General features: G+C 42.1%; 1 pseudogene; it reads right to left on the reverse strand.

Annotated features, from left to right (window-relative positions):
* LOC150012739 (stearoyl-CoA desaturase 5 pseudogene) overlaps window positions 1–1613 on the reverse strand; it is a 4679-nt pseudogene extending 3066 nt beyond the window's left edge.
* Between the last annotated feature and the right edge of the window lie 70476 nt (window positions 1614–72089).

Below are 72089 nucleotides of genomic sequence, written 5' to 3' on the forward strand. Positions count from 1 at the left end.
CCCTCCAGAAGAGCTATGTTCTACTAGGCCCTTAGTTGGTACTCAGTAAAATGTTTGTTTGAGAAACATGGAATGGCACCAAGCATTAAAGTCATCATTGCCCTCCTTCACATTTGTAGTGTCAGGGAGCTGGATGATGAGAGATGTAACTTAGTTATGCAACACCAGGCCTGAATTGTACCAAGGAGTTATACTCTGTGAAAATACAATTTGGTGTATCCAACTGGTATATACCTACAGGTATACCCATATTCTTATAATAACTATTTTATACCAGAATTCTATAAATACTGGGAAAAGTCATTGAAAAACTGTGGCTTATTGTTGAATGCAACTTAAAAAATACTTACTCTTATGGCTTTAAATACAACAGGTATGCTGACCATTGCCAAATTTACATACCTAGCCCTTCTTCCTTAACTCTAGATTCCTGTAACTGATGGCCTTCTCAGCATTGGCCCTTGGACTTTTAAAATCTTTCACACAGCCCTCCTCCACCCAGGCCTGCTATAGCCATTTTCTCCCATGTCACAAAGGGAAACTGTATCCTTCTAATTAATAGGCCAGCAACCTTTCAACTTGTCCTTGACTCCATTTCCACAATCCAGATCTAATCCATGAGCAAATACCATCACTCTCCCTCCAAAATACATTGAGAATGCTACTTCTCCTGGTGCTCTGCTCCTGCTGGGTCTTGAACATCATGTTCTCAGGCCTGGACTACTAATCACTGTAAAACTTGCTTCTTGCTTCCACACCTGTGCCTATGGTCTGTCCTCCACACAGCAGCCACTGTCATCCTTTTACAATGGAAATTTGTTGTAAACAAACACCTTCTCTTTTCACCCATGTTACCAGACTAAAGGGGTTCATTTGTCTCTATGCATCAAAGCCCAATAAGACATGAACAGGAGCTTGCAGCAAAGAAAGTAAGGGTTTATTTTCAGGATGTGGCCCACAGCCAGAAACAGGTGAGCTACTGCTCAAAGATCTATCTCCCCAATGTCTTCCAAAAGATGGGTTGTGTAGGGGAAAAATCATAATCATGGTTACTAAGGGAGTTAGGGTAGTGGTCAGGGTCACGATCTCTACTGATTGGCTGGTAGTCTGGTAGAGGGTAGCTGATTAGTGCATCTGGTCCTGACATCAGCCACAGCATTGCTTGGTTTGGTTTCCCACTTTTCTGAGCCTGGAGTTTAAACACAACTGAGGCCTAGATGTTATTTCTAGCTTGACCTGAAAATCTGTCTCTGGGGTCAATAGATCCAAGACTTTGTTCCTAAGATTACTTGTTGCCATCCATAGTCTCATTGTCCTGAGGCCTTAATGATTAAGAGAGTGGGAAGTGGGTGAGTCAGGGTGGTGGATGAGGCCAATTTGAATAAAAAGTAAAGACAGAAATGTCATACTACAGAAATAAGATTTCTATGTGGTTATACCCAGAGTGAACCCAGCACACACTGTGGCCTCCAAGGCCCTGCTCACCTGGCCCCTATGACCCTTACCATATTCCCCTTCTTCTTTCTGTCTAGCACTTCCTTAATCCTGGAAAATGCTCTACTCAGGGACTTCACATCTTCTTGGCCTAGGATGCCGTGTACCCAGACTTCCATGGCGATTTACTCCAACTTCTCTAGAGTGCAACTCCATGCTCTATGCCCAACAGGCCTCCCATGAACATATAAATATATACATATACATATTTAACTATGTTTTATTGATCATACTGTTACAGTTGTCCCAATTTCTCTTCCCTCTGCTCCCCTCCACCCAGTTGCCCCCTTCCTCCAGTTGTCCCCTCTTTTAATCCATGACCATTGGTTGCGCATATAGTTCTTCTCAACCTCTTCCTGTCTACTCCATTCCCTCCTACTATGCTTCTTAATTTCTGTATCATCTCCCTCCCTTTTCCCCTTCCCCCTCCCTGGTTGACCTCCCCCTAGTATGTTCCCCATACCTATAGTTCTTTTCCCACTCTCATTGCCTATTTAGTTTACCTTTGTTTCGGTTCCCTAGCTTCTGTTGTTGGTTGTTGTGATACAGTTTTCATTTTAATGTTCATAGTTTTGATCCTCCTTTTTCTAAATCAGTCCCTTTAACATCTCATATAGTAATGGTTTGGATCTAATGAACTCTTTCAGTTTTATTTTGTCCTGGAAACACTTTCTCTGTCCTTCTATTCTGAATGACAGCTTCACTGGATAGAGTAATTGTGGTTGTGGGTTTTGGATTTTCATTACTTTGAATATTTTTTGCCTTCTTGCCTTCAGGGTCTCCCTTGAGAAGTCAGCTGGTAGTCTAATTGGGACCCCTTTGTACATGATTCTTTTCTTCTCTCACTGCTTTTAAGATTCTCTCTTTATCTTTAATTTTTGACATTTTGATTATAATGTGTCTTGGTGTGATCCTCCCTGGGTCCAGTTCTTCTGGAACTCTCTGTGCTTCCTGGACCTGTAAGTCTATTTTCTTCCTCAAGCTCGGGAAGTTCTGCTTCATTACTTTTTCACATAATTTTTCAATTTCTAGTTCTTCTTCTTCTCCCTCTGGTAATCCTATAATCCAAATGTTTGGTCTCTTATAGCTGTCCCAGAAGTTTCTGATCCTCTCCTCACTTTCCTTGCTTTCTGTTTCCTCTTTCCACACTGGTTGACTGTTTGTTCCTTCTCTATGTTTCGGTTTGTGGATTTGATCTCTGGATTTTATTTCCTCACCACTTGTCTCATATGTGGTTTTGTTCTTTTCAGTATGAATGGCTTTCAATCCTTTCTCGTCTTGTTCCAAATCTTTTGTTAATTCTTTAAGCCACTTAATTGTAGGGGCACCAAATATTCCCTGTAAAAAGTTTCAATATGTAAGTATGTAAGGGCTTTAAATGTTCTTTGTAAGAAGTAGCAAGGACTTGCTAAAAGGCCTTGGAAAAAGGAATGTAAGAAGGAGTGTTATAGCAATTAGTGATTTACAAGCTAAAAGGACTTCAGCCTCTATCACCTCCCATTTGCTTGCTTGTGTCTGGTTTATAACATTTGTGAAGGTTGTGCTTTGCAGAATGTCTAGCCCTTTGAAAATAAATTGCCTCACAGGGAGTTCGTCCCTGGCTGAAGAGCTATGCTGCCGTGGAAGATAACCTTTAGCCTTGCGAATTTCTGTTCCTGTTACTGCCAAGACATTCCTGCAGTCCTGCCCAGCCCCCTCTTCCTAAGGCTGTTTCCCGCCAAAGAAGAAACAAAGAGACTGCACCAGTATAAAAACCCAGCGTTTAGACTCCATTGGAGGTTGGAGCATGTTAGAGACCTGCTCAGGGTCTGCCCAACTGCTGGCCAATATTAAAAATCCTTTGCTTAACTTTATACACCGCTTCAGAGTGTTCAATCTCGCCTATGTAGCCGTAACATTTTGGAGGCCCCAGCGAGATGCCTCTGTAAAGCGGTGCCGCCTTCGGTGAGCCCCCGGGGCTTCGTGCGGTCCCGTGTGTCTAGCTGACGTGTGGCAGGACAGCGGCCGCAAGCTCTGATTGGGAGCAATTCCCTGCGCCTTCAGGAGACACTCGGGAGCTGCTAGAAGCCCTGACGGCCCAGTCTAGAGTAAGCAAAGGACAGAGGACAGCCTCGGCGACAGGTGAGTGGCAACCCATTTGGGCAGCGGACTTGGGCCACTGCCACTGAGACTTGGTCTCTTTTGTCCTCTGGACGCAGAGGTACATATTCCCGAACAGGGAATTTGTTGAAGCCGGCTTGGCTAGCTTCATTTGGATTGTATAGAGCTCTTTTGGTTTTGGGGTTCTGCTGCCTGTAGCCGATGCTGTTCATCTAATCTCAGAAGCCTAGGCGGGGTTTGGGTGGGATTGTTTAACCTCTGAGTGAATGTGTGAGTGAATGTTAAGGTTAAAGTAAAAAAAAAGTTATTTCCTCCTTTTTGTGTGCCTCCACAAACTTCGGTCTATGGAGTCTGAGTGGGCTCTAGCCTCGCAGGAGGAGAGGCCAAGCGGACATTTGTTTGGCTTCCTTTGGGAGCTCCCAGCCCGTGTTTGTCTGCGCCGTGAGGGGGGAATTGCTCCTGTGCCTTGTGTTCCAGCTCCTAATTGTAATCCAAATTAAGTGCATGTTTGTAGCAGTCACGTTAGCCAACATAAGGGGACGCCAGTCTAAGCCTGCACCCACAGTTCTTGACTGTGTGCTCCAGAATTTCCCCAAGTTCCGGGGACAAAATCCCTTCATAAACTCTGGCACCCTGGAAACATTCTGTAGGTCAGAGTGGCCTGCTTTTGGGGTCGGATAGCCCCCCCCCCTTGGGAGTACTTTAAATCTAAATATTATAAGTGTAAAATGGTGTCTCTCGCGAAGCAAAAATGCAACAAGCAGAAGGGAGAGTGTTATTGGGGGAAGTAGCAAGGCAGGAGGGAGCTGTGCCTTGAAAGAGTGGCTCCTGCTCTGCACTTCTAAGGGAAAAGTGTTTTTTTAAGAAGAAAAAAAAAAGGTATTATCTTGCAGATGGCTAGTGAAGGCCAAACAAACGTGGGTTAGTTTCACATATTCTGTAATCTGGGAAGGCCCCTGGTTCCCAGATCAAATTGCTATCTCTCAAACAGCTGCAGGCGCAGGAGAGGGGGATGGGGAACAGGAAAACCAAGGCTATCAATATGGGCAGTGTCCCCCCCAAAAAATAAGCCTAGGACCCTCTGTGCTGTCTCCTGCTGCCTTGTAGCCCTGGCCAGAGGGATGAGGCTCCTTAAAAATTTCCCCAGAGAACTTGCTTGCAGCATTTCTTTCCACCCCAGGTAACTTCTAGCAATACAGTTTGCATCTGAATACTCCCTGCTGGAGCTGCAAGGAGGGACAATGTTAAATTTGCTAGCGAAGCAGCCGTCTAATCCCCTTGCTACAGGTTACAGAAACAGCAGAATGTCTGTCTCTCCAACATGGAGGGAAAAAAAAATGACACTTTTAAAACTCAGGCCGCTCTTTAAACTGGTGCAAGCTGCTTGGGTGCCAATCAGCAACACCTCTAAAGCTGTAACTAAAGAGCCTTCAATCTCCTCACTGCTTCAGCAGGGGGAATGTGCCTGTATCTTAAGGAAAAGTGTTGTTACACATGAATAAAACTAATGTCCATTCTAGACATCCTCTTCAATAGGAAAGAAAGAGGAATAATCAGGTGGGCTGCTATAAGAATATAAAAAAATGCAAGCATCCTCCTGGTCAGGGAATTGTCCTGGCCAAACAAAAGGTTCCCAATAAAATCCTAAATAGAATATAATAGGCCAAATAAAACAATTGAAAAACTTCTCAGGAAAGCTCAAAAGTGTATGTTAGAGAAGAAGAAGAAGCAGGAAGCTTCAGAAAACTGCAGAATATCTATAAATCTAGGGAAATTTTAGCTGCTAAATACTGAGTTTGAGTAGAGTCCTTTACAGTGTGGAAAAGAACAAGAATTGGAAATGGATTATGGTTAAATCTGAATGGGTAAATATATGGAAAGTTTGTGAATGTTGCAGAAGGTCTGTGGAAAGTCATAAAAATGTATAGAAAGGTTGTGAAAGTTTTAAACCTGGGGAAAGGAAACCTCAACTACTTGTGGTCTAATTGTATGGTTACTGTACCTTTGTATTGGCATTTAGCCTTGGGACCTATGAAAGGTCATTTGGAATTCCCTGTGTTGGAATTGGCATTAGCCATTGGGGACCTAGAAAAGGTCTAGAATTCTCTGTATTGGTATTAGCCATATAATCTGAAAGGAAAATTGAGGTTCCCCAGAGAGAGTTAAAAAGAAAAAAAAAGAAAACTTCACATGTAGGAAAGTGAACAAAAGAAGGTATAAGGCATGGAAATGCAGTTTTAGTAAATATTAGAAGAACAAGGATTTTCCTTCACACTGTATATTTTTCTCCCTACCTGATCCCTCCAGAATTTGGCAATTTAAAGAAGTAAGTAATGACATTAGGTTTCTTTGCATAAAACTAAAAAGACCAGTTGTTAATAAAGGTATTGTTAACCAAGACATTGACTGGAATAATATGCCTGAAAGAGGCATGCTTAGGCTCTGGTTGTTACCAGGAAGCCCTAAGGAACTGGATTTAACTTTTGAAGCTAAGAAAAGCCCATGAGAAAAAAGGCCTGACACCTTGGTTGGTTGTGCGGTTCATGGCAGTCTTTCCAGGGAAGGAACGAAGGTTGCTTTCCTGAAAAATGGCTAGAAGGAACCTCAAGGCACAATGAAAAATCCAAAGGACTTGGGAAAAGCAGGTGTTTACAGGCAAGGCTGAATGGCAGGTGTGTGGCTCAGCTTCTGTGCCCTAGTGGGCAGACTAATAGTCAGCATGAAGGTTCCTTGTATAAGTTCCAGCAAAGTAGACTTAAAAATCATATGTGGTCAATCACTGCTCTTGTTGTGTTTATGCAAATGAACAGGCTAAATTAAAACTGTATTTAATGCAGTTCCTTTAATAACAAGGAGGGTAATCTTAAGGAGAAAAATCGTGACTCAAGGAAAATCGCAATGCTCAGTGCAGCTAACTGTCTATAAAGTTTATCTTCACTTAAATGTTAAACCAGGTCTGTGACATTATCAAGGATGCTTAATTTACAGGCAAGAAGAATGTCAAGTGCCTTGCAACTGGATGTCTTCCCAATAAGACAGTCTCTCCGATTTGGAGACTGGTTTGTGAATTGTGTTGTGTGAATTAACATGTGTGTTCTTTCTGTTTTCACAGGGCATAAGCTTATGATCTCATTACCTGAGTAATTGTACTTATAGGCCTCACTCAAGAAGCCCATCTGCAGTGCCTCCTCCTAAGACTCGACGGTTTGGCTGAACTAAGTGGTTGGGTTGGTAAAGTATGGGGTAGTCTGTGAGCTTCACTTTAAAACTTATTTCTCTTTTCTATCCTAATGACTTGGACAAAAAGGGCCTAAAGGTCTGAGAGGGGGGAAAAACCTAAAATATTTCCCTCAGCCCTAGCTAAGTATAGTGAGCAAAAGAATTTTGGACAGGTGTGACATGCCCTGCACACCTTCCTCCAAAGAAGCCATTTCTTTTCCTAATGTGGGACATTGAAAAATTAATCTCTGTCTTTTGTCATCTAGTGGTTGTGGGTTAAATTATGCCTTTTAACCCTGTTGCCAAATCTGTTGCCTCCAGAATATGACAAGGATGTCAATTTGTCCAACAGTGCCAGCCCTTGGAAACCAAGAATGCCGCTGCCCGGGGACAGCCAACTGACCTGGACTCTGCAAAATCCTTCCCCATAAGGGAGGGCCACACTCCCCTCCACCCCCACTCTTATTAGAAATTCCTAGACCCAAGGGTAGGTAGGACGACGACCATGTTCAGCTTGAAGCAGCTAGAAGAGCACGAGACCTTCGCCCATTGTCCTCTTATAAAATAAAAGGTCTTAAGTCTAAGGAGGGGAATTATACAGGGGCTTCAGACATTCCTTATAAGAAAAGAAAAAAAACTGGGAATTAGGCTAATTCCTCCCAAGTATACTGCACTACATTGAAAAAAAAGGGTAAGGCAAAAATAAGTACAGTGCCATAAAATTTTCTATCATTTTGAATGTAGTGCTTTCTTTGTTGGTCATTTCCTTAATTGCTATTAATCTTTGACTAGTTTTCAAAGCTGTAAAAACTTATTTTAGTCAGTTCCTAGTTGTTAATTTAATGTTTCCATAAGGGTCTGGAAATTTGTTTTCCATCATCTTGCTAACATTCCATTTGCTCTTCTTATTAATCATTGAATCTACAATGCATGGCACATAGCAAGTGCTTAACAAATGTCTGCTAAATTAAATTGTAAGTGTTTGCTTTAGGTTTGTGAGATATGTTGCTGGTATTTTAATAGAAATTGCATTGAATCTATGAATTGCTTTAAATAATGTGGACATTTTGGAAATGTTAATTCTTCCCATCCGTGGATGTGGTGTATGCTTCCATTTATTTGTGTCTTTCTTAATTTCTTTCTTCAGGGTTGTGTAGCTTTCCGAGTGCAGGTCTTTTGCCTCTTTGGTTAAGTTTATTCCTGAATACTGTTGTTTTTCTTGTTGCTATAGTAAATGGAATTTTTTTCTGGTTTCTATCTCTAATGTTTTGTTGGTATATAGAAACGCTTTTAATTTCTGAATATTAACTTTGTGCCCTGCTGTTTTGTCAAATTCATTTATTAGGTCAAGTAGTTTTTTCGTAAAGTTTGTAAGGTTTTCTATGTATACTATCGTGTCTTCTGCAAGTGGTAACAGTTTTGTCTTCCTTACCAATTTGAATGTCTTTAATTTCTTCCTGTCTAATTGCTGTAGTTAGAACTTCCAACACTGTTTAAAAAAAAAGGAAAAAGGGAAAAAGTAGACATCCTTATCTTGTTCCTAATCTCAGAAGGAATGTTTTCAGTTTTTGTCCACTGAGTAGAGTGTTGGCTTCAGGTTTCTCATATATAGCCTTAATTATGTTAAGGTATGCTCCCTCTATTCCCATTTTGCTAAGGGTTTTCATCATAAATGGGTGTTGTACTTTATCAAATGCTTTTTCTGCATCTATTAATATGATCATGTAATTTTCGTCATTCATTTTGTTTAGGTGATGTATTATATTTATTGATTTGCGAATATTAAACCATCCTTGTGTCCCTGGGATGAATCCAACTTGATCGTAGTGTATAATCTTTTTGATGTATTGCTGGATCCTGTTTGCCAATATTTTGTTGAGAATTTTAGCATCTATGTTCATTAGCGATATTGGCCTGTAGTTTTCTTTCTTTGTTATGTCTTGACCTGGTTTTGAAATTAAGGTAATACTGGCTTCATAGAAAAAGTTTGGAATTTTTCCCTTTTCTTGAATTTTTGGAATAGTTTGAGAAGGGTAGAAGTTAGTTCTTCCCTAAATATTTTGTAAAATTCGCCTGTAAAGCCATCCGGTCCAGGGCTTTTGTGTGCCGGGAAATTTTTGATTACTGTTTCAATTTCCTTCTTTGTTATTGGTCTGTTAAGACTTTCTACTTCTTAATTCTGTTTTGGAAAATTATATGTTTCTAGAAATTTGTCCATTTCATCTAGGTTGTCAAGTTTCTTGCCATATAGTTGTTTATAGTAATTTCTTACAATTTTTTGTATTTCTGTGTTATCGGTCATAATATCTCCTCTTTTGTTTCTAATTTTGTTTATTTGGATTCTTTTTTTCTTTATAAGCCTAGAACCAGCCCCTGCTTTTGTTAATCTTTTAAGTTGTTTGTTTAGTCTCAGTGTCATTTAATTCTGCTCTAACCTTAATAATTTCCTTCCTTCTGCTTGCTCTGGGCTTTGTTTATTATTGTTTTTCTAGTTTTTGTAGCTGTGGGGTTAAATTTTTGTGTGGAGTTCTTCTATCCTCTTTGGGTAGGCCTGTATTGCTATGGACTTTCCTCTAAAGACTGCTTTTGCTGTGTCCCTTTTAGTTTTGGGATGTTGTATACTCATTATCATTTGTTTCTGAAAACTTAATTTCTTCCTTGCAGCTCCTGAAAGCTAGCATTATAAATACCCAACTCCTTATCCTTGCTACTAAGCCCCTCCTGAAAACCAGGGTTTAAAAACCCTACTTATAGTCCCTAGACGTCCCTAATAGGTTTAGTCCAGGGACTAGAGGGGGGATTATGTAGGGGCACCAAATATTCCCTGTAAAAAGTTTCAATATGTAAGTATGTAAGGGCTTTAAATGTTCTTTGTAAGAAGTAGCAAGGACTTGCTAAAAGGCCTTGGAAAAAGGAATGTAAGAAGGAGTGTTATAGCAATTAGTGATTTACAAGCTAAAAGGACTTCAGCCTCTATCACCTCCCATTTGCTTGCTTGTGTCTGGTTTATAACATTTGTGAAGGTTGTGCTTTGCAGAATGTCTAGCCCTTTGAAAATAAATTGCCTCACAGGGAGTTCGTCCCTGGCTGAAGAGCTATGCTGCCGTCGAAGATAACCTTTAGCCTTGCGAATTTCTGTTCCTGTTACTGCCAAGACATTCCTGCAGTCCTGCCCAGCCCCCTCTTCCTAAGGCTGTTTCCCGCCAAAGAAGAAACAAAGAGACTGCACCAGTATAAAAACCCAGCGTTTAGACTCCATTGGAGGTTGGAGCATGTTAGAGACCTGCTCAGGGTCTGCCCAACTGCTGGCCAATATTAAAAATCCTTTGCTTAACTTTATACACCGCTTCAGAGTGTTCAATCTCGCCTATGTAGCCGTAACATAATGACTATAGCTCTGAATTGAGCTTCTGAAAGTTTTCTTATTTGTTCATCTGTCAGATTCTTCATCTGCTGCCTGGTGAGCTGCGTCACCAGGATTTCTATAGTTGTCTGCCTCATTTTGACAGATTTGTGTTTTGCTTTGCTTCTTGGGCAGGCAATAAGGGGCAGAGTCCAGGTACTCGTCAGTACCCAGCGATCGGCAGCGATCCGCAACGTTTTTCACCTTGCTGTGGCGCTTTGTGTGGGGGCAGGGGTTCCAAGATGGATTCCTGCCGTTATTCTCCGCTGGGAGACCGGGATCCATCCTCCTGCCCTCTGGGCCTCACCATTTGAGTTAATGCAGGGGCTGCCTTTCCCAGCGTTGGGTTTGTGAGCTGCCGGGGCTGGACTGCAGCGGGGATTGCTCTCCCTGCCTGGTGCTACCGCAAACAACACCACCCGATTCCCTCTTCTTACCTGCCCGACGAGCACCGCTGGTTTATAACTTCGTACGTTGGGCTTCTGTGTAGTTTTATTTTCTGGAATTTCTAGTTATCTTTTGTTTTGAGGTAGTTGTATTCCTTTGTAGTTGTAGAGGGAGACCGAGCGTGTCCGTCTAAGCCTCCATCTTGGCCGGAGTCGCTGATGAATATTCTATTGAGATCCTCCCCTGAGACCTCCCCTAAAATCCTTGCTTTTGGAAAACACATAAAACCCCTTAAGACAAAGAACCCAGTGTTTGATCTCTCTCTCTCTCTCTCTTTCTCTCTCTCTCTCATATGCTCATGCCTTTACCCACCCCCTTTTTTGCTCAGTCATGCTATCTCTCTTTCTCTCAAGCATGCCCACACCTTTCCTTCCCCTTTCTTCCCTCAAAGTTAGCACCTTTACTTTCTTTCTCCTAAACTCCAAGGGCCCTTCTTTTACCTCTGTAACTTGTTTCCCGAGTCAACACAACCCACCCACGTGGCTCACTTCTTCTCTCTTTGTGACCTTCTAAATAAATTTTCATTTGTTTTTGTGTCTTAGCTTTGAATTCTTAGCCAAACTCAAGGACCAAGGTCTAACATCTGGTGGGGTTCTCCATCTACAGACTTACTCTTTGGTTTATGTTTTGCCTATGAGCACTCATCACTGCCTATCCCACTACACATTTTACTTCTTTCTCGACACCCCCAAACCTTGATGTGTATCATACATTCAGAGAAGTACACATAACACATGAAACAGCTCACAACATCTTTACACACTTAACCCCTAAAGGGAGTAGGGTTTGCCACCCCAAAATGTGCCTCTTTGGAATATTAATTTAGGCTGGTTAATTTTTAAGAAACAGCAGACCTGGGAGAAGCTTTGAAATCCAAGTAGAAATTCCCCTTTGTAAAAGGACATCTACATTTGTAAAGAAAACCTTCATTTCTAAGAGTGCCTCCCTCCCTGTACCAGGCCTGCCTTCATGATCAGTGGAGAAGGCAGGGACTTAAATCTGCATAACAACCTTACACTTGTTTACTGTGCTTTTCCTGGTAACCTCCCAGAACTGACTCTCCATCTCCAGTATCTTCTTTTGTCTTTAGCTGAAGGTGATAGTTAAGGTGATAGCTTCCATCATTTTGGCGAGTTACTCAGTATTCCTGTGTCACTTCCATGTACACAGGAGGTAAATATGTTATTAAATGTTAACTTATCTTACTCCTGATAACCTGTCTAGTGTTAATTTATTTATTAGTACAACCAAAAGAAACTTGAAGGGTAGAGGATAATTTTTCCTCCCCAATGCCTCCATGCTTAGTTAGCACTAGATAAAGAACTAGAACTTGACCAGCTCTCAGAGACCCCATTGCCTCTTTTCAGTTGTAATTGAACCCACAAGTTCCTATACAGTAGTCCCTCTCTATATCACAGTTCACTTATCATGGCCTCAATGTATCGCAGGATTTTTAAAAATATTATATTTAATTATTTATTGCAGATTTTTTACTATATCACAGGATTTTGTGGTACTGTATACTTATGTTGTTAAAGTTACGTAGGTTTGAGAGTGTAGAATATGTTTAATAACATAAGTAGTGTTTATAAAAGTGTGAAAAGTGTTAATAAGGGAGTGGGAAAGGTTAATAAGGGACTGGGAATGGTTTATAAGTGTGTGAGAAGGGTTTATAAAGCCTGAAAAAATATATAAATACTAAAACAAATGTAAGGTTTCTACTTTGCAGATTTTCACCTATCGCAGGGTGGTCTAGAACATAATACCCGCAATAAATGAGGGAATATTGTACTGGATGCAGATCAATACCAATCACTAAAGCATCATGTATGCAATAAGGAAAGAGTTTATTTCAAGAGGCAGTCCAATGAGGAGATAGGGTAAAGCCCAAATCTGTCTCCTTGAGTCAGGGTTTGGGTCAGGTGTTTAAGGAGTTAGGAAGAACAGGTATGTGGAAGTGCTGGTTGGGCAAGTTTTAGCTGGAGGAACTTGGTGCTTGGCCATTTATGGATCTTCCTGCACAATGGACACTTTGCTTATGAAAGAGTTCCGGTGTTCAATCTCTGGTCACCTTCTTGTCAGTCCTTTGGTTCCATGGTGGGGAAGGGATGAGGCGTTGGTTCTGGGTGCAGCTGAACATCAAAGTTGTCTCCTCTGTGCATGCTTCTGCTGCATTACTTGAAGTTTTGTTCTGTTGTCTCTGAAAAGCAACACAGTATCTTGTTAGAAACAGGATAGGAGCAGTTTAAGCTTGTCCTGCAGTACATTGCTAGTCTTTTTCTCCATTAGCATTCTCTTAACTTTTAACATCTCAGTTAGTTTTGCCTGTTGTGAATTTTGTGTGTGCCTTCTGCAGGCCTCAGCTCTGGTGTCAATCAGATATCCATTGGACTTAGGTTGGATAGCCAACCGTACCGGCTTACCTGGGACCGAGGGGCTAACAGGGACGTGGAAGTTTTAGTTTTAAAACTGTGGCAGTTTTGGGCAAATGGAACCTGTTACCCATCAGAAGTTTAAGACAGTTGACTATGAGTCCAAGTGTGAAGGGAAGAAATACCTAAAGTCACAAATGGAATATCAGAAATGCCGTGTGATTGTGTTCTTCCATAATGTCTTACTTGCACTACTGTCAGGTTCAGATCGCTGAGAATGTGTGGTTACAGCTTTGACATTTTTGTTGTGTAGATGTAGGAATTTCTGGAAAAGATTAGTGCATAAGATAATGGTCATCTCACCTCAGAGGCTGGGTTGGGGGATGGGGTAGGGGAGCAGGACACACCCTCCAGGCTGGTTCCTGAGTTTGAATTTGACCTGAGCCTCAGGGACCACCTACCTCAAGGTTCAGCCTCCTCACCCAATAATAGACCCTCTCCTAAGGTATTTCAGAGAAGAGGTTCAGAACACATCTCCTTGCCTCTGATATTTTCTATCCTGGGAATAAAGGTTTCTGCTGATGAAGTGTGCTGTGGGATTCAGATTCTCATTAGGAACATTATGGTATTGTTTTTGCAGTCACCTTACTTCTTTCTTCTGAAAACAGGAATCAAATTTAGAATAGGTCTAACCTAGGAGAGGAATAAGAAACATAATTAAGTGGTATAAATTATGTTAAGTAGCTTCCAAGTGAGGAAAATTTACATTTTAAAGAAAGGTAACTAGGTAAAAACTAAAGCAAGACTTTCCTGATGTAATTTGTCACAACTATATTGTTTTTCCAGCTTTTTGTTGCTATGTCTTAAAGATATGAGTCAATGTATTTTAAACTACATTCTTCCCTGACTGGTGTGGCTCAGTGGGTTGAGTATCATCGGCAAACAGAATGGTCACCAGTTCAATTCCCAGTCAGGACACATGCCTGGGTTGCTGGGCAGGTCCCAGATGAGGGTGTGTGAGTGGCAACTGTTTGATATTTCTCTTGCACATCAATGTTTCTCTCCCTCTCTTTCTCCCTTCTTTCCCCTTTCTCTAAAAATAAATAAATAAAATCTTTAAAAAAACCCTACAGTCTTTGTGTTTGGTGTATGTTAAAATATAAACATTGTGGTATATTGGATATACTGGGGTGCAATTGCCCTCATGGAGCCCTTCCTCAAACACCCTCACACTAGGGGAGTTAAGATAGGAGGGACCTTGGTTTAAAAAATGGGTTGGGGGTTGAGTTTGGGGGCAGGCAGGAGGCAATAGCTTTGCAGTCTTGCTTCATCATGGAGGAAAAGCTTTCTTCTACCTTCTGGGTTCTCTGGCTGGACTAATAAAGTGACATGAGACAGATTATCACAAGAAAAACAAGTTAATGTTGTTTTTTTGTTGTTGTTGTTTTTTCCTCTAGGTTTAAACAACAGATTTATTGAGGAAAACGAGGGAAGTGGGTAGGGGCAATAAAAAACTCCTGGACTAACTTGAGGGCCTGAGGACCCATAGGAGCAAGGGAAGTGGTGGAAAGGTAACTCCTGGTCCACTTTGTAGGGTCCCATTGGAGCAAGGGGAAGGCAGGGAGGGGGAAAGGGGAAAGGAAGGGAGAATGGAGACTCCTGTTTACCCACACATGCCCATAGGAATCACCTCACAAGTTAATGTTTAATAACACACATACCTCCTGGATACCTGGGAGAGACCAAGGAATACTGAGTAATTGACCTAAAGAGAGGAAGACACCACCTTAAATATTACCTTCAGCTAAAGAAGATGCTGAGGTGGAAAGTCAGTTATGGGAGTTTACCAGGAAGAGCACATAAGCAGGGTAAGGCTGTTATGCAGATTTAAGTCTAAGCCTTCTCCATTGATAGTGAAAGCAGGCCAGGTAGAGTGAGGGAGACACCCTTAAAGATTAAGATTTCCCATAAAAATGTAGTCCTTTACAAAGGGGAACTCCTACTTGGATTCCAGAGCTTCTCCCTGGTCTGCTGTTTCTTTAAATTAACCAGCCTAAAATAATATTCCAAAGAGGCATATTTTGGGGTGGCAAACTGCCCCCTTCAACTGCTCACCCTAAAGTGCAGTGTGCTGGTAGGGAACAATTCAGGGCAACCAGGGAGGCAGGCTGATCCCAGAGGAAAGAGGCCCATGAGGTGTTAAATTTACTCAGCACTAGGAAGGTCAAGAATTAAAGCTGGGAAAAGGAAACCCCCTATTTCTGAAATAGTTCACCTAGCTACACAGCTCGGTGGATTCAAATGCGTGATTGTCTTCTCCTGATCCTTGGCACAGCAAGCCAGCGTGGGCAAGAGAGAGAAGCTGCCCTGTCTTAGCTGGATGCTCTCTGCAAAGACACTGAGCAGGTGTCTTCCAGTCACTGACTGGGTGAGAGATGGTAGGTAGGTGCTTTCTTCAATCAGCAGGCTATATTTACATTATGAAATAATTTCTTCAGCTACTAAGAACCATAGCTGGTAAATTATGGAGTATGTGAATATGTGTATGTGTGTTATTAAAGGCAAATGGTGAGCTAAAATAGTGTGAACAAAAAAGAGGTTCTGTAATAAATCTGAGAAGTCCAGGGACTGAAAGTTCTTAGGCATGAGACCTGGGTTCTGGGAATTATGGTCTGATTTTAACAAGCCCCAATAAATCTGCTTCCCCTCACCCCTGTAACTGCTGACACCAGTGACTACCTGTGTCCTTCAAAGATACCTTAGCCTGCTGTGCAGGCCTGTATTCTTTGAAGATATCTTAGTCTGTCGGCAAGAATTTAGTAGCTTTTCTGTTTTAGTAAACTTCTCTGTTCTCAGCGCCAACTCCCCCAAAGCCATCTACAGAGAGTTCCTTCAACTCCCTCCCCCCTTATCCCATTTAAAAAGTCATGCCTTACTTTTGTTCACCTGACCCCTTCCTGCCTTCCTGGTCTCAGCCCACCTGTCACAGCTGTCCAAATAAATCTTTTAAAACTCATGGCCTGTTCTCTTGTCGTTTCTCCTCTCACACTCGCAGGACCTAACAAAAGTAATCTCACAGGGTGACCTGATCATAAATTGCTAACTGGACAGGTCATGGTGCATAGTCTCACCCCAGATCTATAAAGGGTTTATCTTTACCTTAAGCAAGCCCCGTCCATGTTGTTGTACATCTAAGTTAACACACCTTTGAAATGCCAGAAATAATCCTCTTTTCCAGACCCCTCAGAGCCATAACTGTTAGGTAGGATAGACAGAAAACCAAGGCAGGAAGGAGGAGAGATACATGTCTCACCCAAACTGGGCTTTCATCACAAGGCCTGTAAGGTTAAAAAGGACCAGTAGTGCCTAAAAGAAGAAGCCCATCAGTACCCCTGCCCTGGAAAACCGACTCACCCTTTACCTGTCAATCAATATGTAACTTTTTTTACCTTCCCCCATCCCACCAACTATATAAGTCCTCAGAATAAAGAACTAACTCTTCAGCCTCCTGGCCTCAGGCCACTCTAATTCTTGCTCTTGCTATCCCTGTTCTTGCCACTCTTGCTCTTGCCCTTCTCCCTGAACTTAGCTAGGCCTGTTCTCTTCCATGAGAACAGACCACCAATATCACCAATAAATCCTGCTTGCTTGCATGCTAATAGACTCACTGATCTGTAATTCTTTTTTTTAAAATAATTTATTTATTTGTTTTTTTGGTTTATTTTATTTTTAGTGAGAGGAGAAAGGCGAGAGGGAGAGAAACATCACTGTGTGGTTGCCTCTCACCCATGCCCTCAACTGGGGACCTGACGTGCAACCTAGTAATGTGCCCTGACTGGGAATTGAACCAGCGACACTTGGCTCACAGGCCAACGCTCAATCCACTGAGCCACACCAGCCATGGCAGAAAATGACAGTTTTGTAGTTTCTTTTTATGTTAACATTATTAGCATATTACAAATCAGAAAAGGGGCATTCTGCACTCAGCACAAATGCTTCTCAGAACAAAGGATATCTGAGATCAAAGTGGGGGAGATATTCATCACCAAACTCCAGGAAATGGGGAAATGTCAAGAGACAGCCCAGAAAACAAGATAGGGAAATTTCAAAGAGCTGGAGACAGACCTATAGCCAGATCACCCTGAATTAACTATCACCCTCAGTTAATTTAGTTAATCACATTAGATTGTAACTTCGGAGCATCCAGCATGGAAAAAATGGAGAAGGAGAAGGAGGGGGAAAGGGGAAAAGGATGGGGGGGGGGGCTTTACTCACATTAGGATAAAATTAGCCAGCTCCATCTTTTCAGCACGCAGCTTGATTTGGCTTTTTGGCTGCGCCCAAAGCTTCAAATCTGTGAATAAACAACTGACTCGGTTACTGCTCAAGTCCTGTGTCCCGGTGTTTTATTGTGAGCGTTTCTCACACTGGAACCTCAGTAACTGGTATGGTGATGGCACCAATCAACCAAAAAGACAGATGTGGAGTCTTAGCAAAGCCCCTCTGAGCCCTTCTTTCACTTGTGGTATTACAGGGGCTCTGAGGTCTGTAGAAGGCTGGGGGTGACGCTGGTGGCCCGGAAGAAACTCAGGGACACTGGAGAGTGGTTTATAAGTGTTTCCATGTCTCAGCCCACTGGCTGAGAGCCCTGCTCTGACCTTTAGAATGTCCAATGTGTGACTGCTTAGTCTGCCAAAGCCAGCTATGGGGACATCATTCTGTGTGGTCAAAAGTGATAACAACTTTTAAAATTTGTGGTGATTCTGTGCGAGAGTATCTGGTCCCACAGCTCCCTCAGCGCAGATGAAAGAACTGACTCAGAGATGAATTATCTGAGGACAGAGAAGGGTGAGTGTCTCTCATAGGAGATCACTGATCACTCCTTTCTCAGTCAGGGTTTTTATTGAGTTTGCTACATGCAGAAATGCACGGGGTAAGCATGCAGACCTCCACCAAATAGTTGGGAGTAATAACAAAGGGAAGCATAAACCAGCATAGGGAGATAGGTAGCAAGACTGTGAGGTGCCAAGGCATATCATAAAGCTCTAGATGTCTCTTACTACTTAAACATTTTGTTTTCACATCCTACTGATAAGAATTTGGGGCTACACAGAGCAAGCAGGCTTCATTAGCTTCAAAGGGTACATTGCATTCCTGTTCTACTTCTAAAACTATCTGGAACGTGGGACAGGCAGTATGGTATGTGGGGCACATTTGCCAGCTGATTAAGATGTATAGGCCCTTATTCCGATCCTGGCTCCACACAGCAATTATAGGTCTCTGTACCATTCATACTGGTCTCCCACAATTCTGGGGCTTTCAAACAAAAGTAGAGACAATAGTATATTAAGTGCTCATAGATCCCTCACTAGCATATTATACTATTTTATACATCCCTATTTTTTTGTTATTTTTTTCTGGAGTAATTTAAAGCAAATCTCAGAAAGCACGTCACTTTCCATGGAGATACCTCAATCTGAATATCTAAAGGGAATGTAACTAATGTTTTGCCCCTGGGGCTGCTCTCCTGTGCTGCCTTTCTCAACTACACACAAATACTGACCCTCTGGAGACAAGGAAGCCACTCCAGCTAGTGTAGGTTCAGCCCATTAGGCAGAGTTCTGGGGGGAGAAACATTCCCCAGGGCCAAGGAGCAGACCCTGAACTGCCCAGTCTGACCTTCCTGGACGTGTGTCTTTTGCCTTGCTCATATCCATGCTCTGGATGGGAAGGAATAATGCAAAGGGGTGGGAAGGCTGTTAGGGAGCAGACCCTGCATGAGCCCTGTGAGCTCCATCGAACTGTCTTAGAATCAGCTAAGGCCACAGCTGTTGACCTTGGCTTTGGTTTAATCGCTACACTCAACAGAGAAACACTGGATGCCAGTTCAGCAGGAGCCCTTTCTTTTTGCAAAAGGGGTACCTTAAATTATACTTGAAAAGTAGCTTTAAAATGATGTCACATTTTGGGTCCCAGCCAAGGGATCCCTGAAGATAGTTTCAAGGAATTCTTCTAGAAAAACTGAAAGAATCTTAATAGAAATGAAGCTTCCCACCAAATACGTCTACTATTAAAGCATAAAATATTTGTTCCTAACTTGAAGCCACTTTCTTTATCTTCACTGATTATAAATTCTCATTTTCTTCATAATTTAAAATTTTAATACTACTCAGTTCTAGTGATTTAGTTATCAGAGAATAGTTTCTATAAATTTGTACAATTTTGCTAGTATTTGTGTCTAGATGCTCCAGGATTTATTTGTTATGAGAAAAGTTACTTGTGACTAAAATGACATTACATTGAAGTAAAATGTCAAGGTTATTAATTTTATGATCTCACTGTGATAGACATGCCTGCAGACTTTCTTTCCATAAAGGGATCCTCAGTCTGTTACAGGCAATACTGGGCAAGGGTGTCAATCACGTGCTCACCTTCCCCCACCTGCCTGTAGTACAATGTGAGACCTGGGCTGGTCAAACTGAGTTCTTTTCAGCAATTGATGTGACTACTTGAGAGAGACAGGGTTCTGATATTCTCTCTGGCTGTTGTTAATTGTAAACAATATCAGCCTAGACTTGCCACTGGCTGTCTTTGCTCTCAAATGGAGCGAGCTGGCCTGAGATGGCTGTGAGAGAGAGGATGGCAGGCCCAATGATAGAGCTGATAGGTCCTGCTACCCCCATGTGAAGTCCTGATGCCAGGCACTCCTGGACCCATACTTGTGCCTTGAGTTCTTAGCTATGTGAGCATGGGCATCACTTCACTTTGCCTTTCCTTCAGCTAGTCATCAATTTTTTTCTTTTAGGTAAACTTTAAAAATGTTTAATTGTGTAATATATACATAATAGAAATTTACCATCTTAATCATTTTTAAGTGTACAATTTTGTGAAATTAAGTACATTTATATTGTTGTGCAACCATCACTGTCAATTATCTCCAGACCTTTCTTATCGCCCATGCGCATTAAACAACTCCCCATTTTTTCCCTCACACAGCCTCTGGAAACTACCGTTCTACTTTCTGTCTCTATGAGTTTGATTATTCTAGGGGCCTCACACATATAAGTGGAGTCATACAGTATTTGTCCTTTCGTGAGTGTCTTACTTTATTTCCCATGATGTCCTCAAGGTTTGTCTACATTGTAGCATGTGTCAGAATTTACTTAAGCTGAATAGTATTATACTATTGTATGTATATACTATATTTTGTTTATCCATTCATTCATTAATGGACACTTAGGTTACTTCCACTTTTTAGCTATTGTGAATAATGTACCCTTCACCCACTTTCTCCCAGTGCTAACATCTTGCAAAATTACCAATACCACAGCAGGATATTAACACTGATATAATCTATTGATTTTTTTCAGATTTTGTGTTTTACTTGTACTCATTTTTGTGTGTGTGTTTGTGTGTGTTGAGTTCTATGAAATGTTACATATGTGGGTTTGTGTGTTTACCACCACACTAAAGATATGGAACAGTTTCATCACCACTAGGATCTCTTGTGTTATCACATGAACCCACTTCCCTCTCCCTTTTTCCCCACCCCTCACTGGGGACCATTAATGTATTCTTCATTTCTACAATTTTTTCAGTTCCAGAATGTTATAAAAATGGAATCATACAGTATATATTCTTTAGGATTGGCTTTTTATTTATCATAATTCTCTGAAGATTCATCCAAGTTGTTGCTTGCCTTATTAGTTCACTAAAAAACAGTTTGCAACTAAAATGGAGGCTAAGATAGACACACATTGTTTACTTCCACAACCATAAGAAGGATTATATCTATCTCAAAACAAAAACAACCAGAACTACCAGGAAATTGAAGTACATGGAAGTCCAACAAAGATAGAAAGAAACAATATTCATCCAGACAGGTAGGAGGGGCAGAGATGGGGTGGAGAGAATGCGCTGTGGTGGCTGTGGTGGTTGTGGCAGTGGCAGCAAGGCAGTCACTGTGGTTGGCCATTGGAAAGGGCAGTCACACATTACCAAAGCTGGGAGGGACACCTGGGGAGCGATCCCAGTCCTTAGCCAGGCTGCTCAGCTCCCGGTTCCAGTGCTGGGAAAACAAAGCTGCATTGCTTCTGACTGTGAAAACCAGTCAGGGCTGGGGCAGTGGAAGAAACTGCTTGTCCCTCATGAGAGTCTGTTTAGTGGCCCCCCATCCTGAAACATCCACAAACCCACCCACTATGGAGACCATCCCCAGGGCAATAGTTAGAGGGGTGCCAGTAACATATGGGAAGTGGATGAAGAAATTATAACTGAGAAAGCCACATTGTTCCCTCTCTGACCCCTCCCCCACATACATCACCATAAGACAGTGAAACAGGTTACCTCTCACTGATGAATAACTAAGGTTCTGCCTCTTATAATGTAACAGGTGCAACAGCTCTCCCTAAGACACAGAGGCAAACACAGGAGGCTCTGAAGTTCAGGAGACAGAGAAGTATGCCCCAAAGGAGGAAGCAGATCAAGGCTCCAGTGGGAAAACTAAGCAACAAGGAGATAGCCAACTTAACAGATGCAGAGTTCAAAACACTGGTGATAACAATGCTCACAGACTTAATAGACATGATTGAGTATGGCAAATGCATAAGGGAAGAAGTGAGGGCTCTACTAAGTGAAATGAAAAAAAATCCAAATGAAACCAATAGTGAAGAGAAGGAAGACGGGGTTCAGATCAATGTATTGGAACATAAGGAAGAAATAAACAATCAACCAGTACAGAATGAAGAAATAAGAATTGAAAAATATAAGGAGAGGCTTAGGAACCTCAAGGATAACTTGAAACATACCAACATCTGAATCATAGGGGTGCCAGAAGGAGAAGAGGAAGAGCAAGAAATTGAAAATCTACTTGAAAAAAATAATGAAAGAAAACTTCCCTGATTTGGCAAAGGAAATAGACATACAAGTCCAGGAAGCACAGAGAATCCCAAACAAACTACACCCAAAGAGGACCACATGAAAACATCATAACTAAAATGCCAAAGGTTAACGATAGAGAATAATAAAAGCAGCAAGAGAAAAGAAGAGAGATACCTACAAGGGAGTTCCCATAAGACTGTCATCTTACTTCTCAAGAGAAACTTTGCAGGCAAGAAGGTACTGGCAAGAAGTATTTAAAGGGATAAAAAGCAAGGGCCTACAACCAAGATTACTGTATTCTACTCAGCAACGATATCATTTAGACTGGAAGGGCAGATAAAGTGCTTCTCAGAGAAGGTAAAGCTAAAGAAGTTAATTATCACCAAGACTTTATGTATGAAATGTTAAAGGGATATAAGAAAAAGAAGAAGATAAAAACTATGAACAGTAAAATGACAACAAACTCATAACTGTCAACAAATGAATTTTAAAAAACAAAAAACAAACAAACTAAGCAAACTAGAACAGGAAAAGAACCATAGATATGGAGATGATCTGGGGGCTTGTCAGTGGGGAGGAGAAAGGAGAAGAATAGGGGGAAAAATGAAGGGATCAAGAAGCATAACTGAAAGGTACAAAATAAATGGGGACGTTAAGAATGGAATAGGAAACAGAGAAGCTAAGGAAATTATATGCATGACCCATGGACATGAACTACAGGAGGAGGGGAATTGCTGGAGGGAAGGGAGGTACTGGACAGAGTGGGTCAAAGGGTAAAAAATTGGGACAACTGTAAAAGCATAATCAATTAAATATACTTAAACAAACAAACAAACAAACAAACAAACAAAAACAAAAGAGAACAGTGGTACCTGTTAAATCAACAAAATCAGCAGTTAAAAACAAAAAGTTCATTAGCTCTGGCTGGTGTGACTCAGTGGATTAAGCATCAGCCTGTGAACCAAAGGGTCACCAGTTTGATTCCCAGTGAGGGCACATGCCTGGGTTGTAGGCCAGGTCCCCAGTTGGGGGCACATGAGAGGCAATCACACTGATACTTCTCTCCCTGTCTTTCTCTTTCCCTTCTCCTTCTCTCTAAAAATAAATAAATAAAATCTTTAAAATAGTAGTTCATTAAACATTTTTTTTTGATATACCACAAGTGCCATAGCATAAGAATACCTGGGCTGTTTCTAGATTTTGGCTATTAATGATAAAGCTGTGATAAATATTTGTTTGCAGGCTTTGATATAACGTAAGTTTTGATTTCTCTGAGATAAATGCCTGAGAGTGTAAGTTAAGTGTCATATGGTAATTGCAAATTTAGTTTTACAAGAAGCTGCCAAACTGTTTCCCAGGGTTGCTGTTCCAGTTTGTATTCCCACCAGCAATGTGTAAGTGATCCAGTTTCTCTGTCTTCACCAGATTTTTGTGTAGCCACTAATTTTTGTTTTGATAGCTGTGTAGCGATATTTCATTGGGGTTTTACTTTGTATTTCTCTGATGACTAATGAAAATGAACAGTTTTTCATATACTTATCTATTTTCTGTATGTCTTCTTTTATGAAGTGTCTGTTCATGTCTTTCTCCCATTTTATAATAACAAATTTTTTTATTGTTGAGGTATGAGTTGAGTTATAAACTGTAGATACTAGTCCTTGGTTAGATATGTGTTTTGCAAATATTTTCTCCTAGTCTATAGCTTATCTATCTTCTTAACAGGACTTTTATAGAGCAAAACATTTTAGTTTATATGAGGTCTAATTTATCAATATTTCCTTTTATGGATGGTATATTTGTTATCAAGGCTTCTAAGAACTCTTTTCTTAGTCCTGGATACCAAAGGCTTTTTTCTTATTTTTTTTCTAAAAGTTTTATAAGTTTATGTTTTACATTTAAATACGTCATCCACTTGACCTCATTTTAACTTACCTCTTTAAAGGCCCTATCTCCAAGTAAGGTCACATTCAAAAGTGCTAGGGGTTAGGACTCCTACATGTGGATTTTGAAGGACATAACTCAGCCCATAGAAATCAGAGAGTGGTCCTGCCATTTTATTCTTTATAAAAATTATTTGGGTATTTTAAGGTTTTTCTCTTCCCATATAAATTTTAGAATAAGCTTGTATATATACACAAAAAGTGCTACAATTTTGATAGGATTGCATTAAATCCACAGATCAATTTAGGAAGAATTGACATCTTTACTACGTTGAGTTGTGGAGCTTCAGAGGAGTCACCACTGTAAGTGTGACTTTGTGGTATGTGGGCTGTTTTCAGCTAATGGCAACTTTAGCTGAGGGCTCCAGAAATTTCTGCTCCTCCGTTAACTACCTAGAATCACTTGAATTTGAGACCTGGCTCATAAGAGTTTATCAGAGATAACATTTTTTGACCTATATGGTAGGGCAAATTACTAATTACTGAATATGTGCTCTCCCTGCAATGAACTTCCGAAGCCCAGGTGCATTACCTCATCCTTAGCTCAGGATGTCATATATACCCATTTTACCGTTCTGACTCCAAAACTTGCATACATGTGAGGTCTTTGACTCATGCATGCAGGATTTCCATACATATGTATATATTAAATTTGGTTAATTTCTGTTGCCAATCTGTCTCATGTCTATTTGATTATTAGACCAACTGAAAAAACCTTAAGGGTAAAGTTCTTTTCTCCCACAGTCTTCCAACCTATGAACACAGCATGTCTCCATTTATTGAGGTTTTCAATTTTTAAGCTAGTTTTCAATTCTTTTCTGTCACTTGCAACAGAAAAATATACTCTCTTTGATTGTAAGAAGTTTTGCAATGTAAGTAGCTTAAGAATATGTATATGGTTATGAATATATGCATGCTATATTTTGTCTGTTTTTATTAATAGAAAACCTAATTAATTTAACAAATTAACTTACATGATTTAAAGATATTCCTTTTGACAATCTTTTTACAACCAAGTTAATAAAATTTAATTTTTTCTTTTTTTTAAGTATATTTTATTGATTATGCTCTTACAGGCATCCCAATTTCTTTTCCCTTTGCTCCCCTCTGCCCAGTACTCCCCTTCCCTCCAGCAATTCCAGCCCCCTTAGTTTATGTCCATGGGTTGTGCATATAAGTTCTTTGGCTTCATCCTTTTTTGTACTGTTCTTAACATCTCCCTGTCAATTTTGTACCTACTAATTATGCTTCTTTTTTTTTTCTGAATCGCTTATGTAGCACCAATCTGTCTAATGTGCAGTAGCTTCTAATTAAATATATTTTAAGTACACTTTATTGATTATGCTGTTACAGTTATCCCAGTTTTTCCTCTTTTGTCCCCCTCTGCCTGGTATTCCTCTTCCCTCCAGCACCCCCCCCCCGCCTTAGTTCATGTCCATAGGTTCTGCATATGAGATCTTTGGCTTCCCTCTTTCCTATTATTCTTAACATCCCCCTCTCTATTTTGTACCTACCAGTTATACTTCATAATTCCTGTACCTTTTCCCTACTCTCCCACTTTCCCCTCTCCATGGATAATCCTCCAAATGATCTCCATATCTGTGACTTTATTCCTGTTCTAGTCAGTGGATTGAGCGTCGGCCTGCGAGCTAAGTGTCGCTGGTTCGATCTTCCAGTCAGGGCACATCAGAGAAGGAAAACTCTGACTCCAAAAAACCTCCGCTGCCTTGCGGCATACCTCTTCAGGGGAAAGGCTAAGGGAGTAAACCCCGACAGAAAATCCGGAGCCGGAGTCCCTAAGGCGGTTTGACGTTGTAGTCAACACCGGCAACTCCTGCGGCGCACCTGAAGCCAAGCTGTATTGACTCCGTCTTTCCCTTGGATCCTTCAGCTGCGAAGAGAGGGGGGGTCTGCTGCATGGGCAACAGCAGACCCTTCATATCACCCTGCCCAGGCTCTGTAGCTTCAGCTTCACTGGAGAGGACACTCCAGCGTCATCGCAAGATGTCGATTCAACACGGGAGGAGACAGATACCGTGTCACTCCCGAGTCGGACTGCACAGCCATTCTCGGCGGTGCAGATAGACTCTTAAGAAGCTACACCATCGTCTCTCGAGACGGACGGCTGCCGCCGACGAGTTGATGGCTTAGTTTGTTTTTGTTTTTGTTTTTCAGAATCAGTTGTTGATAGTTGTAAATTTGTTGCCATTTTACTGTTTATAATTTTTTATCTTCTTTTTCATAAACAAGTCCCTTTAACATTTCATATAATAAGGACTTAGTGATAAAGAACTCCTTTGACTTTACCTTGTCTGGAAAGCACTTTATCTGCCCTTCCATTCTAAGTGATAGCTTTGCTGAATAGAGTAATCTTGGTTGTAGGTCTTTGCTTTTCATCACTTTGAATACTTATTGCTAGCCCCTTCTTGCCTATAAAGTTTCTTTTGAGAAATCAGCTGATAGTCTTATGGGAACTCCTTTGTAGGTAACTCTCTGCTTTCCTCTTGCTGTGTTTAAGGTTCTCTCTTTATCATTAACCTTTGGCATTTAAATTATGATATGACTTGGTGTAGTCCTCTTTGGGTCCAACTTATTTGGGACTATCTGTGCTTCTTGGACTTGTATGTCTTTTCTTTGCCAAATTAGGAAAGTTTTATTTCATTATTTTTTTCAAATAAGTTTTCCATTTCTTGCTTTTCCTCTTCTCCTTTTGGCACCCCTACAATTTGAATATTGGTCCTTTTGGAGATGCCCCTGAGTCTTTTTATACTCTCCTCATTTTTTCAAATTCTTGTTTCTTCATTCTGTTTTGGTTGAAAGCTTATTTCTTCCTTATGTTCCAAGCAGGATTTGAATCCTGCTTCTTCCCTTCACTGTTGGTTCCCTGTAGATTTTTCTTTATTTCACTTAGTGTAGCCTTCATTTCTTCCCTTATGCTTTTGACATCATCTACAAATTCTCTAAGCATCCTGATCACCAGTGTTTTGAACTCTGCATCTGATAGGTTGGCTATCTCCATTTCATTTAGTTCACTTTCTGGAGTTTTGATCTGTTCTTTCATTTGGGTTATGTTTCTTTGTCTCCTCATTTTGGCAGCCTCCCTGTGTTTGTTTCTATGTATTAAGTAAAGCTGCTTTGATCTATGTCTTGGTAGTGTGGCCTAATGTAGTAGGTATCTTGTAGGGTCTCGGAGGACAGCCTCCTCTATCATCCAAGCTGGGCACTCAATGTGTGCCCTTTGTGTGGGCTGAGGACACCCTTCTTTTGTAGTTGAGTCATGGTTGCTGTTGGCAGACCAATAAAAGGGATTTAGCCAGGCCAGTCAGCTTCAAGAAACGGCTTTGATAACTGACCACCAGTCTCTGCCCTCCATGGAAGATCGGCTGTATAGGGGCATTGTAGTGGTACTCCGACACGGTCTGTAGCTGTCCACTGGGGGAGCTGGTCCTGGGGTTTCCTAGTGGTGCACAGGCCAAGGTCAGCCCCCACCTGTGCTTCTCCTGTGACACTGTGCCTCAACTATAAAGCAATCTGATATGGCTGCTACTTTTGCAGGGCATGGGGCTCAATGAAGCCATCTGTTGCTTGTTTGATAGGATTCAGGAAGTTGTGAAACATGAGCCATGACAAGCCATTCCAATGGAAAAGCAGTTTGGGTGAGCCTGTAAGTTGGGTGGGACAGAGTCTCTAGGAATCTCCAAGGTGAGTCAAACAGTGTTAGCCAGGTTGATGGAGTCTCAGATATATGGCACCAGCTTGTCTGCCCTGGGAGGCAGGGGCAGGTGGTGGTTAGCACAGGGACAATGGCAGACACTTCAGTTCTCTCTGTATACCACTAGTATCTTTCAAGCTGCTACCCTGGTGCTGGAGCTCAGGGGGAGTGAGTGTGAGTAGGTGAGTCCATGTGTGGGTTCTTTGAGATGAACTGCTTGGGGCTTCAGCAGTTTCTTTCACTGCCTCAATAGCCACTGTTTTTTGCAGCCAGAAATTGCGGGGACTTAACACTCTCATCTGGGGAGCCTGGTGTGGGGCTGGGACTTCTTGTTCCCAAGATATCCCTACTGAATTTTTATCCACCTCACATGGGTGTGGGACCAGCCCATTCTGCATCTGCACCCCTCCTGCCAGTCTGGATGGATGGTTTTTTTAATTCCATAGTTGTCAGACTTTCATTCAACTCAATTTTATGATTGACAGTCTTCCATTCCACTTGATTTCTGATGGTTCTGAGTGATGGTTGTTCTATATTTTTAATTGATGTGGCTGTGCAAAGAGGTGAGCCATGTTTGCCTAGGCCACCATCTCTTGGTGTTCCAGTGTCTTCTTGATCAGTGGCTGAATGGTCATCCTTCTAGTGCCCATGGTGACTGGTGAACTGGTTGGCAGTTAGTATGTTCACAGGAATCAAACCATCAACTTTTTAGTTATGGGATAATGCTCCAACCAATGAACCACCAGCCCAGGCAAGAAAGAAGAAATATTCATCCAGACAGGTAGGAGGGGCGGAGAAGTTGCGGTGTAGTGGTGGCAACAGCGGCGGCGGTAGTGGCAGCGGTAGCGACCCCAATTATGCTTCTTAATTCCTGCATAATTTTCCCATTTTTCCCCTTTCACCCTCCCAGCTGATTACCCTTCAAATGATCCCATACCTATGATTCTGTTCCTATTCTGGTCGTTTGCTTACTTTGTTTTTATTTTGTTTTAGATTCAGTTGTTAATAGTTGTGAGTTGGTTGTCATTTTATTGTTCATAGTTTGGATCTTCTTTTTCTTAAATAAGTCTCTTTAAAACTTCATACAGAGGAAAAAACAAAAACCAAAAACCAAAAACTTCATACAGAGGAAGATGGTGGAAGAGTGAGGAGAGGCTGTGCATTCTTGCTCCAGAGACCTGTCTGTAGTTTGAACTAACTGCAGATAGGACATCTCAGTTAACATCTGCATACTGGCAGGCGTTGAGCCTTGGCACTGCTGGATCACAGAAAACCATCTGGGAGTGACCTGTTTGATGAGGATAGCAGAGGAGAAAGGGATGAGACAGAATTTCTGACTGGGTTGGCTTCCCGAGCTGCAGCTAGAAGTACGCAAAGACTTTTTAGTGACCCCAGGTTTTCTGAGAGAGGAATTGGGAGGAGAGCGGGGTTCTGCCCACTGGCAGAGCCAGGAGTGGGCCAGGTGGCATCTGGCGCTGAGAGGCAAGGAACAGCGTACTGCTGTGTATGTATGAATGTGTTTTTCCTTTTTCTTTTTCTCTTTAGTTTTTCTCAGAGAGGTGGGGAGAAGTTAGGGGTGGAACTAGATTCTTGAGGAGCGCAGGCACAGAAGCGCACTCACCCACTCCCCAACTGTCCACCTGGGTCATGCTAGCGTGCACAGGGAGGTGCCCCTGTCCGCCCACCCAGGTGCGCAAACAACTCGCCGGCCACTGAGCCCAGGTGCCCCTCGGGCCCACCCCAACAGGCACAAAACCAATGCGCCAGCCCCCAGGCACAGACGCCCACTTCCGCCATGCTCAGGTGCCTGTGGCCCCACCCCAATGGGCGCAAAATCAACTCGCCGGATGTGCTGGCCACTGTGCCCAGACACCCCAGGCCAAACCAATATGCCAGCCACTTGCCCAGGTGCTACTCGGGCACGCCCCAGCAGGCGCAAGAACAGCAGGCCGGCCGCAGTTCACAGACGCCCACCTCCGTTGTGCACTGGTGCCTGGGGGCCGGCCCCAACAGGCAAAAAACCAACTTCCCAGGCGCAGCTGAGCAGGTGCGAGGCTAGCGCACCAGCCACCACCAGGCAGGCACCCCGGACCTGCCACAATAGGCTCCAAATAAACGCGCCAGCCACCGCACACGTGTGTCACCTGGGTGCAACCCAGTGGGTGTGAGGCTAGCACACCCAACACCGCACGCAGGCACACACCGCTGCCGTGCCTAGGCACCTCTGGCCCACCCCAATAGGCGCCAAACCAACGCGCTGGCCCCCATGCCAAGGTGCCTACCACCGCCACACACAGGCGACTGGGGCCCCACCCCACTGGACACAAAACCAACTCGTCAGCCACACACAGCCAGAGGCGCCACCCAGACCTGCCCCAAGGGGCGTGAAACCAATGGGCCACCCACTCCAAAGGCCCACAACAAACCCGCCCACTGGTGAGAAGAGGCCTCCCCCTTCGCCAGAACAGGAGAGCAATAAGTCTGCCTTGGACACACCTGTGTCGGTGTGCAAGGGGTCAAACCACCCATGGTCTTCACGAGGGTATGCACTCACCTCTGGCTAAGGACAAGTGAAATGAACTAGAGGCACTTTGTATTAAGTTTTGGGTGCTGGCTCTTAAGAAAGAGCTGAGAGAGCAGCTGACTAGATCCCAGTACAGAATCATCCCAAGTGCTACAGGAGAAATCACTTAAGCAGACTGCTCCACTCCAAGTGGCGTCAACTGGAGACAGCAGCTCAACAACTGTATACAAGCAGTTCATACCATAAAGGCAGAAAATAAAAACAGATCAATCTAAAAAGCAGAAACAAGACCAGTGCCTAAAATGAGGAGGTGGAATAGCACCCCCAAAAACAGAAACAACACTCCATCAAAAAGAAAGGAGGAATTTCCAGAAGAAGGGATAGATGACATAAAAGCAAGCAAGCTATCAGACATGGAATTCAAAACAATAGGAATGAGGAAGCTCAATGAACTCGACAAACTCAAAGAAAACTATAACAAGCTCCTGGGAAACTATAAAGAGCTCAGGGAAGTAATAAGGAACTTACTGAGAACTACACCAGCATAAAAAGACATAGAAACTATCAACAAGAACCAGGAAGAAACGAAGAAAACAATTTCTGGACTGAAGAATTCAGTAGAATCAATCAAAAGCAGGCTAAATGAAGCAGAGGCCTGGATCAGTGAGTTAGAAGACAATGTAGAAAAAAATTCCCAAACAATGCAACAAAATGAAAAATGACTGAAAAAGAGTGCAAAGGCTTTAAGAGAACTGCAGGACAACATGAGACAAAACAACATTCGCATCATAGGGATAAAAGAAGGAGAAGAAGAAGAGCAAGAGATAGAAAACCTGATTGAAAAAGTAATGACATAAAATTCTCCCAACTTGATGAGAGAAAAAATCATGCAAGTCCAGGAAGCACAGAGGGTCCCAATGAAAATGAACCCAAAAAGGCATACTCCAAGGCACATCATAATTAAAATGGCAACATTCAAAGACAAAGAGGGAATCCTAAAAGCAGCAAGAGAAAAACAGGAAATAACATACAAGGGAGCTCTGATAAGGCTATCAACTGATTTCTCAACAGAAACACAACAAGTCAGAAAGGAATGGTCAAAAAATATTTCAAGCAATGAAAAACAAAGGCCTACAACCAAGACTATTCTACCCAGCAAGGCTCTCATTCAAAATAGAAGGTGAAATAAGGAGTTTCCCAGACAAAGGAAGACTAAAAGAATACATCTCCACCAAACCAGCTTTGCAAGAGATGCTAAAGGGAATGCTGTAAGAAAAAGAAGAAAAAGACAGAGGGAGAGGAACACAGAAACAAAGGAAAATGAATAAATACCTGTCAATAATAACCTGAAATGTAAATGGATTAAATGCTCCAATCAAAAGACACAGGGTAGCAGAATGGATACAAAAACATGACCCACATATATGCTGTTTACAAGAGACACACCTCAAAACAAAAGATTTACAAAGATTGAAAGTGAAGGGATAGAGAAAAGTATTCCAAGCAAATGGACATGAAAAAAAAGCTGGGGTAGCAATGCTTATATCAGATAAAACAGATTTCACAGCACAGGCCATAAAAAGAGGTAAATAAGGACATTTTATAATACTTAAGGGAACAATTTATCAGGAAGATGTAACTCTAGTAAACATATATGCATCCAACATAGGAGCACCTAAATATATAAGGAAAATATTAGAAGACAACAAAAAATATATAAACAGCAACAAACTCATAGTAGGGGACTTTAATACCCCATTGTCAACAATGGACAGATCTTTGAAGCAAAGAAACACCAAGGATATTGAGGCATTGAACAACACTCTAGACAAAATGGACTTAATTGATATATGTAGATCTTTTCACCCCAAAGAAGCAAAATATACATTCTTTTTCAAAGCACATGGGACATTTTCAAAGATAGATCACATGGTAGGACACAAAAAAGCCTCAACAAATTCAAGAAATTTGAAATTATATCAAGCATATTCTCAGATCACAATGTCTTGAAACTAGAAATCAACCTCAAGGAAAAAAAATCAAAAACATTCAAACTCATGGAGAATGAATAATGTGCTATTAAATAATGAATGGGTTAACAATGACATCAAGAAAGAAATCAAGAAGTTTCTGGAAACAAACTATAATAAACATGCAAGAGCCCCAAACCTATGGGACACAGCAAAAGCAGTCCTGAGAGGAAAGTTCATAGCAACACAGGCCTACCTTAAAAGGATAGAAGAATCCCAAACAAAAAATCTAACTCTACAGCTACAAAAACTAGAATGACAACAACAAACAATGCCCAGAGCGAGTAGAAGGAAGGAAATCATCAAGATCAGAGCAGAATTAAATGACATAGAGACTAAACAAACAATTCCAAAGGTCAACAAAACTAGGAGCTGGCTCTTTGAAAAGATAAACAAAATCGACAAGCCTTTAGCTAGGCTCATCAAGAAAAAAAGAGAGAGAACCCAAATAAACAAAATCAGAAATGGAAGAGAAGATATCACGACTGATATCACAGAAATACAAAGGATTGTAAGAAATTGCTACAAACCACCATATGGCAAGAAACTTGACAACCTAGATGAAATGGACAAATTTCTAGAAACATACAATCTTCCAAAACTAAATCAAGAAGAAGCAGAAAGCCTGAACAAACCGATAACAAAGAGTGAAATCGAAACAGTAATCAAAAGACTAACAGCACACAAAAGCCCTGGACCGAATAGCTTCACAGGTGAATTTTACAAAACATTTAGGAAAGAACTAATGCCTATCCTCCTCAGACTATTCCAAAAGATCCCAAAAGAGGGAAGACTCCCAAACTCGTTCTATGAAGCCAGTATCACCCTAATTCCTAAATCAGGTCAAGACACAACAAAGAAAAAATTTACAGGCCAATATTGATGATAAACCATAGATACTAAAATCCTCAATAAAATATTGGCAAACAGTATCCAGCACATATCAAAAAGATCATACACCACGATCACGTGGACTTCATCTCAGGGATGCAAGGATCGTTTAATGTTCTCAAATCAATAAATGTAATACACCACATAAACAAAATGAAAGACAAAAACCACATGATCATATCAATAGATGCTGAAAGGGCATTTGATAAAGTACAACACCCATTTATGATGAAAACACTCAACAAAATGGGAATAGAGGGAGCATACCTCAGCATAATAAAAGTCATATACGAGAAACCTGAAGCCAACGTCATACTCAATGGACAAAAACTGAAAGCATTCTCCCTGAAGTCAGGAAGAAAACAAGGATGTCCACTCTCTCCACTCTTATTCCACATAGTCTTGGAAGTCCTAGCCACAGCAACCAGACAAGAAAAATAAATAAAAGGCATCCAAATTGGAAAAGAGGAAGTAAAACTGTCACTATTTGCAGATGACATGATAATATATATAGAAAACCCTGTAGACTCCATGAAAAAACTACTCAAATTAACAAGTGAATTTGGCAAAATAGCAGGGTACAAAATCAATATTCAGAAATCAAAGGCAATTCTATACACCAATAATAAATTATCAGAGATAGAAACTAGAAAAAAATCCCATTTACTATCACAACAAGAAAAATAAAGTACCGAGGAATAAACTTAACCAAAGAGATAAAAGACCTGTACTCGGAAGACCACATATTCCTGAAGAAAGAAATTAAGGAAGATACAAATAAATGGAAGCATATACCATGTTCATGGATGGGAATAATCAACATCATTAAAATGTCCATACTACCCAAAGAAATTTATAGATTCAGTGCAACCTTTATTAAAATACCAGCAACATACTTCACAGACCTAGAACAAATACTTCAAAAATTTATATGGAACCAAAAAAAAGCCCGAATAGCCACAGAAATCTTGAGAAAGAAGAACGCAATAGGAGGAATCACAATACCTGACATCAAACTATACTACAAGGCCACTGTAATCAGAACAGCCTTATACTGGCATAAAAACAGACATATAGATCAATGGAACAGAATAGAGAGCCCAGAAACAAACACAGGCCTCTATAGTCAACTAATATTTGACAACGCGGGAAGAAACAAAATGGAATGAGACAAGTCTCTTCAACAAATGGTGCTGGGAGAACTGGACAGGGACGTGCGAAAAAATAAAACTAGACTACCAACTTACACCACACACCAGTATAAACTCAAGATGGATCAAAGACTTAAATGTAAGACGTGACACCATAAAAATCTAGAGGAAAACAGGCAGGAAAATTTCAGATATCCCATGTAACAATATTTTCACTGATACATCTCCTAAGGCAAGGGAAATAAAGGAAAAAATAAACAAATGGGACTGCATCAAACTAAAGAAAATATCAGCAAGATAAGAAGGGAACCAACCAAATGGGAAAACATATTTGCCGTTGATACCTCAGATAAGGGATTGATCTCCAAAATATATAAAGAACTTACATATCTCAACACAAAGAAAACAGACAGCGCAATTAAAAAATGGGCAAAGGACCTGAACAAACACTTCTCCAAGGAGGATATACAGAGGGTCCATAGGCATCTGAAAGAATGCTCAACATCACTAGCCATCAGAGAGATGCAAATAAAAACCACAGTGAGATACCACTTTACACTTGTCAGAATACTTTACACCTGTCAGAATGGCCATCATCAACAAATCAACAAATCACAAGTCCTGGCGAGGATGTGGAGAAACGGGAACCCTACTGCACTGTTGGTGGGAATGCAGACTGGTGCAGCCACTATGGAAACAGTATGGAATTACCTCAAAAAACTAAAAATGGAACTGCCTTTTGAACCAGCCATTCCACTGCTAGGATTATACCCGAAGAATCCTGAAACCCCAATTCAAAAGAACTTATGTACCCCTATGTTCATAACAGTGTTGTTTACAAAAGCCAAGTGCTGGAAACAACCCAAGTGCCATCTGTAGATGAGTGGATCAAAAAACTGTGGTACATTTACACAATGAAATACTATGGAGCAGAAAGAAAGAACTGCCATTTGCGACAACATGGATGGAACTAGAGCGAATTATGCTTAGTGAAATAAGGCAGGCAATAAAAGAAAAATACCATATGCTATCACCCAATACAAGAGACTAATGAACAACACAAACAAATAAACAAAATTGAACAAGGAACAGAATAACAGTTATCAGAGGGGAGAGGGAAAGGGGAAAGGAGGGAAGGGGTAAGTAAGGGAAGGGTTTAGCAAAGGAACTAATATGAATAACCCATGAACATGGACAACGGGGTCGGGATGGACTTTGGGAGAAGGGATGGGCTGGGTGGGGGTTAGCAATGAGGAAAAAAGTGGGACAATTGTAATAGAAAAACAAACAAGCAAACAACCAAAAAAAACTTCATACAATAATGACTTGGTGATGATGAACTTCTTTAGCTTAACCTTCTCTGGAAAGCATTTTATCTGCCCTTTCATTCTAAATGATAGCTTTGCTGGATAAAGTAGTCTTGTTTGAAGGTTCTTGATTTTCATTACTTTGAATACTTCTTGCCAGTCCCTTCTAGACTCCAGAGTTTGTTTTGAGAAATCAGCTAATAGGCACCCCTTTGTAGGTAACTCTCTGCTTTTCTCTTGCTGCTTTTAAGATTCTCTCTTTCTCTTTAACCTTTGGCATTTTAATTATGATGTGTCTTAGTATGATCCTCTTTGGGTCTAGCTTTTTTGGGACTCTCTGTGCTTTCTAGACTTGTATGTCTATTTCATTGCCAAAATTTTGAAGTTTTCCTTCATTATTTTTTCAAATAAGTTTTCAATTTCTTGCTCTTCCTCTTCTCCTTCTGGCACCCCTATGATTCAGATGTTGGTATTAAAGTTGCCCCTGAGGTTCCTAAGCCTCTCCTCATTTTTTCAATTCTTGTTTCCTCATTCTGTGCAGGTTGACTGTTTCTTCCTTATGTTCCAAATTATTGGCTTGAACCCTGGTTTCTTTTCCTTCACCACTGATTTCATGTGGATTTTCCTTCATTTTACTTAGCATAGCCTTCATTTCTTCCCTTAAACATTTGTCATACTTAATTTTGTCTGTCAAGCCTGTGAGTATTGTTAGCATCAGTGTTTTGAACGCTGCATCTGTTAGGTTGACTATCTACTTTTCACTCAGTTCTCCCACTGAAGCCTTGATCTGTTTCCTCCTTTGGGCCATACTGCTCTGTCTCCTGAGCTTGACAACCTTCTGTGTTTGTCTCTGTGTTGTAGGTAGAGCTGTCACACTTGTTATGTTGTAAGGGACGGAGCTTTAGGTATTCATCAGTGCGGGGCAACCTGTTTCACCAAGTTTGGTGCTTTATGTTGGGGAAGGGGTCTGAGAGGCACTTCTCCCGTTTCTCGTATCTAAAGAAGCAGACTTTGTTGAGAGACAGGCAGTTTCCCCTATTGCCCCAACCCCCACTGGTTTTCATAGTCAGAAGCAATGTAGTTTTATTTTCCCCCAGTGCTAGAATTGTGAGCTGCAAGGTCTGGTCTGGGGCTGGGGTCATTCCCCATGTTTCCCTTCTGACTTATAATGTGTGACTGCACTTTCCATTGGCCAGTCCCAGTCACTGGGCCACCATCGCTGCCACCACCACACCATGACCTCTCCTACCTGTCTGGATGAATACTTATTCTTTATTTCTTTGTTGGACTTCACTTCAATTTGATTTTCTGGAGCTTCTTATTGTTTTTTATAGTTTTGCAGTAGATGTATTACTTCTCAGTTGTGAAGGGAGATGCAATGTGTCTACCTATGCCTCCATCTTCCAATCAAACTTTTTCAGTTTTTAAAATTCTACTAAAATAACTGTCTCAGAAGGAACACCTTATCAACAAACAAAAGAGACCCTTGCATATCATCTGTGTCTGTTCTATGCAGGGGTTTATGTACACTAGGATGGTTGTGATGAAGTAGATAGCATTTAATTGCCTATTTGATAGCCTGCTAGTCTGTCTCAAAGTACCCTATGTGCTCTCTCTCCTGCCATCAGGGGTCAGGCAGCACAGTCATCTGGAGGCTTTTATTGTTCTTGCATTCCTACAACTGTAGAGGATGTGTGGTGAAGCAGTAGAGGCATTTTATGTTCCTCATGCCTGTCACTCCGAGGTTCCTCTTCTGGAACCATGATGTCTTTTTTTTTACACCAAATGAGGATTGTTTTCTGACACTAGTCAGTTCTCTGATTCTGATACCAGATTGGTGTCCTATAATTTAATTCAATTCTGACATTGACTGTTGGAGGTAACACAGATCCCACAAGACTGTCCACATTTGAGACAGCAATCCTAAGTCCCAGGTTGCCACCTGTGCTCTGACTGACCAGTAACAATCAAAGAATCAAAGACTCCCAATGTTCCCCTCCTCTGGTATTATAATTCACTAGGATGACTCACAGACCTCAGAAAAACACTCTACTTACATTCAACTCAGAGCAGTCAAATGGAAGAGATGCACAGGGCCAGGTACAGTGTGGGGAGCATGGAGCTTCTGTGCCCTCTTCTGGTGCACCACCCCCCCTTTACAACAATACATTCACTACCCCAGAGGCTTTCCACACCTTGTTCACGAGTTTTTGTAACCCACTCTCTAGGCCCCTCTCCTCATCTCAGGAAGTCTGGGGAAGTTTCCACCCTCCAATCTTGTTGTGGAGCAAGTGTGAGAACCAAATGGTTGGAGACAACCGAATTAGAATTTAAAGAGCCTTTATTAGCTGGCCAGCGACTGCCCACCCGTCCACAAGCCAGACTTAGGTGGACAGCCCAGACCTCAGGGATTGGGGGGGTGTATAAAGCATTTCAGGTGCAGGAACTTGGACAGAAATACAGCTTGTATAGACAAAAATTTTCCACTATTCCCCAAGTCATTGCTCAAAGGAATAGGTCACTGCTCAAAGGAATAACAGTTAGGTCAAGTTCCTTGTTCTGCTTGGTTGAAGCATGCAACCATGGGGGTCTGGTTCCCAGGACCCAAGTTCAGCTGATTACCCTACTGGCTGGACATCTAAGAAATACCCTTTAACATTCCCCACTGGTTTTATTTGGGGGTTCAAATCCTTGAATCCTGGGTGTTTAAAGGGCGGTATTGTGACCCTAGGACCAAAACTCTTCTAGGCCCTTATGGAATGAAGCACCTGTGCAATTCCCCTTCTTAGACTTAAGACCCTTTATTTTATAGAGGACAATGGGTGAAGGTCTCATGCTTTTCTAGCTGCTTCAAGCTGAACATGGTCGTCGTCCTATCTACCCTTGGGTCCAGAAAACCCTAATAAGAGTGGGGGTGGAGGGGAGGGTGGCCTTCCCACATGGGGAAGGATTTTGCAGAGTCCAGGTCAGTTAGCTGTTCCCGGGCAGCAGCATGCTCGGTTTCCAAGGGTTGGCACTGTTGGACAAGCTGGCATCCTTGTTGTATTCTGGAGGCAACAGATTTGGCAACAGGGTTAAAAGACATAATTTAACCCACAACCACTATATGACAAAAGGCAGGGATTAATTTTTTAATGTCCCACATTAGGAAAAGAAATGGCTTTTTTTTTTAGGAAAGTGTGCAGGGCATGTCACACCTGTTCAAAACCCTTTTACCTACTATACTTAGCTAGGGCTGAGGGGAATATTTTAGGATTTTCTCCCTTTCAGACCTTTCGGCCCTTTTTGTCCAAGCCATTAGGATAGAAAAGAGAGAAACCAGTTTCAAAGTGAAGCCTATAGACTCCCCCATACGTTACCAACCCAACCACTTAGTTCAGCCAAACCGTTGAGTCTTAGGAGGCAGCAATGCAGATGGGCTTCTTGAGTGAGGGCTATAAGTACAGACTATTACTCAGGTATGAGATTATAGGCTTATGCCCTATGAAAACAGAAAGAATACACATGTTAATTTACACAACACAATTCACGAACCAGTCTCTAAATTTAAGAGACTGTCTTATTGGGAAGACATTTAGTTATAAGGCACTTGACACTCTTCTTGCCTGTAAATTAAGCATTTCTGATAATGTCACAGACCTGGTTTAACTTTTAAATGAAAACAAACTTTATAGACAGTTAGCTGTACTAGTTTATATTTACTACTGAGCATTGCGATTTTCCTTGAGTTATGACTTTTCTCCTTAAGATTACCTTCCTTGTTAGTAAAGGGACTGCAGTAAGTCCAGTTTTAATTTAGCCTGTTCATTAGTACAAACACAACAAGAGCAGTGATTGATTATATATAATTTTTAAGTTTACTTTGCTGGCACTTACTTAAGGAAATTTTATGTTGACCTTTAGTTTGCCTGTCAGGGCACAGAAGCTGAGCCACGTACCTGCCATTTAGCCTTGCCTGTAAACACCTGCTTTTCCAAGTTTCTTGTATCTTTCATTGTGCCTTAAGGCTCCTTCTAGGCATTTTTCAGGAAAGCAACCTTTGTTTCTTCCCTGGAAAGATTGCCATGAACTGCACAACTAACCAAGGTGCCAGGCTTTTTCCTTCTTGGCTTTTCTTAGCTTTAAAAGCGTGAAGGAAAATCCTTGTCTTTTAAAATTGCACTTTTATTCATTATACTTTCTGTTACTAAAACCATACGATTTTTTAGAACTTTTACAAACTTTGTATATAGTTTTTACAAACCTATATTTTTATGTTTTCCATTTTTTGGTTCCCTTTTTTCATATGACATTTTAAATTTCCCTGGGAAACCTCAATTTTTCCTTTCAGAGCAATAATTCAAAACACAGATAGCTAGGTCTTCTCTCTCCAGTATGTCCACTGGCCTCCTAGAGAGATATGCCCTTGGCAGACACATGTTCACTTCCCAGGCTGGAGCACTCAGCAGCCCTGAATGACCCTTCCTGGGTCCTGGGTGGCAAAAGGAATTGTTGACAACTGGTTTATGGACAACCTTTTCTAGATCTTATTGGTCAAAAACAGATAGAGAATTCCAAAACAAAATAGACAAAGGTACACTTTTATAAAATCAGAACACAAGCAGCTGAGGTTTCCTTTTCCCGGGTTTAAAACTTCCATAATTTTCCTTTTTATTATTGTGACTTTTTATAGACTTTTTGCAACATTTATAAAATAAACTTTTAAAATACCCTTTACTTTTTAAGATTTAACTATAACATGCTTTTAATATTTGTTCTTTTCTATACAGTGAAGGACTATACTTCAACTTAATATTTGACAGCTAAAAGTTCCTAGATTTGCAGGGATATTTTGCAGCCTTTTGAAGTTTCTGCTTCTTTTTTAACTTACACTTTAGAGCTTTCCTGAGGAGTTTTTCAATTGTTCTCTTTGGCCCATTTATTTACCTTTTGCAATTTCTGACAAATATCTGGCCAGTTTCTGTTACAATGGTGACTCTTGTCCTACAGTATTCTTTGGATTTAGACCAGAATACTTTCTTATTCGGTTCCTGAATGCTGATGGAGCTGTATTTTGAATGCCTTGGAGACATTCTGTGCTTGGGGAACAGATTCCTTGATTTCCCTGATGATGAGGCTTTTAAGGTTTCTTATTTTAGCCCTATTCTTTGGCCTGTTATTCTATTCAGGGTCTATACTGGGGAACTTTTGTTAGGCCGGGACAATTCCATGACAGAGAGGATGTTTGCTTTTTCATATTTTTATAGCCACCTACCTGATTATTTCTTTTCCTTTTTTATTGAAAAGGATGTTTAGAATGGACACTAGTTTTATTCATGTGTAACAACACTTTTCCTTAAGATATAGGCATGTCCCCCCTTGCTGAAGCAGTGAGGTGAGGGCCCTTTCGTTACAGCTTTAGAGGTGTTGTTGATTGGCAGCCAAGCTGCCACTGCTGCCGCTTGCACCATTTTGAAAAAAAAGCGGCTTGAGTTTTAAAAGTGTCACTTTTTTTCCCCTCTTTCCCTGTTGGAGAGACAGACATCCTGCTGTTTCTGTAACCTGCAGTATTGCCCCTCCTTGCAGCTCCAGCAGGGAGCATTCAGATGCAAATTGAATTGCTAGAAGTTACCTGGGGTGGAAAGAAATGCTGCAAGCAATTTCTCTGGGGGAATTTTAAGGGGCCTTCTCACTCTGTATTGTCTGTTCCCAGTGCCTCTGCCTGGTTGGTCACAGGCTGGCCAGGGCTACGAGGTGGCGGGAGACAGCACAGAAGGTCCTAGGCTTTTCTGTGACAGTGAAATGCACTGCCTATATTGACAGCCTTGGTTTTCATGTTCCCTTATGTTGGCTAAGGTGATTGCTACAAACATGCACTTAATTTGGATTACAATCGGGGCGGGAACACAAGGCATGGGAGCTATGTCCCCCTCATGGTGCAGACAAACACAGGCTGGGAGCTCCCAAAGGAGGCCAAACAAATGCCCGCTGGGCCTTTCCTCTTGCGAGGCTAAAGCCCACTCAGACTCCATAGACTGAAGTCCAGGGAGTCACACAAAAGGAGGGAATAACATTTACTCACACATTCACTCAGAGGTTGAACAGTTCTACCTAAACCCCGCCTAGGCCTCTGAGACTGGGCCGTCAGGGCTTCCAGCAGCTCCTGAGTGTCCGCTGAAGGTGCAGGGAATTGCTCCGAACTGGAGCTTGTGGCCACTGTCCTGCCGCATGTAAGCTAGACACACGGGACCGCACGAAGCCCGGGGGCTCACCGACAGCGGCACCGCTTTACAGAGGCATTGAGGTGGGTGAAGAAGATAGATTCTAACAAAGAAGCCAGTGGGGTTTTGGTGCAGCTTGACCCATGTTATACGGAACAGACAAGACGACACTTAAGACAGACAAACCTGTGGTCGCCGGACACCGTCGTGGTCCGGGACCGGGTCTCGGAGGTAATGCCACATCCGGCCCTCCCTTGAGACCCCCTGGCGAACCCCTGTTCCAACCCAAGGATTCCTTCCCCTCGGAATCCAAGTCCTTACCGGTAAGAATCCGAATGGCTCTGTTTAGTCAATCAGGATAGGGAGGGCATCCATCCGTTGGTGTCCCACTCGGGGCTGACGAGTGTCTCTCAGAGATCCCCCCCCGCTGAGGTGGATCTGGTGGCAGGCCCGTCTCACGACCCGTGCCCAGCCAGGGCTGGGGATCTCGCTGGGGCCTCCAAATGTTATGGAGCATAGATGAGAAACAAACAGTCGGAGACAACCAAGTCAGAATTTAAAGAGCCTTTATTAGCTGGCCAGCTACTGCCCATCCGTCCACAAGCCAGACTTAGGTGAACAGCTCCGACCTTAGGGATTGGGGGGTTTATAAAGCATTTCAAGTGCAGGAACTTGGACAGAAATACAGCTTGTACAGACAAAAATTTTCCACTATTCCCCAGGTCATTGCTCAAAGGAATAGGTCACTACTCAAAGGAATAAGTTAGGTCAAGTTCCTTGTTCTGCTTGGTTGAAGCATGCAAATGTGGGGGTCTGGTTCCCGGGACCCAAGGTCAGTTGATTACCCTACTGGCTGGACATCTAAGAAATACCCTTTAACAAATCTGATGTTTGGTCTTTCTGGTCATCAGCCCCATTCTGAAGTTGTCCTGGGACCCTACCCTAAGTCACCTTATTAACATGAACTCTGAATGTTCCAAAAAGGTTCCTCATGAATAACACAGGGCACTCCTACCCGCTTCCCCAGGAAGTTCCAATGTTTTTTTAATCTCTGCTTGGGACCAGGGACAAAGACCAAATATATATTTTTATTATACCACAAAAACTCTGGTTGGATTAGTCACTTAAAAGTTTGTTTCTGAGCTTTAAGTTTCTCTGATAGCTTTTCTCCTTCCTTCACTTCCAAATCCTGTTCTCTGTTCTAATCTCTCTCTGCTTGTTTTCTCCTGCTAAGATGGGAGGAATAATGGATAAAAAGGAATATAATAAGGGGAGAAAGAGAAGGTAGATTTGAAAATTAACACAGTTAAGAATTCAACTCACTATCACAGCACAGTGTCCCTTGAGAAACAACGGAACTGGTAAGTTGGTGTCTCTGGGGAGGGAGGCTATGGGATGAGGCACATGACTCAAGACTGAATTTTTTAATCCTTGTGGTGTGTTACCTATTGTTTTTAAATCTCTCTCTCTCTCTTTTGTCTGTCTCAGCCAAATGAGAATATAACCTCTAAATTAATGCAGAGAAAAAAGAATATGAAGAAAATATCAATTTAATAGGAAGTAAGGTTAACAGACAATTAAGTCAAATGAAAGAAATAACCAAATAGACATGAAATCACAATAAATGAGAAAATATTAAATGCATCTAATAAAAGAAGAAAGTTTCATTTAGAACAAGAAAAGCAATCAAGTTTTAAGATTTATAAAATAGACATCTATAACAAAATAATTAAGAAATGTTGACAGACGTGTGATACACAACTTTTGCTAAGAGTAACCACAATAAAATTGGTATAGCAGTATATGTGTATTTTATTCTCACCCAAGGACATGCTTATTGACTTTATAGAGAGAGTGAAGAAAGGGAGAAAAAGAGGGAGAGAAACATCGATTGGTTGTTTTTTGCAATACCCCGAATGGGAACTGAATTCACAACCAAGGTATGTGCCGTAACCAGGAATTGAACCCATGACCATTCTATTTATAGAACAATGTTCCAACTAAGTGAGCCACATCAGCCAGGACAGCAGTATGTATTTCTTTTCTTTTCTTTCTTTTTGAAGATTTTATTTATTTTCAGAGAAAGGAGAAGGGAGGGAGAACAAGAGAAACATCATTGAGTAAGAGAAACATGGGTAAGTTGCCTCTCACATGCCCATGTTAGATATGTGCCTAGAAGAAGGGAGGAGTTGGGTGGACCAGTTCAAAGCCTTTATTGAAGGATGTCCAAGCAGGTGGGCTGAGTCCAAGTGGACTGCAGCACCAAGCAGAAACAGAGTGGGTTTTTAAGGGGTGGGGGAGTTGGTGGGACTTTAAAAAGTCCAGATGGAACTAGTGATTAATAGGGAAGCAGGCTCTGAGAACAGGGAAGTTATTAAAATCTTGTCAGCAGAAAAAAGATACATTTGTTAAAGAGGAAAACCACAGACCATAGGTAGTTACTGTCATCAGCAATTACTGGGAACAGCAGATTTATTGGGGGCTTGCTAAAATTTTACCTGAATTCCTGGAACCCAGGTCTTATGCCTAATATTCCTGCCTTTATTTTATTGTTTCTGGGGAGCTGGGCTGAAGGTCCATCTTCAGAAACTGCTTCAAGCTAATGTTAGGACATAGAGATGTCCCTGTATTTCTTCTGAGGGTAAGGTTCATATGGGAAGACCTGGAGTAGAAGTCTGTCACAAACAGCTTGGTTTATAGCAGCCTGCACTGTCCTGAAAACAAAATTTATTAGAAGGTATAGGAGACAAGGACCTATTAAGAGAAGACAGCAGATTATTATTATTGGGGTTATTAGGGTATTAGCATGGCTTGGAGAGGAGAAATAGGAGAGCAATGTCCCAAGCCAGGAGGGGTCACTGGCAGCATTTATTTCTGCACATTTTATGATGTCAGTGTTTTCTTCTAAAACTTAAATCTACTACATGCCCACTAGTGTTGCCGTAAAAACAGCATGTCTTGTTTAACAGAGTGCATGTTCTATCTGCCTCAGAAGCAATGGAGGGTAAGCAAGGCTATCTGTAAAAATACCAGCAGGTGAGGTGGGCTTGGAAGTAGGCTGTCTTGCTCTAGAATGCTCCCCCGCCCCCCACACAAAATTCTTGCCTTGCTCCAATCAAGGCAGGGGCTGGAAAAAAGTGGCTGAGATTACAGGCTCAGGCCTCAGGTAAAAATGGCCTGAATTTAAAAGTGTCACCCTTTTTTCCCCCTCTGTATTGAGAGGCAGGCACCCTGCTGTTTCTGCGACTGTTAATGGGTTTGAGTAGCGAGTTAATTACCCTACAGTTCACATCCCAACTTATCCTCTCATGGGTGTCTTTCTTTGCCGTGAGCATCTTAGTGGCTTTTAAATGCTTGACCCATGCCAGTGGGATGTGGCAATTCCTTGAGAGAGAGTGAGCAAGGTATTCACATGGAAAATGTAACATTGCCCCTTCTTTCAGTTCTTGCAAAGAGTATTCAGATGCCGATTAAGTTGCTATAAGTCACCTGGGGAAGAGATCTGCTGCAAGCTACATGGGGGAGGAAATATTGCAGGCTAACAATTTAAACTTCCTTTCTCCTGGCCAGGTTTAGAGTCAGAAAAGGCTAAGGAATCTATGCAGTGGGTCAAAATGTGCTGTTTTGTGAGAGGGGGCTTCCAAAGGCCGTTACACCTTTGGTCATCCCCAGCTCTCTTATGTGTCTCAGTTTTTCCCCTATCTAAAACAGTCAGGGTACTCAGAGTGCTGCGTGACCAGCCCTTATGCTGCAAATCTCAGATGAGCCACAGTTACATTACAGTGCTAAGTATTCCTTATGAGGTCCCTACACAACTTAGGGGTTGACCCCAGACACTTCCATGAGGTCCCTACTCATGTAGGGATGCCCAAGAACTTGGGCTGAAGGGAGGAAGTGCCTCTTTTGTCTTGAGAGCCCAGGCGGAACCCAAGCACTCATTTCAGATTTTATTGTTTCTACCTCCAAACACAGGCCTAGCACATTTGAATGCCTCATCCCCACAGCACAGCATCTCCTTTACACCAAAGGTGAGCGACCATACTCACTGCTTTCCAAATGGCTAATAATGGAGGGCGGGGAGTGGGGAGTGGGGAGTAGTTGAGACAGAGTGGAGAAAAATGCCATGTGAGCTCTGAGGAGAGGGAAGGAGTATCTGGGCTTTTAAGCTTGACTAGAATTGAGCGTCGGCCTGCGAGCTAAGTGTCGCTGGTTCGATCTTCCAGTCAGGGCACATCAGAGAAGGAAAACTCTGACTCCAAAAAACCTCCGCTGCCTTGCGGCATACCTCTTCAGGGGAAAGGCTAAGGGAGTAAACCCCGACAGAAAATCCGGAGCCGGAGTCCCTAAGGCGGTTTGACGTTGTAGTCAACACCGGCAACTCCTGCGGCGCACCTGAAGCCAAGCTGTATTGACTCCGTCTTTCCCTTGGACCCTTCAGCTGCGAAGAGAGGGGGGGTCTGCTGCATGGGCAACAGCAGACCCTCCATATCACCCTGCCCAGGCTCTGTAGCTTCAGCGTCATCACAAGATGTCGATTCAACACGGGAGGAGACAGATACCATGTCACTCCCGAGTCGGACTGCACAGCCATTCTCGGCGGTGCAGATGGACTCTTAAGAAGCTACACCATCGTCTCTTGAGACGGACGGCTGCCGACGACGACGGAGAATACTTCAACCAAGTATTGGCGTTGTATAGTGAGGGAGGACTAGAAATAAGTGAGCAAAACATGTTCCTCTAAGGATCATGGAATGGTGGGAGTAGTGGAAAGTTGTGGGACTATGCCATCGACCCCAACAATTGAGACTGATGAACTAGTAAGTGGCCTGGCATATCAATAAGAAAAGATATTGGCTTACCTGCTACTGATAGAGTTACCTGGTATTCCATCCTAAAGGTAGGCATAGGGCTCATGCAGTCCCTGGGCAGTCTCAGTCCTCTGCTGCTAGTCCCAGAAGCTCTGGGAGGTCAAAGTCAGGGGTTCATTCCAAGTGGGCAACCAATATCCCCATGCCTTTAGAGGCCGGGGGCAGTCAGACTTCCAAAGGCTCTCTAATTTTCACAGCAGGCTTGGTCCTGGAGAAGCTCATGGATTTGGGCACTGTTTAGCCCAATGTCCAGGTTTGCTGTATTTGAAACAGTCCCCTGGAGGGGTCTGACTTTGATCTTTGATGGGTTAGATCTGCGGGACTCTTTTAGAGTAGAAGCCAGCAATAGGAAAACTTGAGTTCATGATTGGGCATGTTCCTCTTCTTGATTGTTGAAGATCTTGAAGGTCAGATTAACTAATTCAGTCTGACTGGTTTGAGGGCCTGCCTCTAATTTTTAGAGTTTAAAGAAGATGTCTGGAGCCAACTGGGAGATAAAATGTGTACATAAAAGCAGGTTGCCCTCCTGTGAGTCAGCCTTTAGGTTGATATATTTTTGGAGGGCTTCCCTCAATATGGCTAGGAGGTACACTATTATATGATTGTGGGCCTGTCTGTTTAGAGTATTGGTATGAGCCTGGGCTGCCAGCCACACCTGTTCCCTCTCCTCACTAGATAAATAGGTGGACGGAACAACAAAGAGATCTTGCCAGGTGAGGTAATAGGAGACAGTGAGATATTGGAATTCCCTGATGAAACAGCTTGGGTCAATAGAGTAGGAACCAAGGCGTTGCTCTACTTGGGAGAAGTCAGAGAGAGAAAAAGAAACGCGAACCCAAATGGGTCTCTGGGGCCTTGCAACCTGTTTAAGAGGGAGGATGGATTGAGGCCAGAAGGGAGGTTGAAGCCGGGAAGACCTAGTTCTGCAGGGCGACAGGGGAGGTGAGGAATTATCTTATGATGTAGAGTCTGGGGAAATCTGGGGGTCTGGATCAGTTGCTCTCAGGAGATGAGGAAGTGGAGAAGCATAGGGAGGGGGAGCGGAGAGGAGGTATTTCTCCAGATGATCTGAAGAGGTCTCAGGAGTGAGAGAGGGAACAATGCAATCAGTGGGATCAGAATGACTGGGGGTGCGGAGGGAAGAGTGGAGGAGGAGTTGGTAAGTGGAACAGGATTGATAGAGGGAGGGGCACCTGCATAGGTCAAAAAGGCTTGAATATAGGGGGTTTCACTCCACTTGGCCAGGCGATGACAAAAATTGTCAAGATCAGTTAATATTAGGCGGTTGAATATCTCAGCAATACTACAGAGCAATATCAGTCTTTTAGGTTTGAGCCTTGAGACTTTTTAGGAGACACCCTAAGGGGGGTATTTCATGAGGGTTTGGATTGATCTGAATGATTATGAGAGGGCTGAGGAGTAAGATCTGTCTCCCAGCTTGAGGGCCTCTCAGAGGGTGTCCTGCCTTGTGAGCTGTCAGAGCTGCAACAGAGAAGAGGTGAGAGGGGAGAGGTTTACCTTGTTCCTCTCATCCCCTAAGGGCCCAGGATCTGGTAGCACCTCTCACCCAGCACTGGGGTTTCCAGAATGTTGTCCAGTGACAAGAGGAGCAGAGAGAAGGCTGGAAGCATGGGGAGAATACAAAAACCTTTCTCTGGTAGAGACTGGCCAGTGTGGATGCAGAGGGCCAGGCAAATGGGTGTTCCTGGTGTTACAGAACCCCTGGGCTGCTCCAATTGAAAACAAACCCACGGGCTCTTTAGTTAGGGGCCCGATTGCCCGCCGCCAGAATTACAACTCTTAATGCTTCAGTTGAGTGAAAAGAAAATTGTTTATTTAACAGTTACACATATCCTTGCCTCCCCCCTACCAAACCTAGCCAGTTTTAGGAAGGTCAGAAACACCGTTTGCCTACTTCCTAGGCACAGTTCAGCTTTACCAGTGGCTGCCAATCATTCAATCTGATTGGGGAGGTCCTTTCTGTGCTGTGGCGCCCTCCAGCTCTCAATGCAGGACCGCCTGGATTCTCAGCCTCCTTGCAAACTGTCTTCTTCCTGTAAACCACGTGGATCTCCTCTCCTTCTCCAGAGCACCCCTGCGAACACCCACAAGCGAGGGAGACAGCCCCAGAGCGCCGCCCTCCTAAAGTGTTCGCAGCTGCCTATATATCCCTGACTGCGTCCTCTGACGCAGTGGGCGTTGCCAACAGTTCTGACCATTCACAGAACCCCACGTAGGCTTTCCATACCATCCCCTGGTTCAAAACTCCTCCCATCCACCTGAGGCCTTGGAAGCATCCAAGCAATTTTGCATAATGAAAGACACCAGCCATCAGCCTCAGGTGTGTGGAGACATTCTGAAAGCTGCTTCCTTTTCCTTATCTCCCAGCTGAAAATTCTGGGGTTTGTTTTTGGACTCCCCTGTTTCTGTAACACTGGGTCTCCCTAGGCCTGGCTTCTGGGCCGCCAAACCTCACAGAGACAGGGTTACAGTATTAGCCTAGGTTGAGCTTCCACTGCCCGCTGCTCCCCTTGTTGCAAGTCTCAAGAAGCTGGAGGAAACATCCCAGGTTTAGGCACCAGAATGTTAGATTTGTGTCTGGAAGGAGGGAGGAGTAAGATGGGCTAGTTAAAAGCCTTTACTGAAGGGTGTCCAAGCAGGGGGGCTGAGCCCGAGTAGCTGCAGCACCAAGCAGAAACAGAACAGGGTTTTTAAGGGGTGGGAGAGTTGGTAGGACTTTCAAAAGTTCAGATGGAGCTAGTGATTGATAGGGAAATAGGCTCTGAGAACAGGGAAGTTACTAAAATCTTGTCAACACAAAAAGATATCTTTGTTAAACAGAATAACCACAGGGTAGTTACTGTCTTCAGCAGCTACTGAGGGAAGCGGATTTGTTGGGGGCTTGCTAAAATTTGATCTGAATTCCTAGAACCCAGTCTTATGCCTAAAAGCCCCCAACTGGGGACCTGGCCCACAATCCAGGCATGTGCCCTGACCAGAACCAAACCAGCAATCTTTCACTTTGCAGGCTGGTTGCTCAATCCACAGAGCCATACCAGCCAGGGCTCTATTTCTGATAAATTAGACTCTGAAGAAAAAATTTTAAAGATTAAGAAACATCATTACTTAATGATAAAGATGTAGCAATATTACAACCATATGACTTAAGAACTCTTCTTCAAAATATGTAAAACAAATCTGCAAGGATGGTGGCAGATTTTAACATGTCTCTTCCGGAAATGAATAGATAAGTCAGACAAATATTTAGTAAACATGTGAAATATTTTTGAAGAACAAAATTAAAAGCAAGGAATAGAATGCATTGTTTGGATCCTGTGCCAAACTAATAATAATAACTGCTATTAGAAAAGAAACAACACCTGGCTGGTGTGGCTCAGTGGATCGAGTACTGGCCTGCAAACCAAAGGGTCATAGGTTTGATTTCCAGTTAGGGCACATGCCTGGGTTGCAGGCCAGTCCCCAGTTGGGAGAACACAAGAGGCACCCACACATTGATGTTTCTCTCCCTCTCTATTTTCCTCCCTTCCCCTCTCTCTAAAAATAAATAAATAAAATCTTAAAAAAGAAAAGAAAGAAAAGAAACAACAGGTTCAAAATGAAGTCACTTGTGCAAAGTCCCACATCAATAAACCAAGACTTCATACCTAAACTAATTACAGTTTCAGCCTCTCCCAGGAATGTAATCTTTGACCAGTTAATCTGGAATTACCTGATCAACACTAGTGAGTTACTTACCTGATAGATCCATCCTAACCCCCACAAGAAGGTGACCTTGTCTGAGACAATCCACTCTGTTAATAATTTGCTTGTTCCACCTTCTTCTGCCTCTAGAAGTCTTCTATTTTATAAAGGTCTTTGGGGAACCATTCTCTTTGCTAGCTGAGATAATGCCTATTAGATCTTTAAATTTATTTAGTTGAATTTTGTTATTTTTAACACTGCTGACATTTGTGGAGTGCTTAATTATCATGTACTAGGTAGCATTCTAAATGCTTTACATGGCTAGTTCCTGCTATTTCAGAACATGAAGAAACTGAGGCAGAAACGAATTGAATACTTGGCCCAGGATTACTCAGCTAATAAGGTGCAGAGCTGTATCTGAGCTCATCTGATATCAGAGCCCAAGCTCTTCTCTGCTTGACCAAAGGGTTGGCAAACTTCTACTATAGACAGTATGGGGATCCAGAATGAGTCATCCTAAGATGTCCCTTTGTGGTATGCATTTTGTTTTGAGCTAATGGCAACTTTAGCTTCAGGCTTCAGACAAACTTTTGCCACCCCCCTCCTCATCCCCATTTGAATTTGAATTGAGGGACTTGCCTTTAAGACATTATCAGAGATAACTTCTTTTGATCCATCTATAGGGCAAGGCAAACTTCTATTTATTAAAGGTCTGCTCTTTTTATCATCCTGCAATGACACTTTAAGTCCCCAAGGTATATCACCTCATTCCTAGCTCAGGATATTTTATGTTGCCATGTTTCTTTCCTATCTCCGAACTTGTCATATATGAGCAGTCTCTGACTCTTATGCATGCAGGGTTCCCATACATATGTATTATTAAATTTGATTATTTTTTCTTGCTAATCTGACTTATGTCTATTTGATTATTAGACCAGCCAGAAGAAGCTTGAAGGTAGAGGAAAATTTGCGCCTCCTCGACAAGGGCCAGATAGTAACTATTTTGGGTTCTGTGGGCCATAAAATATCTGTCATGACTACACAACTCTGCAGTTGACATAAATGAAGGACAGGGCTGTGTTCCAATAGACCTTTATTTACAAAAAAAATAAAAAAATAAAAAATTGGCAGAAGACTGCACTTGGCCTATGGCTGTAATTCACCATCTCCTATTCTAAATTTTGTTATAGTTGTGCCATTTTTAGCATATTAGAAGAGTTATTGTAAGGGATAAAGAAGCCAGTGACTCTCAAACCAGTAGGAAATAATTATCAGATGAATCATGAAAAAGAGGCAAGGTAATGACATTCTGCAGCTCCTCACACATATCTCTGGGATCAAAAGGAGGAAGATTATCATCACCAAACACAGAAAAATGGGAAGGTATAGCTAGATAACTTTGCCAATAAGTTGGAGATAGACCTATAACTAGATCGTCGTCGGCAGCCGTCCGTCTCGAGAGACGATGGTGTAGCTTCTTAAGAGTCTATCTGCACCACCGAGAATGGCTGTGCAGTCCGACTCGGGAGTGACACGGTATCTGTCTCCTCCCGTGTTGAATCGACATCTTGCGATGACGCTGGAGTGTCCTCTCCAGTGAAGCTGAAGCTACAGAGCCTGGGCAGGGTGATATGGAGGGTCTGCTGTTGCCCATGCAGCAGACCCCCCCTCTCTTCGCAGCTGAAGGGTCCAAGGGAAAGACGGAGTCAATACAGCTTGGCTTCAGGTGCGCCGCAGGAGTTGCCGGTGTTGACTACAACGTCAAACCGCCTTAGGGACTCCGGCTCCGGATTTTCTGTCGGGGTTTACTCCCTTAGCCTTTCCCCTGAAGAGGTATGCCGCAAGGCAGCGGAGGTTTTTTGGAGTCAGAGTTTTCCTTCTCTGATGTGCCCTGACTGGAAGATCGAACCAGCGACACTTAGCTCGCAGGCCGACGCTCAATCACCCTTAATTAATTACACCCTTAGTTAAGTAGTTAATCGCATTAGATTGTGAAACCAGATTAACAAGTAATGAAGAAATGGGGGAGAAGGAGAGGGGAGGGGGAGCTAATTGCATTAGGGAGGGGGAGCTAATTGCATTAGTATAAGACCAGTTTACTTTGTCTACTTCTCGCGTGCATGCCCCTGGCTGGCTGTGCGCCTGGCTCTGCAGACTTGTGAATAAATGCCTCACTTTGCTGCTCAAGTCCTGTGTCCTGGTGTTTTATTGTGAGTGTTTCTTACATTATGAAAACTGAGCACATGCCAGGCACAGGGAAAGACTAGACAAGTACCAAAGTATCAACCTTAGGAATACCACATTCCCCAACCATGATGCGACATTACGCTGAATGTGGCCTCTGTGAACACTCTTGTACAAGGTTGTATGGACATCTACTCTCATTTCTCTCACGTGAATTCCTACAGGTGGAATTCCTGGGCCCTGTGGTGTATGGATGGTGAAGTTCTTAATCAAATGCCAAACTATTTTCAGAAGTGGCTGCCCCATTTGACATCCCACCAGCAGCAGTGTGTAAGTATTCCAGTTTCTCCACGTCCCTATTAGCACTTTGTATGGTCACTCTTCTTTTACAAAAATCCTCACCAAAAGGATCTTTTTTCATTGCTTTTAGAGAAAGAAAGGGATGAAGGGAGAGAGAGAGAGAAACATCAATGTGAGAGAGAAACATTGATTGGTTACCTTCTCATATGTGCCCTGACCAGCGATTGAAACCTCAACCTGGTTATGTGCCCTGACCTGGAATCAAACCCACAAACTTTTGATCTACAGGAAGATGCTCCAACCAACTGAGCTACACCAGCCAGGGCAGGTCACCCTTTTTAATTTTAGACATTCAAATAGGTTTGTTCTGACATCTCATTGTAGTTTTAATTTGTGTTCCCTTAATGCTAAATAATGTTGAACATCTTATCATGTGCTTATTTGCCACTTTTATATTTTCTTTGGTTAAGTATCAGTTCTAATATTTTGCTCATTTATATTGGAATGTTTTTTTCTAACCTACAAAGTCATAATAAAAATAACATGATTGTTATTTTATACCACTAAATTTTGAGGTATTTTGTTCTGCGGCAATAGTAACCAGGTAAAGGGTCTAGGACAATGTAGTAGGCTGCTGTGGGCAAGAGTGTGGGAGCCTGGAACACTTGATATGGGAGGGCCATGTGCCTTCCTCTGGCTCAGCCTCAGTTTGGGAAAGGAGGTGCATTGCCTCACTTGGGGAGTTGCAGCAGAAGCAATCTAGCAGGGGACACTGCTTAACCACTGTGTAAGTTCTTATAAGAGAAGAGCTAGCATTTGTCAGTGCCAGTTCCAAAAAGGGCAAAGCATTCTGCAACAGTTTCTGTCAGGTGATGACTCTGTGTATTCATTTCCTTTCTGCCTCTGAGCTCAGAGACCAGAAGGAGCAACGAGTTAGTGTGAGGGTAGGGGATCAGCAATAAAGAGGAGGCTGGGTGGGTTTTCCCTGCAGCCCCACTCAGAGACCATGGATGTACCAAATGAGGATCATCACTTTGAATGACATAAGGTTTCTTTCTTTCTTTTTTTTTAGTGGGCAAGTTTCAGGCCTACAGGTGTAAATCGTCTGCTGAGCACATTTTAAAAGAGACAACAGGAAAGCAAAATAAAGTTGCATTTATTTTACGTGGTAAAATAAAGTTTTACTTGTGTTATATTGAACCCGTTGTTGTTGTCAGGTGTATTTTATAAATATGGGCAACATGTACATTTTAAAAGGGTCCCTAGTATTCCACACACAAAGGGATATTGACAAGTCTTTCCTGTCTATCTGAGGCTAGCTGACTAAGACTTGAAAGAACAGTGGGACTCTAGGATGGAGAAGAGAGTACAGAGGAACCCCTGGAGGTGTCCTGGACCCTTCAGGACCCTTCTGTCCACAGCTCTGTCCATAGCTGGCCATCCACCTCACACTCCTTAGTCCATTATGTCCACATCCCACCTGAAGATAGGAAGGAAGACACAGCAGAAATGTTCAAGATGAGAATTGAAGGATAAAGTATTCATAGCCTGAATTGAGGTGTGTGAGCTGTTACCAGGAGCACAGACAGACATGGTTTAGCCTCCCCAACTTTTAAGTATCTGTCTTAAGTATTTATTTTCCCCACATACATTGAGCACTACATCAGATAGTGTGATAAGTTTTGCTTCATCCACAGATATAATTACCGAAATTCATGAGGCACACAAAGGTCTATAATGCATACCTCTATTTTTAGCTGTGCTATTGCTTTTTTGCATTTTTTTCATTTCTGAAGGTCCCAACCTACTTCTTTCTGCTTGGAGAGTTTTTGTACCTACTTTTAAGAGATAACTTTAACAACAAATTGTCTTAGTTTCCCTTTATCTGAGATTGTCTCTATTACCCCTTTATTCCTAAAGGATAATTTTGCCAGATTGAATTCATAATTAATAGTTCTTTTCTTTGAAAACTTGAGAATGTTCAACACCTCCCTCTGGCCTCCACGGTTTCATTGAGATACGTGCTTTCATTTGAAAGGGTCCTTTTCTATGGCAAACACACCCTTTCTCTCTGGTTAAAGAATTTTTTTGTTTGTGTTTAGTTTCAGAAGTTTAATTCAGATATGTTTTGGTGTGGATTTATTTGGATTTATCCAATTTAAGTTTTCCTCAGCTTCTTGAATTTGTAGGTATATGGCTTTTTTTTTGCCAAACTTGGGGAGTTGTTGGCTATTGTTTCTTTGACTACTTTCTCAGCCTCATACTTTTCCGCTTTCTTTCTAAGACTCTAATATACAAATGCCAGGTATTTTTTTCCTACCCACAAATCCCAGAGGTTCTGTTTATTTTTTTCCAGTCTATTTTATCTCTGTTGTTGAGATTGAGTAAATTCTATCAATTTGCCCTCATGTTGATGATCTCTGTCCTGTTATTTCTGCTCTACTATTAAGTCCATCCAGAGAGTATTAAAAATATTTCAGTTATTTTAGTTTTCAATTGGATAATTTCCATTTGATTAAAATAAATAACTTCTATTCCTTTGCTGAGATTTTTCATTTTAAAATTTTGTTTCAAGGTAATTGGTAATTGTAATTCTGGTTCTTATTATGATGAGTGCTTTTTGATTATATGGGAACATTTTGGTTCTAATGTTACAAGAGTCTTGATCCTTTCCCAAATTTCTGTTTTAGCTGCTTGTTTCCCTGGTTAGGTTTGGTAAGTAGATTCTTGCCTGCTTTGGTGGCTATTGTTGCAATGGCAGTTCAGTTTCAGAGTCCTTGCAGTGTTACTCTGGTCTGACTCATTCTTGAAATGCTGCTGCCCCTGCAGGGAAAGGAGGTTCTCCCATGGGATCCTGGTGTTGCCAGTCCCCTTCTTGGGGTCAGGCACTAACTCTGCTGTGACTTTGAGGTGGCCACTTGGTACAGATCATCCAACTGATGGCACAGGGGTCCCTGTCAGGGATCCCCACTAGGTCTCTGTTGGGCTTTTTCTTTCCTGGTCCATTGGCCAGAGAGTGGCCTTTCCTTATTTCTGTTTTCTTCTAGGACGGTTGGTTCAGCTGGCAGGTCTCAAGTGCCCAGTCTGCCATATGTGTAATATAAAAAGAAAACCCATGGAACTCCCTATATTGTCATTCCTCAAATCCTGAAGTCCACAGTCGGTGGCTTTCTTTTTCTTCTTAAAAGATTGTATTTACTTATTTTTAGAAAGAGGGGAAGGTAGGGAGAAAGAGAGGGAGAGAAACACTGATGTGCAATAGAAACATTGATATGTTGTCTGGGACCGGGCCTGCAACCAGGCATGTGCCCCAACTGGGAATCAAACCGGCTACCTTTGGATTTGCAGGACAATATCCAACCAACTGAGCCACACCAGTCAGGGCTTAATGGCTTTCTCCCTTTCTGCTTTCAGGGTTCTTTTTATCATTATCTGTTAAATTATTTCCAGAGTTTCTAGTTGTATTTAAAAGAGAGGAGCTGGGAAAAGTGAGTCTAGTTCTTATTCCAAAACCAGAAGTCTGCACAAGTTATGTTTTAAAGACCTTGATTAATAATTTTAATCATATATGCCCCATGTTTTTTTATTTAATGAGTTGGCACATTTTAAAAAATAGATTTCTCAGAATGGCTACCAGAGCTGACCCCAAAGTTCAAGGAAGGCCATAGGGCCAGGTAGGCATGTTGCCTGGAGTCCCCAGGGAGTCCCTGTAGGTGAGATACATGGCTCTGGTTCTAGAAGCTTCTGCTCCCCTGTTTTCCATCACTTCAAGAAAAAAAGGCAGCAAGTATATACACACAGGCTCTTCATTTGTAGCTGTTTTATTTCTCAACCTTTTCCTGCTATTATTAGCAGTGTTTGACTTATAGTAAGCCTGTTACTGTGAGGGCAGATTTCAGTAACTTTCATTCATTAGAAAGGCAAGGAACTAAGTTCATTGGACTCAAACTTGTGAGAAGTTCTGGGCCAGTTTTAGCCAGGCAGTATACCTCCGCACGGGATGCACTGTGTTGATGGAGGCAAAGATATTCCAAAGTTAACTCAGAAAGGATCACCAGCAGATCCAGAAAAAAGCTGAAAGTTCAGCAGGCTTTGGAGAGAAGCTAAGGAAGATGGCAGGTGATGAGGATGAAAGGTTAATTTTCAAGACCACAGGAGTGATAAGAGCTAGAGGGGGTGGTGGGCTGGGTTGAGCAGGCACCTGCTAGATTTCCCTGGCAATAGGCCCCTCCCTCATGCTAAAGGACATAAAATTTGAAAACCTGCAAGCAGATGAAGAACATACCTAGTTCTGAGCCCCTCTGCGAAGGGCCAGGAAGCAGCATTTCAGAAAGGTGATGGTACACGAAGCCTTGGGGGGATAGGACAGGACAGAGGGACTGGGGACCTACCAGGCATGCACCTGCCATCTCCTCTGGTATAGATGATGTACCAGGGGTTTGGGAAGCCACCTTGCCTTGTTTGTTTTATGCTGCAGGATTTTAGCAAGGGGACAGGGGCTGTGGAGTTAGTCTGCTGGCTTTGTGTGTATATTTCCTTGAATCACAAAGCCACCCATTGAGGCTGGGACCACTGTTCACTGGCTCAAAATCAGCTGAGGCAGGTCACCTACAAAGGACTGCTCAGCCAGCCAGCCAGCCACAGGAGGAGGGCTTCTCTGGAACCATGTGTCTGCTTGCCCTCTGCCCAGCAGTCATCCAGGCAAGAGAGAAATAGCAAACTTCTGTGTTCTGCTCTGTGTGGGAGACCTTTGGTCTGCCTTCTGAGCATGTGGATTCAATATGCTGAGTCCTGGATGGGCAGGTTAGGGAGTATTATTTTTTTCAGACTATTTTATTTATCTCTGTCGTTCAGACTGAGTAAATTCTATCAATTTGTCCTCATGTTGATGATCTCTATTCTGTCATTTCCACTCTACTGTTCAGTCCATCCAGAATTAAAAGTGAGGGAGAGAGGAGGCAGCTGGAGGCAGACCCCCACTGGTAAAAGGTAAAGGCTGTCTCTCAGGGGAGGATTAGAAACATCGTAATACTGTATGTATATACATTCTAAATGACTGTGATATCAAAGAACTACTCTTTGTGCTGTTACAGAGGAGAGTTAAGTCTTTAAAATACTTTAGAAAGACTTGCACCCTCAAACAGAAAGGACAAAGTAAATGAACCCATTATGCCTCAGACATTTTCTTCTATTATATGGTGTTTTTTGGTAAATAAAAAAAGAAGGCCCATTTTCTTTGCTGAACTTATAGAAGTAAGTTCTTGGATACCTATTAAGAATATACAGTTAATGTGAGAATGTGGAGTCTACTCACCAAGAAGACTATCCTAGAGAAGGCTGGAAGAGTGGAATGCTCAGTGTTACCTTTTAGGGGGAAGTCGCCCTTAGTCAGTCTATAATCATCCTGCTGCAACTGTGTGGTTATGTGTCACTGGCCCAGTCCTGGGTAATCAGAGTGTCTGCCCTCTGGACACAGTTACCGGCTTGGGGTCTGACCAGACAATCATCACTTTCTCTGAGAGTGTATCTGGGAAAACCCCTAACTATTTCTAGGGGAAGATAATGGAAAGTACCCAATGAGTCAGGAGCCAAAGCAGGGGGCATCTGGCTTCCATATCATGTGGCCTATGTGTGGTATGTGTGTGTGTGTGCTATGTGTGTGCATGTAAGTGACCTTGTGACATCGTCTCTGAATACAGGAGGTGCTGCTATTTTGAGCCATCACCTCTTGGGAGGGTGGATGAGTTGTTTGAACACGGGGTAGTTAGGGAGTGTGCAGTGAGTGTTCATTCATACTATTTCTGTGTAATCTGTACACAATGGGATGGAGATGGCATTGTATGGCATGACACCTTTTTAGTATGGATAAGAACTTTGGAGCTTTCAGCCCTTTAAGAGCTAATGCCTTTATTTTGAGGTGGAGTTCTTGGAGGTGTCCCTGGGGCCAGGGTTTTCTTGAGGACTATAAGACAGAAGCGGAGAGGCCTGACTTCACAACTTGACCCCACTCCCTAGCTATTTCACATTCACATGGCTCATTGGCTTTATTAAGCTGTTTGCTTGGGGTCTTAGGGTGAGGGTGCCCTTTTGGGTTTGTGAGAATTCCATGAGGCAGGCATTACAAATGATGGCTAATTTTCGTTTTCTTTTCAAGGTTGGCAACATAGAGACTGAGAGGGCCCCCTTTCTTCCCATCAGGGTGAGGTCTGCACTCTCTTTTCTGTCCATGTTAAACTCTGTCTCCTGCTCTTTGATTACTCTGCATTCAAACCTCCAGACAAGGTTAAGTGGGTGATTTTCAATTGTTGTAACAAATGACTACATGCAGCTCTGACAGGCTGACCACATGTGGGCCTCATTCGATTTTTAGGAAGTTGTAATGGGCTGAGGCGAGGAGTGCTTGCTTGTGCCAATAACCATGTCTTTGTTCTTCATCTCCCAGGGGCTTGTCTGTGTAACATGGTTCCATCAACAATAACCTGAAATATTTTCCTTTCATATATGAATGGGGCAGTGAATTAAAAGGGAAATACACAGATAATTCCTTATCATTCCTACCTGCATTCATTTTTCTTTCGTAAAATACATGTATATCCTGTTGTATCTGCATCCTGAGATGATGTCCTCGAGTGGAATTGGAGAGTGGCTGCACAGGATAGCAGAGACTGAGCTGACAAAGGAGGATGACCAATGATAACATTGTCAGCTCTGCCCAAACATGGTCATCAGCCTGAAAATCAGGAGAGCCTCCTGGAGGACTGGTTTGAACGGTTGCAGGAAGACTAGGCGGGTTGGTCACGCTGAGGCAAACCTTATCCTGACGAGTGTTTTGGGCGCAGGTGGGGTCCTGCTAGGGACTGAATATGTGTCCTCCAAATTTGAGTAGCCCCCCAAAATGAGATGGTATTTCCTGGGGAAGTAATTAGGGTTAGATAAGGTCATGAGGTTGTGCCCTCCATGGGGTTAGTGTGCTGGAACAATTCCCCTCTCTCCTTCACGTGAGGACATGGCTCCCTGCAAGCCTGGAGAGCCTGCACCAGATCCCCACCACGCTGGCCTCCGGAATCACGAGAAATGAGTGTCTGTGGTCTAAGCAGGCTGGTGTTTGAGCTGACTGAGTCAGGTCCTGGGAAAGAGTTGGGAAGGAGCTGACCCACACGGGGTGGAGTTCCTTCTGGGCCTGTATGAGGACTGGTGCTCACATCCATCCTGGCATTTCCTCAGCCATTCAGACTGAGCCATCCCCAGCCCCATCAGCAGGGCTGCCTCTCCTGGGCTTCACCAGCCCAGCCTCATGGCTTTTACCTTAAGGCCTTAGTGCAGGCCTCCCAGGTGGAGATTTGCCAGGGTGTTGACTGTTGCATGTGGAGTGGGGTTAGAGCAACTGGCTGCTGTTCTCTCCCTCCTGCCATTAAGCAAGCGATGGACAGTTAGAGGCTGTGACTCAGCACGGCTCTGAGCAGTGAGTGTCACAGCAGCCGAATGGCTCATGTCTTCCCCATTTGGGCTGGGCCAGAGGTGCATAAGGTTTGCAGTCTTCAGAATCACAGCAGTGCCACTGGAAAGGCCCTGTCATGCGCAACTCAGGAGCTGAAAGAATAGAATCAGGAAACTTGCATTACTTCAAGGAATTTTCACTTAACAATAATAAAACTTATACCCGACAAATAAAACATTCAATAACAATTGTCTAGATGGAAGATTCTGGATTCCAATCAGGATTCTGGCGAAATGTTATAATCTGTTTGCCGTAATATGATTTTGGAGACATTCAAAGAAAAACCTCAACAAGTGTCGCTGGTTCGATTCCCAGTCAGGGCACAGGACCAGGTTGCACGTCAGGTCCCCAGTTGGGGCCGCGGGTGAGAGGCAACCACGCAGTGATGTTTCTCTCCCTCTCTTTCTCCTTTCCCCTCTCTCTAAAAATAAGTAAATAAATAAACAAAACTAACAAATAAATAAATAAATTATTTTTTAAAAAACCAAAATAAACAAACAAACAAAAAAACAAAGGGAAACCTCAAAAATATTTTGACTTTTTTTTCATTTGGGGTTTTCTAAATATTTAATGTTTGAAATTTTTCAGATTATTGATTCAAAATGTTGTTTATTTCCAACAACTTATGTTTGGTTGTATTTGCCATTTATAAACACTTAACAAAAACGAGTCCCATATGCCATTTAGTAGTGTTGGTAATTGCTATTATTGTTTTTTTCTTATAATTCTAGCATTTAAGTCATAGGAGGATGGTGAGGAGGTCTATAAAAGGAAGGCTGCTAATAATCTGAAGGGCACAAAACCTTAGAGGCCATTCCAGGAAGTATCCACACTTCTTCCTGCCACAGGGACAACCTCTGACGGTTTCTGCTGAATTCACTGTTAGGGTATGGAGGAAAATGGCCTTAAATTAAATCTCAATATTCCAGCCAGCCCAGCCACTCAGGCTAACAGCACCTCAAAGTGTGGATAACACTCTGATATTCACAAGTCCCCCTTAGCAACAGGATTGCCATGGGAACACATTGTAACTCGCTGAGAGGAACCAAGCAAGAGCAGGAGTTTGCAGGAATTTCTCATTGACATAATTACAGTAGTTCTCAGTATATTTAAGAAATGAATATACCATGACTTTTTTCCTTAATTTTCTTATTCACAGTATGTTTATGACAATCTTGCATCCAAAGAGTTTAGCTCAAATGCTTACTATTTTAAGTCTAAATACTATTGTATTTTTAAAAAGCCATGTTTGGGAAACACTTGGTGATCAATTATTTTTTTCTAGGATCTAGAGTGTCATATGTATTTAAATGTTTGTCCAGAGATAAAGTCCCAAGAAGGGGCCTGGTTATGTATGTGAGAGGTGGAAAGGATATGCATGGATTTTGTTTTTATAATAGGTGCATTAAAGATTTGATAAGATTTCTTGTTACTTGAATGACTATGTGCCATTCATGCTTTCATCCAATATCATTAATGATGAATTATGTCTTTCGGGAGATTATATTAGTACTGTAACTAGTACTGAGCCTTCTAAATATATGATCATTTGGGAAATTCTAGTGCTACTGTGAGAGGTTTTGTTTCTATTTAGGAAACATTAGGTGTTTTTCTGAATCAGAACTAAAAGAATAATAAAATGACATTTAGTAAATTACTCCTAAAAATTCTTGGTAGTGAGGACCTTATTTTTATAAAAAGTAGCCTTTTTTAATGGTATTTTTGTTCCTAGTAGAACTTTTAGAAATTACATAAAAGCACAAAGATTCCCCACAACTCTCCCTCAGAGAGATACTCATCAGCAAGCTTTGGCATCCGTCCTTGAAGTCTTTATTTTTAGCTGTATGCCTTTTTTTTTCATTTTAGTGATTATGGTCAGAACAGTATTTGGAGACATGCATTGGAGACATGCATTCAACACACAAAGCAAAAGAGGCTAGATTCTTGAACTGGGAAGAAAAACCAAAGCAAAAACCATGCAGGTTATTTGACATACAGGGTTATTAATTCTTAACTTGAGAAAGATCGTACTGCAAGGGAAACCAATTACAGTGCTCATTACAAAAACACCATTTTAAAATCAATGCTGGCTATTAACTCCTGAAGGCAATTTTCCAGGGACCTTGCCCTGGGAAGGTGGTGGCAGGAATAGCTGCGTTGGCTAGGACAGGGTTCCTGCTGCACTACGCCAGGGTCAGCACTGGATGAGGAGCCCCACACAATGCTATTCTAGTTTACTGTCACCATTTTCATCTATTTTGAGGTAAAAATGTCCAGATCCTTCTAAGCCATAGGACCTTAGAGTCAATACATTATGATAACATAGTAATGAGTAGAACATCTGAAAATGTAACTCTTAAATAATAGCATCAGTTTCATACTGTGCAGAAAATACAATAAAATCTAAATCATTCCACATCTGGGAACCCTGGGTGTGGGGTCTTTTGTTCACTGAATTAACCATATAGCACTGCTTTAACCAAGCTGAGGACCATGACCACAGGTGAACTGGAGGCCAAGTGTGCCATGTCCACAGGCTTTCTGGGAGCTTCTGTGGGCATCAAAATACAGAGTACAGAGACCTCAATCAAGAAATCAGGGCCTGCACTAGAGTTGAGACCTGTAAATCACGTATTGATGAAATTTTCACCAGATCAATCAGTGACTAGATTTCTTTTCCCTCAAAGAGAGTTTGGAAGCTGGTTGTGCTACTAGGGACATTTTATAGGAGAAGACAGTCACTTAAACATCACTATATGCTGCAAAGAAAGTGTTTGAGGCAATTTCTTCTTGCTCCACATCTATAAGCAACAGGGTAAGATAATGTTTGAAACATTTTTTATTGTGTTAAATTTATGTAACACAAAATTTGTTATTTAAACCATTTAAGTGTATTACTAAGTACCTTCACAATGTTATGTATCCAATGCCACCACCCATTTCCCAAATGTTTTTGTCATCCCAAACATAACCTTCAACTCATTTAACAACAATTTCCCATTTCATCCTCTCCCAACCCATGGCAACCACTATTCTATGTTCTGTCTATGCATTTGACTACTCTAGGGACCTCACATACGTGGAATCATAGCGTATTTGCCCTTCTGTGTCTGGTTTATTTCATTTAGAAAAATGTCCTCAAATTCACCATGTTGTAGCATTGTCCGAATTTTCTTCCTTTTTAAAGCTAAATGATATTCTATTGTCTATACATACCATATTTGTTTAGCTATTCATCAGTTGATGGACACTTGAGTTACTCCCACCTCTTGGCTATTGTGATACTGCTGCTTATGGGTGTACAAATATCTGTTCGAGTCCCTGCTTTTAATTATTTTGGATATATCCATAAGTTGAATTGCTAGATAAATGGCAATTCTATGTTTAATTTTTTGAGGACTTGCTAAACTTATTTCCAGAGCAGCTGCATCATTTTACATTCCCACCAGCAATGTGCGAGTGAGGATTCCAATTTCTCTGCACCCTCATCAACACTTGTTATCTTCCATTTGTTAAACTGAGAGTAGCCACCCTAATGGGTGTGAAATAGGGGAGAAAACATTCTTAGAGCAGGTAGTGGGGTTGAGTCCAAGAACCAATTGTTGATGGTTTCACCCACAGCACCAGCTCTCCCCTCTGCTGGGAGCTGTGCTCACTTGGGTGGGGGGGTGTCACTTCCCGTCTCACCTTGCCCTCCAGGAAGACCTCACCATCTGCTCTTGGTAAGCTTTCCCTTGACCTTTTCACTTCACTCTCCTGAAGCAGAGAGAGCAGGGCAGCACATTCTAGTTTCTGACTGGGTTAATCCACAAGGTGACCAGAAAGGTGTTCGTGTAGAAAAGTGTTAACTTTCAGGTAAAGAGAAAGTGAAACGCCAACACCAAATGGGGTGCCCTCTACAGTACACCTAGATGGAAACTTCCATGGTCCAAGCACCCCCTGTGACCTCATCCCTGCTGGGCATGCTGCCTAATGAACAGCACACTGACTTGGCTCCTGAGAATCCTCTTCAGCGTTCTGGTCAGCGTAGGTGCCATTTTGTTTCTAATGTGAACATTTGGAGCAAAGGACCCCTTAGTCTTTTGAGAAAGCTACTCATTCTCAGATTCAGGTGTCACCCATGGGGAATTGTCCCTGAAAATTTCTAGAAGGGATTTGTCACAACCTCCAGCACCTTCTGGGCTTTAAAGCCCTGTTTTGTTTCCAGAAATGGAAACTGCAATGGCTTGCGGTGAGCCATGTACTAGGACTGCACTGGTCCGGGCAGAGAGAGAAAGCCCTGTTGAATACATTGTGCTGGTGTCAACAGACATTTGACTGAACTTGTACCCTTTTGAAAGGCCGGAAGAAATGATGAAGCTTCTCAGATTTGACTAGGGGCCACTGTGGTGGTCTGTGCTCCCACTTCACCTTTGTGCAATGCCTCGGGTACAGCACCTGTGACAGATCTGAGGTGGACACATTTTCTGCAGGGTTCTTGAAACACCACCATTGTTTGGGCAACGCTAGCCTGATCTCCATCTCCACTCAGCACCTGCACTTGGAGGTCTCTGGGGAACATAAACCCAACTCTTGATCTTCTCCCCCAAGTTGCCTCTTTCTCCTTCCTGTATCCTTCATCTTGGTAAAGGAAAGGACTATACACTCTTTCATCTTATCCCAACCCTCTTGCCCATTCAAACACCTCAGTACAAATGGAAATGGTCACTTCTCTCCATCTCTCCTGCTGAGTCCAGGTTATCATCATCACTCCCCTGGAAGTACTGACTGCCCCCTTCTATCCATTCTCTACCCAGCATTTAGAGGGTGCTCCAAATGTTTCTGACTCTGAGGATAAAGTCCAAAATCAGTGCCATGGCCCACCCATATGACTGCCTCACCTCTCTTGCTCAGTTTCTTGGGTCAGTAGAGTACCTCACTTCCTGCCTCATGGCTGCTGTTTGAAATGCCTTTTCTTCCATGAGCATCCAATAGTACTCATGGACTCCAGTCCCGGATATAGCGTCATGTCATCAGAAAAGACTTCGAACATCCCAATGTAAGTTCAGCATTGTTTGTCATACTCTCTCAGACCACTCTGCACCTTCTCATTGTTCTTTAGAGCCCTGTCATAACTGGTAATCGCATGACTTTTTAAATTATTATTTTCTCCCTTTTATTAAGGAAAATGTTGCATGCTAGATACCTCTTGTGTACCTTGTATTTTTAAAATAATTAATTTGCATTTTTGCCCATGTTTAATTTTTAAATTTTTGATTAAGCTTTTAGCTTTGTGATAATTGTAGATTCACAAACAGTCATAAGAAATCTCATGTACCCTTCACCCAGTTTTCCCTCCATATTGACATTGACACAGAGCATTGCAGTCACCATGAAGATCCCTCACATTGCCCTTTCATGACCACAACCACCCCGCAAAACCCCTCTTTACCTCCTGGCAAGTGCTAATCTACCCTCTATTTCTATTATTTTGTCTTTTCAAGAATATTATCTAGATGGAATAATATAGTATACAACCATTTGAGATTGACTTTTTCACTCAGCATAGTTATCTGGAAATTCACCTAAGTTGTTGTGCAGATCAATAGTTTGTTTTTTATTGTCAAGTCATGTTTCATGATATGGATACACTAAGTTGTTTAAACATTTACCTATTGAAGAACATCTGGCTTGTTTCCAGCTTTTGGCTGTTACAAAGATAAAGCTACTTTAAACATTCATGTATAGGTTTTGGGATACACATAAGTTTTCATTTCTCTGGAATAAATGCTTGGGGGTGCAATTGCTGGGTCATACAGTTGCATAAGTAGTATTTTAAGAAACTGATCAACTGTTTACTAGCGTGGGGGTACCATTTTACATTATCACCTCATTGTAGTTCTGATTTCCATGTTTATAATGGCTAATAATGCTGAACATCTTTTCATGTACTTATTTGCCATCTGTATATCTTATTTGGTGAAATGTGTTTTTTGTCCATTTTCCAATTGAATCGTTTGCTTTTTTATTGTTGAGTTTTGTGATTTCTTTATACAAGGTCTGTCCAGAAGGTATGCAGCCATGTAATATGAAAACTAGAGACATTTACTGAAGAGAATACAAGATACAAGAAACATAGTACATAAGACAATGATGCCTCAGTTCCCTTCAAAGTAGGCACCTTGGGACCTCACACAGTTCTCCCAATCACCATCAACTGCCTTATTGTATTTTCCTGAATCTCATCAATGGCATAAAATCTCTTCCCTTTTATAAGTGATTTTAGTTTTGGGAAAAGCCAAGAGTGACAGGGTGCCAAATCTGGGCTACAGGGGAGCTGAGTCAAAAAAGTCTGCACGAGATGTGATACATGAGCAGGCACGTTGTCACGATGAAGCTGTTAGTCACCCATTGACCATAGCTTCGGCCTTCTGAATCATCAGAATAGTTTCTGTGGAGGAATGTCCAAGCTTAATGCAAAATTTAATGCAGATCTGTTGCTCTACTCACTCAGTCATTTTGAATGCAATGGCCACACAGTACACGTTCTCACTTAATGGCTTCTATTGCTCCCACTGACTAGTAAAGTGAAGTCATCATTGTTCATACATGTGCATTCCAGTCTGCTCTCCTTGGCTGCCAGTTTACATCATATGTCACGCAAACCATTCTTGTTTTTTAACAAGGCTCAACTTTCTCTGGACGAACTTCATATATTGGCCCTTTGTGGGATATGTGGTTTACAAATATTGTTTTCCAAATTTGTCTTTACATCCCTATTTATTTAAATGTCAGTTTTCCTCCCTTCAACATAGATTCTAGGAGGTTCCTGGGGAGTTCCATGAAATAGACTCACACCAACTTACCTACCACAATATCTTCAGTCAGTAGAGACAATGCTGGTAACATGGAAAATGAGGAGTAAGTGCAGAATATGATAAGATACATTTAATGAAGTTTATATAGTTGAAATCACTCTACATAGAGTTTTTAAAGTGAATTTATTGCTTTTTTTCTGGCTGCAAATAATACATGTTAATCATAGAAATATAAAAAATGAGAATAACACAAAGGAAGCTATCACTTATGACACTATCATTTGGAGATGACCATGTCTGTTTGTATGTATATACTAAACTGAGATGCATATGGACATATGTGCACCTCTGCAATTTTCTCCTTCATGGATTTTGATGAAAGACATGAGACTCTTGGGTTAGAGACAAAGTACATTGTTACCCGTAGCACAACATCAACCTACTTGTGATACAGAGGGTCAAGGGCATCACGCAGGCAGTGAGTTGCATTGAAGGAGAGGAGTGTACACTTTTATAAGAAGCCTGCTCTTTGTCCCAGGGGGCATCACCTCCTCCTTCAGTATTGTCTGCCGAGAGATGGCCTGGGCAAAGAGCAGTCCAGGCCTTGGATTCTGGGTATACCTAGAAAGATATGTATGAGTCTGAGAAAACTGTCTCTCTCAGTACATAGGTGGCATGCAACTTTTACACTTCAGGAGCATAGTTTATCATGTTTTGTAACATTTCTTTTATATGGCAAATTATATGTTAACATTTTTATAAATCTCACATATTTATATTATGCATTACATGTACTTGTCTATGTATATACACTGCTTTAAATGCTTGAGATCAGAGTAGGTAATGTTTTGTAACATTCTTTTTTATTTAATAAAATTATATTAACATAATAAATGTCATAATTTTTAGATTGTATAATATTATTTAATTTGAATACACTAGTTTCTTTAAATAAATTTCTACTGTTAAAAATTTAAATTGGCAATAAAAATTTCATAAGAAAAAATTTTAACCATAGATGATTTTAAAAGAGAGTCTCTAAGTCATAAAAGAAATTACATAATCTTTGAAAATCTTAATCTTTGCAAATCTTTAAAGAAAGAGTATAGCTTCTCATGAATAATTTAAATAATAATGACATGGAAAGAGTGTTCTGTAGGTGGTTCTAGAATTCTTCTTGCTATGTGATTCCAAATAATTTTCCAGTCATATCTGTGTGCATATGTGTTCTTTTTTTTTTTTTTTAGATTTACTTACTTTTAACCTTTTTTTATTGTGGCGAGAACACTTAAAATCTATCCTCTTAGCAAATTTCAAGTATACAATACAAAATTGTTAACTATGATCACATTGTCATACATTGGACCTCCAGGAGTTATTCATCCTGCATAAGTGAAACTTTGTACCCCTTAGGCAACATCTCTTATTGCCCTCATCCCCCAGCCCCTGGCAACCACCAGTCTACTCTGTTTCCATTTTAGATCCTACATGCAAGTGGGATTATACAGCATTTGTCTTTCTGTGCTTGGCTCATTTCACTTAGTGTAATGTCGTCCTTGATTCATGCATGTTGTCATAAATGGCAGGATTTTCTTCTTTTTAAAGGCTGAACTTTATGTGTATATACATGTGCATACACTCCACAGTCCCCAGCAAGATGGAACCGTGGGTGCCTGTGGAAGGAAGCCTGGTGGGGCTGGAGGGCTCCACTATCAGTGTCTGCCTTGGCCTGTACAGCTCAGGGGAAACTCGGGGAATTGTTCCAGCCCATGAAGGTTGTGAGATAAAAATACTTTCATGAAGACTGTGGCGTTTGCACAGCATTGCTGTGGGGAAGGAGCAGTGATGCTACAGCTGCCAGCATTTGCAGAGTTGGCTATCGATGGGGCCATCCGCCTCAATACATCCTCTGGGTACACAGAATCTGTGTTCTGGAAAGTAAAAGGTGGTCCGTATTTCTGAAAGGAGAGCATGAGTTAAACATTTTTCAAGCACCACTCTCTTTGGTGGAAATCATGGAAGTAACCGTGGACTTGTGAACAAAGGAGGTCAAACCTTCCCAGAGCAGGATGGGATGGCCACGTGGGAAGACTGGTAACCTGATGGCTGAGTCCCCCTGCCCTGTTGCTCTGGCCTGAAGGCCCTGTAAGGCAGACCTCCTCTAGTTACATGTAGTGTCTTCCAAAGTCCACTCAGTCCCCATTTACAAAGCACCCAGGAAATGAAAAAAGGCCTTTAGTCTGTCCTGTGATTTTTAACACCACTGTCCTTACCCCAATACTCTTCATAAAGAAAAGAGCAGAAATTCTACAATCCTCAGTTTAAATTTAAAACTAGGGATATAAACATTTGAAAAGAAAGATAGGTTGAAATGAAATTTCTGGTGTCCATGAGACACAGAAAAGCAGGGACACTGTTGCATATTTTAAGGACTAGAGTCGTCGGCAGCCGTCCGTCTTGAGAGACGATGGTGTAGCTTCTTAAGAGTCTATCTGCACCGTCGAGAATGGCTGTGCAGTCCGACTCGGGAGTGACACGGTATCTGTCTCCTCCCGTGTTGAATCGACATCTTGCGATGAAGCTACAGAGCCTGGGCAGGGTGATATGGAGGGTCTGCTGTTGCCCATGCAGCAGACCCCCCCTCTCTTCGCAGCTGAAGGATCCAAGGGAAAGACGGAGTCAATACAGCTTGGCTTCAGGTGCGCCACAGGAGTTGCCGGTGTTGACTACAATGTCAAACCGCCTTAGGGACTCCGGCTCCGGATTTTCTGTCGGGGTTTACTCCCTTAGCCTTTCCCCTGAAGAGGTATGCCGCAAGGCAGCGGAGGTTTTTTGGAATCAGAGTTTTCCTTCTCTGATGTGCCCTGACTGGAAGATCGAACCAGCGACACTTAGCTCGCAGGCCGACGCTCAATCCACTGAGCCAAACCAGCCAGGGTAGAAGGACTAGAGTAGGAGGGAGAAAACAAATGCAGGTATTTGTCCATTGTTTTGTAATTTACAAGGCACTTTAACATTCATTGTTCTCATTTAGAAAAGATTGTTTTGTGCGATAGGAATTATGATTCCTATTTTATGAATATAGAAAAATAAAATTTGGAATGGTGAAGAGACTCTAGCAAGCTCACCTGGAAAGTGGCAGGTGGGAGCCCCACGATGCTGATAATGTTTAACAATCAGTTTCTTAGGGAAAAAAAAAAAACAAATAAACAAACCCTGATCAACTGTGTTTGTGATTTCTGTGGTGTTAATGCTCCACCATGGCCAATTTCAAGCTAGTTATGATTTCACACGAAGCTCACAAAATCCCTGATAATTTAACACTCTGCTCTTGGGAGCTGGTACTGGCTAATCCTGCCTGACACCACTTCTGGGGAAAGAACCTACATCCATGTCCATCTTTCTTTTTTTCTGAATGCTCCCTCACTGCCAAGGAAAATTTAGGAGTAAAAATTTGGAGCTAATGAAGCAATGCGGTGGTGCTTGCAGTAATGGGAAATGGTGCATTAGATACAATACCGCATGGATTACTGTCTTGAGCCTTTGGATGCTAATTCTCACTTACATTCTGTGGTCAGAATTGGTTCATTTCCTCAAGTGTGTTGTCCCTCCCTTGAGGGTTGCCCATAACAGTTTGCCATGTTTACCAGCTTTTGTTGGACACTGTTGATTTCCTTTGGCACAGTTGTATTTCTCAAATTTCTGCACCCTTGGTAGGTGAAGGAGAGTGGTCTTCATGAGGTCATCATGCAGATTTTCTGTCTGCATTGAGATGCTGTCTATCCCTTAGTGTTTGGGGTTCACAGGCTGCGTGGGGAGCATGTTGCCAGGGAGACAAGGCTGACTTAAGAGAGGCAGTGGGAGTCCTTCTGCAGAATCGTGAGCTGGAACTGGCTGCCTGTCCTGTGACTGTGAGGTTTCCTGCCACATGAAACTGCAGTGGGAGGTACTAGCCGACATGCAGGGTGAATGACCACTGTGATTGTGGCAACCCTGCTGCACGGAAAGATAAGGCTGCATTGGGTGCTCTACCAGAAAAGGCTCCAGTCCTCTCCCTGGGATATATCGTGTGTCACTTCCTTAGGCTTTGATCCTCCAACGCCTATTTTCCTACACAAAGTCATTCTCAATCCCACCTCTGCCACTGTACCAAGAACATTTAGATCGTTAATCACTATGCATTTTCACTTCCAGTTAACTTGAACACAGTGCTTGGCTTCCTGACTATAGGTTACACATCTGTACATGTTTCCTTTAAAAAAAAAAAAGTGTTTCAATCCTTCTCTCTGACACCATAGAACAGGCTAAACTACGGAGACACAGTGCTGCAGGAACACAGTGGTCCCAACGTCCTGAGCTATGATTGTTGCTTCTACGGTGCTTCATGTCTCTTCATTTTCTCATCTGCAAATGTGCAGAAAAGACTTTCAGTCTTATAGGTTTTTGTTATGGAAATTCATGAGCTGCTCCAAATAAAATGCATCTCTTGGTTCTTGTCCCGTGGTAAGAACTCCACAAATGCTGGTCCAACCTCTGACCAAATTGACTTGTGTATGTTCTCTACGTATGGAATCCTCACACATCTTTTGTCAATTCGATCCAACCCACACATCTCTCTCTCCACCTTCTCACTAACGTAGCAACACAGTCAAGTCTTTTCACAATATTTCTTTCAGGTGATTAAAATTCATTAAATTTTTTTGTATGATTATTACCCAAATATATCATGGGATATACTTATTCTAAAAAATTATTCATCATTTATTTGAGATTCAAATTTAACTGGGTGCCATGTTATTTGTTTTCTCTTGAATATGACAACTACACCAGAATTCTGTTTCTGTTCTACAAAAGCTCCTAGTTCTGATGGACACATAGCTGTATTTTTAAAAAATTATTTGTTCTGTGGGAGAGGGGCAGGGGTGGGCACAGCAGGAGAGAGCAAGAGGGGGAAAATGGGACAACTGTAATAGAGTAAATAAAATAAATTTAAAAATTATTTGTTAAAAATTACATAAAATGTATTGTTTTAACCTTTTTTTAAGAGAGGGAGAGAAACATCAATGTGTG

The sequence above is a fragment of the Furipterus horrens genome, unplaced genomic scaffold, assembly GCF_987537825.1.
Source record: "Furipterus horrens unplaced genomic scaffold, mFurHor1.1.pri manual_scaffold_4, whole genome shotgun sequence".
NCBI classification, from domain to species: domain Eukaryota; kingdom Metazoa; phylum Chordata; class Mammalia; order Chiroptera; family Furipteridae; genus Furipterus; species Furipterus horrens.